The 72089-nt window shown below is 41.4% G+C and overlaps 2 protein-coding genes across 4 annotated transcripts; one reads left to right on the top strand and one right to left on the bottom strand.

The window, feature by feature from the left end:
* Window positions 1-24088: 24088 nt before the first annotated feature.
* On the bottom strand, window positions 24089-51195 carry c1qtnf12 (C1q and TNF related 12). Of its 2 annotated transcripts, XM_061698423.1 has the most exons (8): window positions 50152-51195; window positions 36140-36244; window positions 35521-35632; window positions 35236-35423; window positions 31031-31139; window positions 29866-29959; window positions 27355-27433; window positions 24089-24991 (listed from the first exon to the last, which is right to left on the bottom strand). In XM_061698423.1, the coding sequence occupies exons 1-8, from the start codon at window positions 50326-50328 to the stop codon at window positions 24893-24895; spliced, it is 963 nt and encodes a 320-aa protein (XP_061554407.1). In that variant the 5' UTR covers window positions 50329-51195; the 3' UTR covers window positions 24089-24892. The 2 variants fall into 2 exon arrangements, with proteins under 2 accessions (XP_061554407.1, XP_061554494.1); XM_061698510.1 differs by lacking the exon at window positions 36140-36244.
* Window positions 51196-55080: 3885 nt separating this feature from the next.
* sdf4 (stromal cell derived factor 4) lies at window positions 55081-71756 on the top strand. Of its 2 annotated transcripts, none has more exons than XM_061686311.1 (7): window positions 55081-55406; window positions 60227-60543; window positions 62252-62388; window positions 62549-62662; window positions 67287-67445; window positions 68298-68473; window positions 70956-71756. In XM_061686311.1, exons 2-7 carry the CDS (start codon window positions 60233-60235, stop codon window positions 71130-71132), a joined length of 1074 nt encoding a protein of 357 aa, XP_061542295.1. In that variant the 5' UTR covers window positions 55081-55406; window positions 60227-60232; the 3' UTR covers window positions 71133-71756. The 2 variants fall into 2 exon arrangements, with proteins under 2 accessions (XP_061542295.1, XP_061542306.1); XM_061686322.1 differs by lacking the exon at window positions 55081-55406 and adding an exon at window positions 59809-59979.
* Window positions 71757-72089: the final 333 nt, after the last annotated feature.

Genomic DNA, 72089 nt, shown 5'->3' on the forward strand with positions numbered 1-72089 from the left:
TGTTGTCTGATTGGTGAAAAAATTAGTCATTTTGATTGGCTTGCGAAGGCTACGTGCGCGGTCATGTGACTGCCTTGTGTCGTCTGATTGGTGAAGTGTAGTCAAATGACATTAGTGATCCCGTTCCCTATGCAGAAGTCGAAGATGGAGTCTAAAAATAGACGCGCACACGCAAGAATGAATAAATAAAAGTAGCGAATGGCATGTCGACGTAACGGAGTAAAAGTATCGATCCATCTTCACATTAATACTCAAGTAAAAAGTATGGTCCATTTAAAGGACTCTTGAGTACAGTTTATGGAAAATGTTACTGTGTTATGTTACTGTTAGGAAATGTAGTGCGTTAGTACCCATCTCTGGCAACCAGACATAAAATTGCTTTTGTAATCAGCAAAACATTTCAGACCTTCAATACAGATTATAAGTAAATTTTAACAGTTAATACACGCTTTACAGTCGAGAAGTCCCTGTTTCTAATCTTGGCACAAGCCTTCCTGTGTGGAGTTTGCATGTTCTCTCTGTGCTTGTGTGTCTTTTTTTGTTAGTTTTTTTCCCAGAATAATCCATCTTCCTCCCACATTCCCCCAAAAAATGCATCGTGGGTTATTCTAATACACTAAATTTACCCTTACTGTGAATGTGAGTGTGGATGGTTGCTTGTCTATGCTGTATGTCCCCCATGATTGGCTGGCAACCAGTCCGGGGTGTACCCCATCTCTCTCCCAGGTGGGATAGGCTCCAGCTCACTCACAACAAAGACAAGCACCATAGAAAACAAATGGCTGGATGATGGATTCTTTTATTTATCCATCCATCCATATGGATCATATATCCATATATATTTATCCATCCATCCACATGTTGAACTTAACTAACAGCATATATGACCAGCTATACTTGATACATGATATATGATATGATATACACTGAACAAAAATGTAAACGCAACACTTTTGTTTTTGCTCCCATTTTTCGTGAGCTGGACTCAAAGATCTCAAACTTTTTCTACATACACAAAAGGCCAATTCCCTCAAATATTCTTCACAAATCTGTCTAACTCTGTGTTAGTGAGCATTGATAATCCATCTCACCTCACAGGTGTGGCATATCAAGATGCTGATTAGACAGCATGATTATTGCACAGGTGTGCCTTAGGCTGACCACAATAAAAGGCCACTCTGAAATGTGCAGTTTTGCTTTGCTGTGGGGGTCTGGGGGGTCAGATAACCAGTCAGTATCTGGTGTGATCACCATTTGCCTCATGCAGTGCAACAGATCTCCTTCGCATAGAGTTAATTAAGTTGTTGATTGTGGAATGTTGGTCCACTCCTCTTCAATAGCTGTGCAGTTGCTGGATTTTGGCAGAAACTGGATCATGCTGTCATATACGCCAATCCAGAGCATCCAAAACATGCTCAATGGGTGACATGTCCGGGGAGGATGCTGGCCATGCAAGAACCGAGATGTTTTAGATAGATAGATATCGTTACAGGTGTGGTTACGGCTACTACTAGCGGGCTCCCTCTATAGTACTTGAAAGAAATACTACAGTTTATTTGTATTTCACTTAACTTTTAAGTAAATACATAAATACATTTTCCTGTAATCTTTAAGAACTGTTTTTTTTTTAAACCTTCGTTTAGGAGCAATTTCTATTAAGCCTTTATGTTGAATACATTATTAATACATGAATACAATTGAATCATTGTTGAAGTACATTTATTATTTTCCTATATTTCCTATATTTAAGCGCTGTGTTAATGTTCAAACTGTGCATTAATATACTTTTTAGAAATCAAATTGGTCTTGTTTTTGATGAACACTTGGGCCTTCTACGCTGCTTTATTTTAATGTTGGTCATAATGGTGGTACTTGGAGAGGTGAGGTGGTACTTGGTGTAAAAAGTGTGAAAACCACTGCCAAAGACCTCAGACACACCCTAACCTTATTAATCTTACTCCTAAAGACTGGATGAGACTACAGGATTTTAGCCCCGGTATTGGCCCAATTAGCTATCGCGGACAATTTCCCAGATGGGGCCTGTCATATTTTGTTGGGAATGACAAAACTTCTTGTAGTGTGACTTAATCCATGACCAACAATTTGGCCCTACAATAGCCCTACAACGGCAAAATTAAAAGTCTGGCATTGGATTTTTTTTATATCTTCCATGTACGAGGACATATCAACGACAACTCTCCAACAGTGCACCTAGACGTTGACTAATAGGACTGTGCATTTTGACCAGCGTATCGCCTCCCATGTTTGCTGTTGTCAACATACTTGGTCGCCGTTGTCAACATTTATTCACGCGCACAAACCAATGTTTACCGAAGCTTTAAAAGCATGATTCTACAGAACGTCTGCATGTTTACGTACAAACGTGAGTGCTCGCACTAGCTTGCTAGGCTACATAACGTTTTGCTGCCTGGTTGGAAGTCGTATCATATTAAAAGTATGTGAACATATCTCAAGCCGTTCTTGAATGGACAGCCCAAAATGTCCTCTCCTGAGCACGTTTTTTTTTTTTTTTCTTTTTGTGATTTTTTTTTCGCCCCAAACACTCACACGACGATCCTTTGTTTGGCAACAATTTGTTCTCGCCATGATAACGGTTGTATCCAATTATGACATAATCCACGAACAACTATTTGGGCTACGATTGCGCTATCAATGACAACTCTCTTAAAGCGCACATTGATGTCGACCATTAGGATTGCCTACTGTGACCTGCGCAACACCTCCCGTGCTTGTCGTTGTCAAAATTCTTGGTCACTGTTGTCAATATTTATTCACGCGCACAAACCAATGTTTTTGTTTAGTTTTTAGAGCATGATTCGACAGAACACCGGCATGTTTACATACAAACGTTAGTGCTAGCACTAGCTTGCTAGACTACCTAACATTTTGTTGCCTGCTTGCGAGCCATAATGTATTACTTGTAAAAGTACGTGAACATACCTCAAGCAATGCTTGAATGGATAGCCCAAAATGTCATCTCCCAGAGCACCGAGTGATACCACATGTTTTTCCCCCTCTGTTTGTGTTTTATTTCCTCAACATTCACACAGCAATCCATTGTTTGACAACAATTTGTTGTCGCCATTGTAACGGTTGTATCCGATTGCAGTGGAATTTGACACGTTTTCTGTTCACGCCTCTCCGTCAATTTTTGATTTGAAAAGCTAAAGCCCAGTGGCCATTAAAGAGAGAACACTGTGTTATCGGAATACATGTCGTGTAGTATTGCCACAGTCTGACCGAGATACGGCAAGATTTGATGGCAGTAGTTTGACAGTGCAATATTGAAAGACCAAATTTGTTTTATAAACTGATCCAGCCATAACCCTGAGCCCAACTCCGTAACACTAATGTCTAGATCAGACTATAGGATTTTAGCCTGGCGATACTGGCCCGATTAGCTATTGCAGGTAGTTTCCCACATCGGGCCCGACATATTTTGTCGTAAACGACAAAACTTCTTGTTGTATGACATAATCCACGACCAATGATTTGGCCGTATGATAGCCCGACAATACCAAAATGAAAAGTCTTACGTGTAGTGTGACATATAAATGAAAATTGTCCGACAGCGCACTTTGACGTCAATTTATAGGATTGCGTCTTGTGACCGGCGCATTGCCTCCCATGCTTGCCGTTGTCAGCATACTCAACAACATGGTCGTCGTTGTCAAGCCTCCCCGACAGTGTTCGATGTGACAAGAAAAAGGCCAGTGATTGTAAAAGACGGGATACAGTAGTATTGCAAGCATGGGGGGGATCATGCAAACTCCACACAGGTAGAGCCTAAGGCAAAACACAAACCCAGATTCTTCAGACTGTCAGGGAGACCACACTACTCACATGCCCCACTCTGCTGCCACCCATGCTGACTGCTACTTCTAGACTAATGCATAACCGTAACATTTAACAACATTTATACCCAAGACCACTAAACCCTATTGCCAAATTATGCTATAATTTTACAGATTAAATCCAGCGTCAAAATTCAGGATGTGTTTTTGTGTGCACACTCATACAGTTGCAACACATTGCAGATGTTCCTCACTGCTTGTCAGTGTTGACATGACTTTCTTTGTAAGAACATGAAACAACAGCCAGAGAACATCGGAGCAGTTTTTGAGTTACTGAATTGATGCAGGGCCCAGCTGTTGGCACAACCAGTCCACTTCTCTCTCCCAAGTACAGTCACCTCATCCAGCGAATCCTGGAAGCTTGTCCAAGATTCAAGAGCAACAAACACTGAACCAGATGGTGAGTCCTTATGTCCTGCCTCTATGTGGTCTAGTTCAATTCACCATAGTACTCTCTGGTATAAGTTTCCAACAGGGTGGGAAATTAACCCACTTCCCAATATTACCATGATACAGTCAAACCTCTAAGGGGTGGGCTAACCTTTTTACTAATGTGTCACTCAAAGGCTGCATTTAAGTTTTAATCAGACAGATGGGAAAGGTCATGTCAGGTCATGTGAATATAAGATATACAAAAGGTTATTTTAATTATCAAATAATAATAAAATTTTTACTATTCATGATTAATCCAACGACAATAATTTAACCAATTATCCATCCATCCATTTTCTGAGCCGCTTATCCTCACTAGGGTCACGGGCGTGCTGGAGACTATCCCAGCTGTCATCGGGCAGGAAGCGGGGTACACCCTGAACTGGTTGCCAGCCAATTGCAGGGCACATACAAACAGACAACCATTCGCACTAACATGTACACCTACGGGCAATTTAGAGTCTCCAATTTATGTATGTTTTTGGGATGTGGGAGGAAACCGGAGTGCCCGGAGAAAACCCATGCAGGCACGGGGAGAACATGCAAACTCCACACAGTCGGGGCCGGGGATTGAACCCGGGTCCTCAGAACTGTGAGGCTGACACTCTTACCAGTCAATTAGTAAGAACATAAATAAAAAAGGTGTTAAATGTCAAGTGTTGCATTTTACTAATATTTAGTATTTTATGGTTTACGATAATTGGGATTGGCTGGCGACCAGTTCAGGGTGTACCCCGCCTCTCGCCCAAAGATAGATAGGCTCCAGCACGCCCGTGACCCTAGTGAGGATAAGCGGTCCAGAAAATGGATGGATTTCTAATAATTTCATAAAAAATTATTTCATGAGATAAATGAATAAAAAATTAAGACATACATTTTATTTAACCAATTATAAGAAAAGAAATGGCTACATTAATGCAATGAATATTGCAGGACTCATGTTAATGTAAATGCTTGGTGGGCTGGATTAAAGAAAGGCCATTTGTGGCCCATTGTGCTACACTTTGACAGGGAGAACATGCAAACGCCACACAGGCGGGGCCAGGGATTGAACCCCGGTCCTCAGAACTGTGGGGCAGACGCTGTAACCAGTCTTCCACCGTGCCACTGATAATTAATTAATTTGTATTTATTTATTTATTTAATATTCACGTCTGGGGGAATGCAGATAATGATATGGTAGTAGTGTGATTATTTACATTCGTGTATTGCACAAACGTTTGATTTGAAAAATTAGAAATCTGTTTAAGAAGAAGAAAATGTATGTAACATACATATAAAATATAAATAACAATATAACAGTAAGAACATAAACAATTTTGCATACAGTTCCTACATTTTGGTTGGAAAACTGTGAAAACCTTTTTTTGGATCAATCTCATGTCGGGTTTTTTTTCATATTCCTCTCAAAGGAACTCTAGAATTGCATTTACATTTTGTGTCCATTGTCTTTTTTGCTCTTGATAGACTTGTAGTTATGGAGTGTTGTGTGCTATTGCGGTGTGGAAGAAAAGGCGTCCGGTTATTACTCGTGTGTTTCCATAAAGTAAAATGATGTCAGATTAGCATATTCACAGCTAACGGCTTCACAACGATGAAATATTGCATTCAATGAGTGATTATAGGCAATAGCTAAACTAGTATATGGAAAATGAACGTCAAAGTACTCAGAAGCAACATTACTAGCGACGCTACATTAGTCACGTAGCTTCTGAATGTGACGTAGCTGTCTAATAATTCTGTCTAAATCGTTCATAAAATGCAGTACAATGTTGTAGTGAAGTCCGTTTGCGGTGAATTTGTCGCCGTAGTCTGAAGTAGACTAGCGATGTGCGAGCTAGTTACAATGAGCCGTTTATCAACAATTCAAAACATGGCTAATATTTACATTGCTATGAATATCAATAATTATGCTTCCATATGTTAATGTACTTACTTCTTTTTCCATTTCTCCGTCTTGTAAGCAAGCTCTTCGTCAGTCAGGGGGGACGGAGTCCCATACCCTTCGTTTTCAAGTGAGGTCAAGGGGTATATACAGTAGCCCTTCATTTTAGCCCTAACCCTTTGCCTTATGGAGAATTGGGACAACCCTTCGTTCTTGTGACCAGGTAAAATCAAGGGCCGAGGGGTGAAACGAGGGCTAAGGGGTAGAATTGTGATCGGTACCATACACGGAATCACTTCTGATCAAGGTTCAAATACTTTATTGTCATTAAAGGTGGCGTTTTCTGTTTTCAAACTGCTAGCCAGATTTGAATTTAACCTCACTTCACTCCCTGCCCCCGCGCATCTACTCTCTGCCCAAGAAAACTCCTACAGCTTGGCTGTGCACATCACACCAAGGCTGCAACATTGCTAGCATGACTTGTTAATAATTAAGTATTGCCAAACATAGAATGTTACCAGCGACACGGAAGACGACTGGTTAGCACATCTGCCACACAGTTCTGAGGACCTGGGTTCAAATCCCGACCTCGCCAGTGTGGAGTTTGCTTGTTCTCCCCGTGCCTGCGTGGGTTTTCTCCAGGTACTCCAGTTTCCTCCCAAAAACATGCATGCTAGGTTGATTGAGGACTCTAAATTCCCCGTAGGTCTGAATGTGAGTGCGAATGATTGTTTGTTTCTATGTGCCCTGCGATTGGCTTGCAACCAGTTCAGGGTGTACCCCGCCTCACGCCCAGAGTCAGCTGGGATAGGGTCCAGCACGCCGCGACCCTAGTGAGGATAAGTTGCACGGAAGATGAATGAATGAATGAAATGTTACTTGTACTGTATGGAATATATCATCAATTAAAAATATGAGAGGAGACAAACTTAAATGACAACCCATGAGAACGGTGATGTTGGTGGTGTGTTTTCCAAGACTAACCATGCAGTTGTATGTGTAGGACATCACCGTTATATACAGTATGTTTACCCTTGATTTGTCTTGAGAGCTGTCCAATTCCTTCTTTTTAAATTTAGTTGTGAAGCGGTTAAATCAAGCAGCAAAGCAACTATCGTCTCCTTTTGTAGAGGGCGCTGTGTGTCCCCCGTCCCCCCGAGGCAGTGTGTGCATCGTATGCATTAGCAGATCCAACAAACAAAATCTGTACTTGGCCCACCAGTATATGAGGCAGCGTTGTCAAATGGGTTTATTTCAGCAAGACAAGAAATAGAGTGTCTCAAGTATTTTATAATTATTGATCCTTTGGGTATTTACAGTTCATGATTTGATAGTCCTCTCCCTTTTTTCCAGTCCAGATTTGTCAGGCAATACAATACTGTGTAATTCTACTGAAGCATGCTGGGTTGTGTGTGTTTCCTTTGATTCCAGGCCAAGGCTGGGATCCAAAGCAGCTATTAATAACATGTGTTTGTTCATGAACCACAACGTCGTGTCCAAGATAAAGCAGGGATATGAGGAGAGAGGCCAACCTGGGAGAAAAGGGAGAAAGTATAGGAAGTGTCGGGTCGGGATAAGAGAGAAAAGGCGTTCCGAGACAGACTGTCTGGCTGCAGTGCGGTCTCCAAGCACTCGGCATCATGTGATTCTGCGGTCAAAGGTTATCCCCAAAGATGGATATCGAGCCGAGCCTCGTCTCACTTGCAAAAATCAGGGAGGTTTTATTTTTTATTTTTTTACATGCTGTGCCTTTAAAGTTGAATTCCAACTCAGTCCTGTATTTTTATGAACTGCCCAAATACTGTACATACCAGAGAAGAGGAAGCAGGTGAAGACTCACTTTTGAAACTTGCATGGAACCTTTATTTGGGATACGGAAGACTCTTCCTATAACACAATTGAATGAGACCCAATACAAGAGCTGTATCAAGCATTCTGCCTTTACAAACAATAATGCTCATTTTGAACTGATGCTCAGAATGTCGATGGATGTGCACACCATACTTAGCACTGTCTGGTTCTGTTAGACATTTACATGCTCAAGAAATCCATTTCTAAATACATTATCCAGGTTTATTATCTGTTTCACCATCATTGAAACAGTCTCCCAAAACATCACAAGTCATGCGCAAAGGTATTGTTTTGTTGTTGTTTACTTGACAAAAAACACTGAAACAGTTTTTCTTTAGAAAGGTTTCCCTGATTAGCAGGCAGCAATGTCAAAATGATCCACAAAGACGTGCGAAAGTAAGCGAAAACAATGTAACATACCTGGACTTGGTCATCACATTATAAACAAGTTACACCCACACTTTCAACACATAATGTGTGGGTTTATTCCCAGGAGTCCCAGGTCGCTTCACCGTTGCGCCCCGCCCCCAGCCCAATCCTCGGTGATCACCTGGAGAAAAGATAATGGGGGATAGTTGCCCTTATTAGTGCAATTGAAGTTGTTATCATGCAGCGGACTGGCCTGTCACACACTTAACGTCTGATAACATTTTAATTTTGTCTGCTGCACAGACTCCTGAGAGCCTTTAATATAATATACTGTATTTATATATAATATTATATTTCAACACAATTTTTGGGGCAACTCGACGATCCCTGACACATAATTATTACATTCACGGCCTTTTAAAAGAAAACAAGGCCACATTTAATACATAATAATCATCATGGTCATTTTAGTGGGCTTATTTTCCAATGGGCTTTTGTACATATTACTCTAAATTTTTAAAAAGTGTGAAAACATTTGACTTGTGCTTTGCCATAGCCTAATTTCAGAAGAAGTCTTTTAGCCATCCATCCATTCTCGCAGGTGTGCTGGAGCTTATCCCATCTGAGTTTGGGCGAGAGGCGGGTTACATCCTAAACTGGTCGACAGCCAATCGTAGAGCACATATAAACAAACAAGCAATCACACTTACGGACAATTTAGTCTTCAATGAACCTACCATGCAGGTTTTTGGAATGTGGGAGGAAACCAGAGTACCTGGAGAAAGCCCACGCAGGCACGGGGAGAACATGCAAACTCCACACAGGAAGGCTGGAGCCTCGATTTGAACCCACGACCTCACAACTGTGAGGTGGATGGACTAACCAGTCGTCCACAATGCTGCTTCCTTCCAGACCAATAATCATAATTCGTTCTATTGAAAGTTAGGCCCTATAACTAACTACATGCACACTGACAACATATAAACATTAACTGGTCTAACACACTTACTGCATGCACACTTACACACGGAATGAGGCCTATGTAGACTAATCAATGTTGGCATGAAAACTGAAGGTCATCACGATCATTGACTGACATATAAATTGATTAAGGATTTTATAAACAGCAAGATACCATGCAAGAAGGTACGGAAATGTACGTCACAGCAAAATACTATGAAGACTGAGGCTTTTCCTCTTCTGTTACTGTTATTAAGGTCAATTTGAACGTCCACGTTAAAAGAAATGTAAAAATTAAACTGATTCAACATTGGACTTCTTAGGCAAGAAAATCCAAGGCAAGATCATGAACAGAATCATGACAATGTCACTAAAGTTTCAGAGGACTTCCTAAACTGGGAATCAGATTGGAGGAATGTCATCCATTTTACTGCTCACAGCCACTTGTGTGTGTTTTTGCCAGGCACATGGGCATTGCTATGAAATACTGCACATGTATATTTCGGAGGGAATCGCAATTCACAATTTCTAGGTTTCTATGTTCTTGTTTCCATGAGAAAAGCAAGACAGTTGATAAACTAAATGGGTCTGAGTGTGCAATTGTCTTTAATTATGACAACAATTTAAGGGAGCTCCACATTCCAGGGCCTCTTATGATTTTGCTGCTATGTGTCTTGTAGCCCGTGGAGCCATTAACACGATACCAATCTGACCAGTGGCTCCAGTCCGGGCCCCCTGCGGGCCCTTGAATGCAACCATCGGGACAAACAATCAATACCAGTGACAGATCCCCTTCAGAGAGAGTGTAATTACAGCTTTGTGAAGGATAGAGTGTCATTCAAACACACGCACTGGATGTGTTTGTGTGTGTGTCTGTCTGTGTTCAATTACCTTGTCTAACTCTTGTATCTGGTTGTGTACTTGTCCAATGAATGAGGCCGCCTCTTGCCCAAAGTTAACTGGATAGGCTCCAGTTAATCCGTGACCCGAGTAAGGACTAAAGATGGATTTTAACATTAACTGGCATTCTAGTGCACAAATATGTTAACCACTGTATATATTAAAATGTACAAACAATAAAAAGCTTGGCTTAACTTGAATGACAAAATCGTATTGTCGTTAATCGCAATAGCACACGTCATTTTAAAAATACATTATTGTTTGTTAATTGTGCAAGTGCTAAAAAAAAAAACAAAAAAAACAAAAAAAAAATATAACCACTGTGAATAGTAAAAGGTAAAAACAATACATTTTAACTTTGATCACAAGCGACCACATACCTGTATATGCCGACACTGGAGTCTTTCTACTTCAAACACGAATCCACTTTATTCCAATCAATCAGTCAAGAGCTCAAATGCCTTTGACTTTACAGATCTCTATTTATGTCTTTTTTACGTTGTGTCGTCATCTGCATCGGTTGAAAAAAGTAAGAAGGAGAAAGTACATGCATACAGTATATCTGTTTTCTAATGTAGGGAGTATAGGTAAAAAGTCGTCAAAAAAATAAATGATGAAGCACAGATACCTGAAAAATTGAAGTATTTGTACTTTGTTACTTCCAACCACTGGCGAGAAGGAAACAGTCTTTTTGTGGGTCAGTTTACACATTGATGATTTTTAAAATCTGAAAAAAAATTGTGCTACGCCATTGGGTAAAGCAATTTTCTGTGCATACCATTACACAAGGACATCAGTGATTAAAAGTCCAAGAAGGAAATGGTCATGATGAAGATAGAACGTTAGCCTTTGTTGTTACATGTTAATCTAGTGCAGTTCTTGTAGAGCATTTTTTGCACTTTCTATGCAAGACATAAAATGCTAAAAGGTCACTTGAAGTAAAAAAAAAAGAGCTGTACAAAGTTTCGTAATGAAAAAGGTTGGTCAGCTGAAATAGATGAATGAATGAATTAATGCATTTATTGGAAAACAGATTGAAGGTTGAACAGCTTCCTGGAACAGACCATGTTTGAATTCTGTGGTTCCAGTGTGAGGAAAACGTGTTGCTCTCTTTTTTTCTCCATCTCCTCATCCTGAAGGAAGAAAACTGTTTCATAGCAACCAGTTTGTTTGGTCCCAGGTCTGTATCAGCAGGACATGCACCGCCATGGCTGTGTTTGGAGTAACCAACAGCAGCGGCGAAAAAATCTGAGGCACGCTCAAGACATAATATACAGGAGTCTAGCATCGTTTTCACGCAGTCTGAATGTCTGATCCTCTCTGCAGGTCGCCATGTTTGGAAGTGCTGACAAAACCAGAAGGAAGACAGGATCCGCAGACTCCGGGCCCAGTGGCTGGCCCTCTGCCAGGATCTCTCATCCGCTTCACATTTGGGCTCCTGCTATGGTCTGATAAAAAAAAAAACTTCAATAAAAAGTTAAAAAGCAAGGAGCTCAAATAAAAATTTCCCATAAGTATACATTCAAATATAAATAAATACAATTAGAATCAAACGCTTGCCTTCATATAACCTTTCTTAATGATATACATTATATAGGTGGTTTTAAAAGTAATATTATAACATTCTTAACTGTCAAGTCTAAAAATATGTTAAGCACTGTAATAATAATATCACACAGTAAAACACTCTTTAAACACTTTCTTAACATTAATGCCACACTTTTTGTCACATAAGTGTAAAACAAAGTTAACTGCTATTTAAAACATGTTAACAAACAGAAATATTCATGACTAACTAGCTAACAGTAAAAATCATATTTGCCAATCTGAGATTTCCCCATCTTCGACTAAAATAAAATTTAGTTACCCCGTACCCTATGTTAATGTTAAATTGTTTCAGAAGCTTGGCAGGTGTTCAACATATTCATCCCCGATTCCCATTTTGACATGTTCACATCCAAATGTGCAGTGATGCTTGACGAATGTTTTATAATAGTAGAAGAATTTGGTGATCTAAATTCTTCATTCATTTGTGTTACAAAAATCTATGCCTTATCACTTATACAACCCCAATTCCAATGAAGTTGGGACGTTGTGTTATACATAAATAAAAACAGAATACAATTATTTGCAAATCATGTTCTACCTATATTTAATTAAATACACTACAAAGACGAGATATTTAATGTTCAAACTGATGAACTTCATTGTTTTTAGAAAATATTTAACTTTGAATTTTATGGCTGCAACACGTTCCAAAAAAGCTGGGACAGGGTCATGTTTACCACTGTGTTAGATCACCTTTTCTTTTAACAACATTCAATAAACGTTTGGGAACTGAGGACACTAATTATTGAAGCTTTGTAGGTGGAATTCTTTCCCATTCTTGCTTGATGTACAGCTTCAGCTGTTCAACAGTCCGGGGTCTCCGTTATTGTATTTTACGCTTCATAATGCGCCACACATTTTCAATGGGAGACAGGTCTGGACTGCAAGCAGGGCAGTCTAGTACCCGCACTCTTTTACTACGAAGCCACGCTGTTGTAACACGTGCAGAATGTGGTTAGGCATTGTCTTGTTGAAATAAGCAGGGGCGTCCATGAAAAAGACGTTGCTTGGATGGCAGCATATGTTTCTCCAAAACCTGTATGTACTTTTCAGCATTAATGGTGCCTACACAGATGTGTAAGTTACCCATGCCATTGGCACTAACACAGCCCCATACCATAACAGACGCTGGCTTTTGAACTTTGCGTCCATAACAGTCCGGATGGTTCTTTTCCTCTTTGGCCCGGAGGAAACGACGTCCACAATTTCCAAAAAGCAATTTGAAATGTGGACTTGTCGGACCACAGAACACTTTTCCACTTTGCATCAGTCCATCTTAGATGAGCTCGGGCCCAGAAAAACCGACGGTGTTTCTGGGTGTTGTTGATAAATGGCTTTTGCTTTGCATAGTAGAGTTTCAAGTTGCACTTACGGATGTCGCGCCAAACTGTATTTAATGACATTGGTTTTCTGAAGTGTTCCTGAGCCCATGTGGTGATATCCTTCACACATTGATGTCAGTTTTTGATGCAATGTTGCCTGAGGGATCGAAGTTCACGGACATTCAATGTTGCTTTTCGGCCTTGCCACTTACATGCAGTGATTTCTCCAGATTCTCTGAACCTTTTGATGATATTATAGACCGTAGATGATGAAAGCCCTAAATTCCTTGCAATTGTACGTTGAGGAACATTGTCCTTAAACTGTTCGACTATTTTCTCACGCACTTGTTCACAAAGAGGTGCTCCTCGCTTATCTTTGCTTGTGAATGACTGACCAATTCAGGGAAGCTCCTTTTATACCAAATCATGGCACCCACCTGTTCCATTCCTCAACTTTCTCAGTCTTTTTTGCCACCTGTCCCAGCTTTTTTGGAACGTGTTGCAGCCATAAAATTCAAAGTTAATGATTATCTGCTAAAATAAAAATAGAGTTTATCAGTTTGAACATTAAATATCTTGTCTTTGTAGTGTATTTAATTAAATATGGGTTGAACATCATTTGCAAATCATTGTATTCTGTCTTTATTTATGTTTAACACAACGTCCCAACTTCATTGGATGGGGGATGTAAATATTGGGGGATATATAATATATATATATATATATATTATATATATAATATATATTATTATATATATATATATATATATATATATATATATATATATATATATATATAAACAAAGTGGCACGGTGACCGACTGGTTAGAGCGTCTGCCTCACAGTTCTGAGGACCCGGGTTCAATCCCCGGCCCCGCCTGTGTTGAGTTTGCATGTTCTCCCCGTGCCTGCGTGGGTTTTCTCCGGGCACTCCGGTTTCCCCCCACATCTCAAAAACATGCATGAATTGGAGACTCTAAATTGCCCGTAGGCATGACTGTGAGTGCGAATGGTTGTTTGTTTCTATGTGCCCTGCGATTGGCTGGCAACCAGTTCAGGGTGTACCTCGCCTACTGCCCGATGACAGCTGGGATAGGCTCCAGCACGCCCGCGACCCTAGTGAGGAGAAGCGGCTCAGAAAATGGATGGATGGATATATATATATATTCTGTACCACTTCATCCTCAGTAGGGTCGCGGGCGTGCTGGAGCCTATCCCAACTATCTTCGGGCGAGAGGCGGGGTACACCCTGAACTGGTCGCCAGACAATCACAGGGCACAAAGAAACAAACAACCATTCGAAATAGACAAATTTGGGCTTCTCACTTCTGCCCCATGCTGTTTAAGTTGCATGTGCACAATTAAACTGACTTGAAAATTGACCGTCACTGATGGTGTAGTGGTACACTCGCCTGACTTTGGTGCAGGCAGCGTGGGTTCAGTTCCCACTCAGTGACGGTGTGAATGTGAGTGCGAATGGTTGTCCGTGTCTATATGTGCCCTGTGACTGACTGGCGACCAGTTCAGGGTGTAGGCTGCCTTTCGCCAGAAGTCAGCTGGGATAGGCTCCAGCGTCCCGTGACCCTAACCAGGATAAGCGGTGTTGAAAATGGATGGAGGGAAATGGATGAAAATTGACCCGGCATGGTGGACAACCTTTTCTGCCTCACAGTTCTGAGGACCCAGGTTCAAATCCGGCCTCACCTGTGTGGAGTTCGCATGTTCTCCCGTACCTGCGTGGGCTTTCTTCAGGTACTCTGGAATCATGCCACATTCCAAAAAAACATGCAAGGTAGGTTAAATGAAGACTCTAAATTGCCCAAAGGTGTGATGTGAGTGTGAATGGTTGTTTGTTTATACAGTATGTGCCCTGCGCTTGGCTGGCGACCAGTTCAGGGTGTACCCCGCCTCTTGCCCAGAGTCAGCTGGGATTGGCTCCAGTACGCTCGGGACCCGAGTGAGGATAAGCATTACGGAAAATGTGTACTGTACGGAAAATGTATGGAAAATGAATGGATGGATAGATGGATGAAAACTGATCCATTTCATCATGCTTGACATCAGGGTCTCGGGCAAGAGGTGTGGTACACCCTGGACTTGTTGTCAGTCAATCACAGTCTGCTATATACAAACAGCCATTCGCACTCACATTCGCACCTATGGACAATTTAGCGTATTCAGTGTGACCTATACATGTATTCCGGGCGGCTACAGCGATCACGTTTCAGGTGGACAAAATTGGATGGTTGTGAGACAACGTGGGGGACAGGAGCAAACGTGACAGGCCATGATTGCTGTGGATGCCGTGCCAGAGTTTTAAACTGTCCAAAAAATTGCTATGGTAGTGGGGATCAGAAACCTCGTCTGCCATTGTAAAATGCGGTGATCGCAGCAAAATCTAACGTAAGATAATAGGGCGTAACAGAATTTGGAGGCATGCATATGTATTCTCACTGTCCTTTCAAGTTTTGTCACATTCTGCTGCATTTAGTGCACGTCCTGTCCCGTTTTCCCACGGTTCTCACCACAAGCTTGACTGTATGGTAGCCATTTTGTAGACTGCGGACCGAACCATAGTGCGCCTTTGACTGAGCAGTCCTCTTCCCCCTTGGCCCATCACGGAACCCATGATAGAAATGTGAAAACTAAGCAATATTTAATGAGAGAATGCAATCAATGGAGAACAATCAGGGAGACCATGCAAACTCCACACAGGAAGGCCTGAGCTGAGATTCGAACCCAAAACCTTTTGACTGTGAGGCAAACCCTGACTTCACCATTCCTAGTTGAAAGTGTTACCTTTTCTTATAGACTTATATTATTGTTTATATATATTGTTTTGAGTGATGAATAATAGGGGTGTAATTTGAAATAAAAAATGCATATAGTTAGACAGGTCTGGCACTGATGAGTTTACAGCTACCTTAAGCAATCTTATCCTTGATGTAACATGGAGGGAAAACAATCCTGGAAGATTTAAAGATCAGTATTGATGTCATTTTACTTTGTTTAAAATGTGGGATTTTTCTATAATAAACATTCACGCAATGTGGATTCTTCCTGAGGTGTCAGACGCCATCAGCCGTCATCCGGCAGGTCGTCGAGGCGGAGGAATGTGCTAATCAAAGCCTCGTTAAGGCTGCACACACACAGGCCTACACACACACACGTACACACTCACATGCACGCACACACAAGCACACCTCACAGATTGACAATGGGCCCCATTCATGCGAAAAGACTTGACTCTGGAGGGAAGCACAAGCAAGAGTGTCTCTCAGCATTTGGACACATGTAATTGCCATCACTCAGCCTGTCTGATGCTGATAATGGCACGATGGGAAATTCCTGTCAGAGTGCTTTCGCAAGCAACTTTTTTTTTTGTTTTTTGTTTTTTGGCAGGCTCTGTGTTCCACTGCGGGGCAGTCAAATGCGTTATGACATGCACGCATAGCTGTCATTAAACACAATTTGGAAAAAAAACACACAGCATCGAGACAATTAAAACTCACAAGGGAGTGTGTGTGTATGTTATTCCCTGGCGTCTGAGTAGGGTCTTGTCTCTCCGTTGGACATGCTGACGGACAGTCTCCACCCTCTTCTTTATTTTTAGTGCGCTTTGAAACAACATGAAACTGAAGAGGAGTAAAAACATGCAAAGTGAGTCTCGCCTGAGCTGGCGCAACGTTCCTGTGGTTGGTGCTCAGGTCCAAAATGTGTGCGCTTGTCATCCCGGCAGAGCTTCGATGAGTGGCGGATTGCTAACATGCACTTTTTAACTGCACTTTGACTGCATTAATGCCAGGAAATCGACAAATCATTTTTGGCTGGGATAAAATATGCATATCAAACCTCATTTAGGCATACTGTATGTGTAATGAAGCAATGGGACTAAACAAGATTTGGAGTAGCTGATGATGAGTCTTTTAAATTTGACTGAGGGGCCCCAGGCTTGGGGGCCACCAATGTACATTATACAATATACATTCACCCAACATGAGGAATACCTGAACAATTAAATGGAATGCAATTTATTAGCTAAAGCATGTCTCTGTCTTAACAAAGACACCATAGTTCTTCAAAAAAAAAATTTAAGATGATGACACATGCTTGGTACACCTATAGTACTGCAAAAAGGTATTAGCTCCCTTCTCAAATTGTTATATTTTGCATAATTTCTCCACTTTAATGTTTAAGATCATCAAACAAATGTAAATATCAAACAAATATAACCCAAGTAAACTTAGAATACAGTTTTTAAATCGTGATTTCATTTATTAAGGAAAAAAAACTATTCAGTTACCTGGCCCTGTGTGAAAAAGTAATGGCCCCCTAAACCTAATAAGTGGTTGGGCCATCCTCATCAGCAACAACTGAAATCAAACATTTTCTATTACTGGCAATAAGTCTTTCACATCTCTGTGGAGATATTTTCCGATCCCCAGCTACAGAAGCTGGCTTAGGGACGTGGAATGTCACCTCTCTGGCAGGGAAGGAGCCCGAGCTGGTGTGTGAGGTCGAGAAGTAGATATAGTCGGACTCGCCTCCACACACAGCTTGGGCTCTGGTACCAGTCCTCTCGAGAGGGGTTGGACTCTCTTCCACTCTGGAGTTGCCCACGGTGAGAGGCGCCGAGCAGGTGTGGGTATACTTATTGTCCCCCGGCGCGGCACCTGTACGTTGGGGTTCACCCCGGTGGACGAGAGGGTAGCCTCCCTCCGCCTTCGGGTGGGGGGACGGGTCTTGACTGTTGTTTGTGCCTATGCACCAAACAGCAGTTCAGAGTAGCCACCCTTTTTGGAGTCATTGGAGGGGGTGCTGGAGAGCGCTCCCGCTGGGGACTCCATTGTTCTGTTGGGGGACTTCAATGCTCACGTGGGCAATGACAGTGAGACCTGGAAGGGCGTGATTGGGAGGAACGGCCAACCCGATCAGAACCCGAGCGGTGTTCTGTTATTGGACTTCTGTGCTCGTCATGGATTGTCCATAACGAACACCATGTTCAAGCATAAGGGTGTCCACACGTGCACTTGGCACCAGGACACCCTAGGTCGCAGTTCGATGATCGACTTTGTGGTCGTGTCATCGGACTTGCGGCCACATGTCTTGGACACTCGGGTGAAGAGAAGGGCGGAGCTGTCAACTGATCACCACCTGGTGGTGAGTTGGCTCCGATGGTGGGGGAAGATGCCGGTCCGACGTGGCAGGCCCAAACGTATTGTGAGGGTCTGCTGGGAACGTCTGGCAGAATACCCTGTCAGAAGGAGTTTCAACTCCCACCTCCGACAGAACTTTGCTCATGTTCCGGGGGAGGCTGGGGACATCGAGTCCGAGTGGACCATGTTCCACGCCTCCATTGCTGAGGCGGCCGACCGGAGCTGTGGCCGTAAGGTGGTCGGTGCCTGTCGTGGCGGTAATCCCCGAACCTGTTGGTGGACACCAACGGTGAGGGATGCCGTCAAGCTGAAGAAGGAGTTCCTATTGGGCCTTTTTGACCTGTGTGACTCCTGAGGCAACTGATGGGTACCGGCTGGCCAGGCGGAATGCAGCTCTGGTGGTCGCTGAAGCAAAAACTATGGGAGGAGTTCGGTGAGGCCATGGAGAAAGACTTCCGGACGGCTTCGAGGAAATTCTGGTCCACCATCCGACATCTCAGGAGAGGAAAGCAGTGCACCACCAACACTGTGTATAGTGGGGATGGGGCGCTGCTGACCTCGACTCGGGACGTTGTGAGTCGGTGGGGAGAATACTTCGAAGACCTCCTCAATTCCACCGACACGCCTTCCCATGAGGAAGCAGAGAGTGGGTTCTCTGAGGCGGGCTCTCCTATCTCTGGGTTTGAGGTCACCGAGGTAGTTAAAAAGCTCCTCGGTGGCAGGGCCCCGGGGGTGGATGAAATTCGCCCGGAGTTCCTAAAGGCTCTGGATGTTGTGGGGCTGTCCTGGTTGACACACCTCTGCAACATCGCGTGGACATCGGGGACAGTGCCTCTGGATTGGCAGACTGGGGTGGTGGTCCCCCTTTTTAAGAAGGGGGACCGGAGGGTGTGTTCCAACTACAGGGGGATGACACTGCTCAGCCTCCCTGGTAAGGTCTATTCAGGGGTGCTGGAGAGGAGGGTCCGTCGGGAAGTCGAATCTCAGATTCAGGAGGAGCAGTGTGGTTTTCGTCCTGGCCGTGGAACAGTGGACCAGCTCTACACCCTCGGCAGGGTCCTCGAGGGTGCATGGGAGTTCGCCCAACCAGTCTACATGTGTTTTGTGGACTTGGAGAAGGCGTTCGAACGTGTCCCTCGGGGAGTCCTGTGGAGGGTGCTTCAGGAGTATGGGGACCGGAGTCAGAGTTTGGTCCGCATATCCGGCAGTAAGTCGGACTTGTTCCCGGTGAGGCGAAGGCTGCCCTTTGTCGCCGATTCTGTTCATAACTTTTATGGACAGAATTTCTAGGCGCAGCCAAGGCGTAGAGGGGGTCCGGTTTGGTGGCCTCAGTATTGCATCTCTGCTTTTTGCTGATGATGTGGTTCTGTTGGCTTCATCAAGCCGTGAGCTCCAACTCTCACTGGAGCAGTTCGCAGCTCAGTGTGAAGCGGCCGGGATGAGAATCAGCACCTCCAAATCTGAGACCATGGTCCTCAGTCGGAAAAGGGTGGCATGCCCTCTCCAGATCGGGGATGAGATCCTGCCCCAAGTGGAGGAGTTCAAGTATCTTGGGGTCTTGTTCACGAGTGAGGGAAGAATGGGGGGAGAGATCGACAGACGGATCGGTGCAGCATCTGCAGTGATGCGGACTTTGTATCGGTCCGTTGTGGTAAAGAAGGAGCTAAGCCGAAAGGCGAAGCTCTCAATGTTCCGGTCGATCTTCGTTCCTACCCTCACCTATGGTCATGAGCTGTGGGTCGTGACCGAAATAACGAGATCCCTGGATACAAGCGGCCGAAATGAGTTTCCTCCGCAGGGTGTCCGGGCTCTCCCTTAGAGATAGGGTGAGAAGCTCGGTCATCCGGGAGGATCTCAGAGTAGAGCCGCTGCTCCTCCGCATTGAGAGGAGCCAGATGAGGTGGCTGGGGCAACTGATTCGGATGCCTCTCGGACGCCTCCCTGGTGAGGTGTTCCGGGCACGTCCCACCGGGAGGAGACCCCGGGGATGACCCAGGACACGCTGGAGAGACTACGTCCTTTGGCTGGCCTGGGAACGCCTGGTGATCCCTCCGGAAGAGCTGGATGAAGTGGCTGGGGAGAGGGAAGTCTGGGCGTCCCTGCTAAAGCTACTGCCCCCGCGACCCGACCCGGATAAGCGGTAGAAAATGGATGAATGGATGGAGAAGTCTCAAAGGCACCTTAGGGTGGTATTGGTTCGAATTTACCGCAGGCGGACTCCAGTTAAAGTTTTTGTTTTTGTTTGGTGTGTGTTTTGTCCTAGTTTGTCACGGTTCTCACGTCAAGCTAGAGTGTATGGCAGCTGTGGCGTCACATTCTGTCACCATACATCTGTGTGTGTGACATTTTACAGGCTACTAAAGTCTGACACAGTACATGCGGCCTGGGAGGATCCGTCGCGTCCGCCTACAACCCTTGTAAAGCTAAGCCATGTGTTTAATTTACCTACAATGCATGCTTTAGGCATAATGCTTTTAACGTCTAATATTAAAAATTTATAGACACACATATATATCAATATATGTGTGTCCCGCTGCGCTGACATCATGGTAGCCTACATGTTACTTAAAACTTTGAACTGAACAGTTAATGAAGGCTTTGTAATGGCAAAAGTTGTTACTATTTCAAATGGGGAAATTTGGAGGTCGAACAGTGTCCTTGAATGGTTTGTGTTGAACATTTTCTCAAACATAAATATTATAAATTGCAATCCTAAAGATTTTAATGAAGTCATGGTAAATAACAAAATTCCAAAAATTGTGATCAGCCACAATTAATTCATGCGTTAACAAGGGCGGGTGGGGGGCTAATTACTTTTACACCCAGGGCCAGGTCACTTTGCATAGTTTTGTTTCCTTCATAAGTCGCTGATGGTGTAGTTGGTACACTCACCTGACTTTGGTGCAGGCAGCGTGGGTTCAGTTCCCACTCAGTGACGGTGTGAATGTGAGTGCGAAAGGTTGTCTGTGTCTATATGTGCCCTGCGACTGACTGGCGACCAGTTCAGGGTGTAGTCCGCCTTTCGCCTGATGTCGGCTGGGATATGCTCCAGTGCCCCGCGACCATAACCAGGATAAGCGGTGTTGAAAATGGATGGATGGATCTTTCCTTAATAAATGAAATCACCATTTAAAAACAGCATTTTAAATTCACTTAGGGTTATATTTGTCTGATATTAACATTTGTTTGATGATCCTAAACAAAGTGAGGAAACTACAGTATGCAAAAATATAAGAATTTGAGAAGGAGACTTGTTCACGGCATGTATGGTTGGGCGATTTTGCCCATTCTTCTTCACAGCACCTCTCAAGCTATCAGCAGAGGTGGGTAGTAACGTGTTACTCCGTTACATTTACTCAAGTGACATTTTGGATATATTATACTTGTCAGAGTAGTTTTAATGAAGCATACGTTTCACTTTTACTCCAGTATTTATATAAAGAAAAAACGGTACTTTGACTCCGTTACAATAATCTACATGCCGCTAGCTACTTTCATTTATCAATAATTGCGTGCACAATCTATTTTTAGAATTTCGTTTTAGACTTGAGCGTTGGTCGCCGTTGCTCCAATCTACCGTGATTACCACAGTTATGTTTGACATATGTTCACGACACAACGAAGTCACATGTCCGCACACAAAGTCTTCTATTGGGTGTCGGGGGCCAATCAAAGTGAGTCGTGACATTTGCGTGCAACTATGAAAAACAGCAACTTTAACATGGAGCATAGTTTTGTCACTGCCCAAACTTGGATATTTCAGCTCTCTTGTAACTTGAGAAAACACCTTGCGGTAAGTTATAGATGTTTTTGCTTTTTCTCTCACACACACACTATCAATAAACCAGTAGAGTTGTACAAATTCTAGGTCACATTAATGGTGGAAAATGTTTGAAAATTATTTAACATGATCAAATTATTTTACAACACAAATACCTGGCATTTGAACAGCGGTGTGTAGACTTTTTATATGTACAGCAGTCTTGTTCCTGTTTTTGTAATCTGCCCGGTGAGCCTACAGTATTGTGCTTTTTAACAAGTGGAAAGAATATACAAGTAGTATCAGACCATTTCTTGGCGCTGATTTTGCCTTATTTTACAAAGATTTGATTTTATAAAATTGTATTTATTGTGTTTTAGCTTTAGGTGGCACGGTGGACGACTGGTTAGAGCATCTGCCTCACAGTTCTGAGGTCCGGGGTTCAATCCCCGGACCCACCTGTGTGGAGTTTACATGTTCTCCCCGTGCCTGCGTGGGTTTTCTCCGTTCGCTCCAGTTTCCTCCCACATCCCAAAAACATACATGGTAGGTTGATTGAAGTCTCTAAATTGCCCGTAGGTGTGAATGTGAGTGGGGATGGTTGTTTGTTTGTATGTGCCCTGCGATTGGCTGGCACCCAGTTCAGGGTGTACCCCGCCTCCTGCCCGATGATAGCTGGGATGGGCTCCAGCACTCCCGCGACCGTTGTGAGGATAAGCGGCTCAGAAAATGGATGGATGGATGGTTCCAACTCTAGGAAAATCAACCGAATCGGTCAATGTTATTATAAGGTGTCTTTGGTGTCCTTATCAGAATCTCTCCTGTCAAAACCGGCATCATTGTGTACAGGATCCTGTGGCCTCAAGAACACTTTAGAAAACCACTGTCAGTTAACACAATTCATTGCTACATCTACAAATGCTAGTTAAAACTGTACCATGCAAAGCTAAAGCCATATATCAACAACACCCTGAAATGCCGCCGACTTCTCTGGTCCCGAGCGCATCTGAGATGGACTGACGCAAAGTGGAAAAGTGTGCTGTGGTCGAACGAGTCCATATTTCAAATAGTTTTTTTAAATCATGGACTTCGTTTCCTCTGGGCCAAAGCGCAAAAGGACCATCTGGATTGTTAAAGGTGCAAAGTTCAAAAGCCACGTGTGGGGGTGTGTTAGTGCCCAAGACATGGGCAACTTGCACATCTGTGAAGGCACCATTAAGGTACATAAAGGTTTTGGAGCAACATATGCTGCCATCCAAGCAATGTCTTTTTCAGGGACGTCCCTGCTTATTTCAGCAAGACAATGCCATGCCACATTCTGCGCGTGTTACAGCAGCGTGGCTTCGAAGTAAGTGTATGAGTACTACAACTTGTAGATTGGCCTGCCAGCAATTTAGACCTGTCTCCCACTAAAAATGTGTGGTGCATTATGAAGTGCAAAATACAACAGAGACCACGGACTGTAAAGAAACTGAAGCATCAAGCAAGAATGGGAACGAATCTCACCGACAAAGCTTCAACACTTAGCATCCTCAGTTCCCAAATGCTTACTGAGTGTTGTTAAAAGGAAAAGTGATTTAACACAGTGGTAAACACTATGTATGGTAGTTGTGTCATCACATTCTGTCACCATGCATCTCTGTGTGTGACATTTTACGGACCTGTCACGATACTGCACATTGCGTTCTACTAAAGTTTGGCAAAATGCACGGAGTCTGGTCGCATCTGCCTACAACCCTTCTAAAGTTAAGCCATGTGTTGAATTTACCTACAATTCATGCCGCGGCATAATGCTTGTAATGCCTAATATTAAAAATGTTGACATCATGGTAGCCTAAATGTTACTTAAAGCTTTGAACTGAACAGTTAATGAAGGTTTTGTTATGGCAAAAGTTGTTACTATTTTAAATGGGGAAATTTGGAGGTCGAAAAGTGAACAGAAAATTTTGTGACGACCGAACCGGGTTGAAGTGTGCAAACACAAATGTATCATCTTTATTATTTTCACTCCTATGTCCAGTGACTATGTCAGTTTCATACAATTCAAACGTAGCAGCATAGTCACACATTGTTACAATACAGTAAAAAGATATAATTTTATTGCTGCAGGAATCTAACTGTCAAATATCATAAGATTGATACATTTTCTCAAATATAAATATCATAAAGTACAATCCTAATGTATTTTATGCAGTTATGATAAATTACAAATGTATGGCAGGAATACAGTATATAACAATCATTGATATACAGCCTGGTGATGCAAAAGGGCAGGATCAAATCAACATTATTGGGACCTACAAGGGTGTAACCATGACAACCACACCCTAAAAAACACCGATCGGTGCTGTGTTGTTACCATCTCAGCATCAATCACAACTAATATTTAAAAAAATTTTTTAAAAAATATTGGATTAAATTGTTGAGAAAATGAATTAAAGACTGTATGAGTCATATATACACAGAAAACCCTAGTTCATGTTCGTTCTATGTTGTACAGTACGTGGAGTAAAAAGACTCACAAGCATGACAATAACGTATTGCATGTTCAGGTCATTTTACTGGTGAAGCAGCACGAGCTGGTCCAAGGAAGAGGCAGTGAAATAGAAAACACAAATCACTTTAGCTCCGCCCACTTCAACCCACAGCTTATCACACAGCGTCAGGTCAAAATTCAGTTCGAACTCGCTCGGAACGTGGCCGTGCTTGCTGTCGTATGGTGGCGCTCGTGAGCGGTTCATTTGAGGACGATCGCAGATTGCCGCGACGTGACGCTACACCCCGAGGAGCATGCCCATGAAGTCGGAGCCGTTCTGTATCGTAATGGAGGCTCCAGCTGCGTTGTCCACAAAGATGGAGGTGTACTGACCTGCCTGCAAGGAAGCAACAAATTGTGTGACGCATTAAGTGAACACCCATTTATCGCAGGCGATATATTCCAGACCCACCCACAATAGGTAAAAATCTACGATATAGACTCCCACACACTTTACACAAATTTAAGCTTGTGAAAACTCACTTTACCCTTACAAACTCTCCATTTTACATGCACACATATAGTATGTTGCTGTCTCCTTGAGCAAGACACTGATACCCCGAACTGCTCCCCGGGCGCTTCAGCTGCCCCGTGCTCCAGTGTGTGCACTGTGATGGGTAAAATGCAGAGAACAAATTTCATGTGCATGCATGTTCATGACAGTAAAGGTGATTCTTCTTCTTCTGTGCAAATGTCAGGGAACACCGACAGTTTTTGGGAAGCTCTCTCTTGAACACTGTTACCACTGTCCCATGAAGAATATACACATTTAAGGAATGTACAGTTTCATAGTTTCAAGATTCCCACTTTACTACCATTTACCGTGATTTGATACACAGTGGTAAATCTAAAATATTTTTTTCAGACAGGGGTCCAATTTGACCTGGAACAGCTTCAATGTACACAAACTTTGTAAAAGGTTTGTGGAAAAAAACTGACATTTGTAAACGTTTAAATTTTTGTGTATGTTGGGTCATGTTCGGAAAAATCTAATCCAATTTTATCTTTTTATACATTAAAAATGCAATACAAAGTGTTTTACAGAAATAAAAGACAGACACTGGAAATAGCAAGGAATATACAAAAAACCACCCCTCCCATCCTCTCATATAAATGTAAACACACTGATACGAAGACACACACACACACATGCAAACAGCACGTTAATGGATAGCGAAGAGACATGGCAAGGCAGAATCCAAAGTCCTCATTGATCAAAGAGTGCGTATAACACGTAATTTGTTCATAAGACTGAAATTTAGAATGTGCGCACGCACAATAAAATCCGTACCGGTATGATGTGTGCTGATAAATCCCACCTGTTTTAAACTGTCAAGCTCGCGCACGGCGAGCCTGGTTTGCTTTGATAAACGATTCCAATTGAGCATATATAGTAGCAACAATCCCTTTTATGCTTAGATGTTAGCCCCAATACTGACCCGATTAGCTATGGCGGGCAATTTCCCTGATCGGGCCCAACATATTTTGTCAGGAATGACAAAACTTCTTGTAGCGTGACTTAATCCATGACCAAGGATTTGGCCCTATGATACCCGTATGATGCCAAAACGAAAAGTCAAGGATGTTTCCCGAAGCTTTAGAGTATCATTCGACAGAACGCCGACTTGTTTACATACAAACTTTAGTGCTAGCACTAGCTTGCTAGGCTACTAAACATTATGTTGCCTGCTTGCGAGCCATATTGCATTAAAAGTACGTGAACATACTTCAAGCTCTTCTTGAATGGAGAGCCCATTCTCGAGCACCGGTGACGACACCACGCTTTTCCTCTTTTTGTTCTTTTTTTCCCCAACACAGTACAATACATTGGTGCGATAAATTATTGCTATCGTCTCCATGGTAACGGGTGTATCCGGTCGCGTTGACTGGTGACACGTTTTCTGGTTCCGGCTCCCCGCCACTGTTTGATTTGACAAGATAAATGTCGGAATAAATGTCGTGGAGTGTTGCCACTGTCTGCCATAAAATGATGTGGTGGGCCAGATCTGGCCCCTGTGCCTTGAGTTTGACACCTGCGCCTTAAATCATTCAAAAGCTCCAAAATTGCATTGCTGAATAAAATATATGTCCCAATAATGTTTGTCTCTGGCATTTAAAAAATGTAAATGCTTGCGGAAAAGATCTGTTCCGCCTGTCTACTCTTATTTTGCCTGCCCTTCTCGTCATGGTTATGCACAGCAGTGCTGTTTGCAGCTGCCCTTTAGACACGGTATTTAAAGACACAAAATCAGCCATAGCAATTTGTCTCAGTTTGATATATCACATTGCGCATTCCTAATCAATCTAATTTCATAAAGTCTTCAAACAACGCGCAAATAAAACAAATAAACTGTGGCAATTTAGCGCAGTTGGCAGAATCAATCTTTCGTGCACCTGTTTAGAAAATCAGCTTCAACATCTATTTGCTTACGCAATGAAGTTTGGGCCCATTTTTAACAGGGAAACCTTTAGAAAATCAGGCCCTATAAGAGCAGTGCTGGCGAGTTCAGAACATCCAGAGACATTTTCACATCCCATTAAGAATAATATTTTAAGAACTACTAATTGGTTACTTGGTTTGCCCCATAGTCAATCAATTACATGGAGTCAAACGTCCATCCCTCCTGTGTTTATCCCTGACCTAATCAAACCACAAAAATTACATAGAGATCTATTAAAAATGGACCACATTTGACTCACCTGGAGCTCCAAGAGTCCCTGAACACTCACAGTGAAGATCCGACTGTTACTCTCCAAGCCAACAATCATCTCCAATGAGCTGCAAGACAAAAATTATGTTTCAATAACTATTATTGCATAGACCTTCACATTGGCACACAATACGATGTTAAGTTTTGTCGGGGTCGTTTAGAAATAATATCTATTTAATTATTTATTTGTACTCATGTTTGAATATATGACTGTTGAATAGGATGTACATAATCCAGTATTATCCAAGCAAGCTAACAACACCTCCTCAGAGGGAAGCACTGGCTTCTGTTAAATGGAAAATACACATTTTCTATAGCAAATCAATCATGTTTGCCTTCACATCGACTGCCATTGCGAAGAGCCTCATTGCCCATTCTCTGCATAGGACGGGGTTTGTGCAAGACTTATCTTAGAAAATAAAGCCAGGTATTTTTTATACCAACCCCAATTTCAATGAAATTGGGATGTGTAAAACCTAATAAAAACAGAAACTAGTGATTTGAAAATCCTTTTGAAATTGCATTCATTGATTACTCTACAATGACAAGGTATTTCATGTTGGAACTGATCAATTTTATTCCTTTTTTCCCACTCATTTTGAATAGACGTGACGTGCACCTGCTCAGTGACTGCTTGGTTTACCCAATAGCAGCCACTGATCAGGTGGGTGTCACAACATAAACAGACCAACTCTTCAGGTCAAGACTCAGCTGTTTACCTGCATCTCAAAGGAAAACAGCCCCCTTTTTTATTTTTATTTTTTTAAACCTGTCCTGCTCAGCTCCAAGGCCTATCAGAATGGTCGATCTGTATGCCTTTGTGCTGGAACAGTTTTGCTGTGCAACGGGATTTTGAAATACTCCCTCTGCTTAGTTTAAATGTTTTTAATTATTCTGAGGTTTATTGAAAATGCTGCCGGACAGAAAAGTGTTTTAGGGGACAGAGTGGACGAAGGGACTAGGGGTGAGAACCACAGCAATACAATAGTGTGAGTCTCGATACAGTATTTGAACACAAGTAACATTACAGCAGTCATTTGTAGATGGGGGGCGGGGGTGTGTGGGGGTTCACCCGGTGAGGACATGCAATAACTAACCAAGAGAACAAGATAAGAGGACAGAAAAGGGCAGGACAGGATGTGGAAAAATGAGCAAGTCAGTGCTACTGTCGAGTGGTGGGGTGTGATTCTTTTTTAGTGTCTAAACACCTGTAAGAACCTGTGAGTTGATATGTTAGTATAACCTGTGTTGTTATTATTGATCCCAGCACAAGTAATTACAGTCTATAGTGTTTCTATCAAACTCATTAGTGAATGAACACCATCTCACATGCACGTTAGTCAACTGGTGTACGGAGTTGCTGAGCCGGCACAACGAGGAAGGGTGCGTCTTCATATCTATGGTCAGAACCGCTACACACATTTGCAGCTGCCAGCACGGTGAACGACTGGTTATCTGCCTCACAGTTCTGGGGACCTTGGTTAAAGTCCTGGGCCCGCCTGTGTGGAGTTTGCATGTTCTCCCCATGCCTGGGTGGGTTTTCTCCAGGCACTCAGGTTTCCTCCCACATCCCAAAAACATGCGTGGTAGAGTTGATTGAAGACTCTAAATTGCCCGTAGGTGTGACTGTGAGTGCAAATGGTTATTTGTTTCTCGGTGCCATGCGATTGGCTGGCGACCGGTTCAGGGTGTACCCCGCCTCCAGCCCGAAGATAGCTGGGATAGGCTCCAGCAGCCCGCGACCCTAGTGAGGATAAGCGGTAAAGAAAATGGATGGATGGACATTTCCAGCTGTGTTAACGCTAATAATGCTTGATTGCCTGACACAATCTATGAAATGACAGCTGACCATACGTCGATGCTTCAATTACTCCACTTGAACTGCTGTATGTTATCAGAATCAGAATCAGAATCAGAATCATCTTTATTTGCCAAGTATGTCCAAAACACACAAGGAATTTGTCTCCGGTAGTTGGCAGGGGCTTGTAATGGTGTGTACTGCGTAGCTATTAGCTAATACGCTAATTAGGCACTTGGAGCTATCGTGCTAATTCCCAGTGTATCTGATACGATGTAAAATGTCTTCGTAAAGTATCTTATGCCAAGATAGTGCGTGTTCTTTTATTATTATTATTATTATTGTTATTATTATTATTATTATTATTATTATTATTATTAGTGGTGAGGCTACCCCTATTTTGGGTCATCCACCAAATGGTCTTTTTCAAGATCTTAAAAGCTCAATCAAATTAGGTCATGGGCTCAGCCCACCCAAAGTACTTGACCTAGACTCACCCCTGCATAAAACATTGCCTGTACATTTTGTGAAGTTACGTAATGGCTACAGTTTGTTCCTCAAACTGATTATTATATACATTATCATTATTTCTGATGGAGAAATGTATTTTACAATCGATAAAAATCTGAGTTTAATCAGCGCCCTGAAAGGATTTCGTTTGGCCTTTGATATTGCACTGTAATCGCCATGTGTGATACTTACGTGTATCTGTGGCAAAGTGATTCGATGCAGATTAATACACGGATATTGTCCCTGGCCTTCAACTGGCTTTTGCTTCTCTTCACTTCACTGTGATCTGAAAAATAATCCACATTTATTTACTGTTATATCTGAAGCAACACCACTGCATTTACGTACATTAGAAATTGTACCACCTTCTAAAGTCATTCAATAAACCAAATAGCATATTAGACATTGCCTTGGTAACGTCAGATAAACTATTTCGAGGTCTATAGTAATTTATAAGTGGACCACCTAGAAAACGCTAATGTTACATTTATGTGAGTTGTATGCAGAACCTGTACAAGCACAGCAATGATCCATCATTATTTCAGAACATGATGTTAAAACACTCTCCCCGTGCCTGCGTGGGTTTTCTCCACACACTCCGGTTTCCTCCCACATCCCAAAAACATGCATTAATTGGAGACTCTAAATTGCCCGTAGATGTGAATGTGAGTGCGAATGGTTGTTTGTTTGTATGTGCCCTGCGATTGGCTGACAAACAGTTCAGGGTGTACTCTCTCCTGCCCGATGACAGCTGGGATAGGCTCCAGCATGCCCGCGACCTTAGTGAGGAGAAGCGGCTCAGAAAATGGATGGATGGATGGATGTTAAAACACAGACAAGGATTTTTTAATTTAGCGTTAGCTTTTGCTCTCGTCCTTGTAGCTCAACACATGCAAGTTTACCGCAGTGGCTTAAAAGTCAGTTATACGTTGAAGGAAGGACTGTGGCGACAAAGATACCATTTTAAAATCAACTTTATTCAAATGTTATGTTCAATAGTTAAGTTAAATCGTTTGATGGTTAGTACATTATTATTATCCATTAACTTTTTTTGGTATTTTTATGTCTTTGTCATTTAGCAATTGGACTAATGTGTACCAAAAATTCAATTCCATTATGTAAATGTGGGGCGCGTAAAAGACTAAACAAGCCATCTAAAAATGCTACATATTCTTAGAAACAAAACGTAATTTGTACCAGGGACTATTGGCATTAACCTTAACATAACAACAATTCTCAAACATATAACCCATGTATTATGCAATCAAGTTGAATATCAAGTTGAATATCAAGTTATGAAGTAGCATGCGTGGCCACTAACTACAACATCTTAAGTAGTACATTTGTTTTGATTTACCAATGTGGACATTGGCAGAGAACTGGTAGATCCCTGTGATAGGGGCGGTGAATCTGCCAGTAGACTGGTCCATGCCTGACCCTCTCAGGAAGGCTCCCTTAGCTGGTGGCTGAAATCATAGTGAGATCAGAGGCGGCATTTTACAAATAACAGATAATAATTGATGAGAAGTTATGTGACAGAGTTTGAGAATAAGGACACATTCAAACTTGGCACCTAAAGTCTGGTTCGTCTGTCTAGTGTGACTAATCGAAGCCCATGGCACCCTTGCTCATACATGGGACCGTCTAATAGAAAAGTCATGTAATTAATGCAATAGTACCTCACCAATAGCTGGGATAGGCTCCAGCACGCCCGCGGCCCTAGTGAGGATAAGCGATACAGAAAATGAATGGATGGATGGAGTACCGAACCACCTCCACCATGGACAATATACAGAATGACTCAAAATAATGCACAAAGTCATGAAAGATGTAGTAATGGAGTTTTGTATTATGAACAGATGGCACACTTCAAATGTGCTGAAGCCAGTCCTTGCGTACTCTGAGTTCAGTTCATCCGTACAGTATTTCTGTTTGTCTGTGGACCGAATGCAGTAGTACCACCAGAAATCGTTGGGCAATGTTGAGATTTGAAGTGACTACTATAAACTTCAGGACTAAATATAATTATAGAAATGTCAGATACTAACGAAGAAAAAAATCGCTGGCAACAGGTTTTGCTGAACATTCATTGTAATCAGAGGTGGATAGTAAAGCATTACATTTACTCGGTTACATTTACTCAAGTAACATTTTCGATAAACTGTGCTTATCAGATTACTTTAAATGCACTGTACCTTTTACTTTTACTTGAGTATTTATGTGAAGGAGGAACGATACTTTGACTCCGTTACAATGATCGGGATGTCGTTCGCTACTTTTATTTATCCATGCTTGCGTCTGTCTGTCTATTTTTAGACTGCATCTTCAACTTCCGCATAGGGCACGCGTTGCGCGAATTGAACGTTACTACAGTGACGTTTGACTCATGTCAACCAATCAAACGACACAAGGCAGTCATATGACCGTGCACGTTGCCTTCGCAAGCCTATCAAAATGACTCGTGACTGGGGCGTAAAAAAAACAGCCGCGCGAGTGTGTTTACTTTACAGACGTCAAAAAAGAACAGCTTTGTCATGCAGCTCTTAAAATGTGACTTCCCAAACTTGGATATTTCAGCCCACTTCTAACTTGAGAAAACACCTTGCAGTAAGTTGCAGATGTTTTTGCTGTTGTTTTGGCAGTGGACATGGAAACATTAGCCCTGTCCTATGGTGTCGCTCAAGCACACATAATCACTAAGTCTGGTCAGGAAACAGCTTCTTCATGAAGTCATTTACGTGAATAAAGCAAATCATGTTTCTGTAGGGCCCAATGCAAGTGTTGTTGGTTTTTGGGCAGTTAAAAATTTAAATGGTGGCAGGTGTGTGTCAACTCCCATATATATATATATATATATTTTTTTTTTTTTGATGTTCATGCTCTGATTTAAAAAAAAATCTGAAGTTACTCACAAGTTACTCTTGAATAGTTTTTTCATTGAGTACTTTCTTACTCTTACTCAAGTAAATATTCAAATGACTACTTTTTACTTTTACTTGTTTCATATTGTTCTAAAGTAACATTACTCTTACTTGAGTATAATATTTGGCTACTCTACCCACCTCTGATTGTAATGCAACAGATGCATGGAAATATACTGTAAAGGCAGTGGTGTTTATACACAACCCCAATTCCAATGAAGTTGCAACGTTGTGTTAAACATAAATAAAAACAGAATACAATGATTTGCAAATCATTTTCCACCTATATTTCATTGAATACACTACAAAGACGAGATTTTTTTTTTTAATTATTGAAACTTTGTAGGTGGAATTCTTTCCCATTCTTGCTTGATGTACAGCTTCAGCTCTTCAACAGTCCGGGGTCTCCGTTGTTGTATTTTACGCTTCATAATGCGCCACACATTTGTAATGGGAGACAGGTCTGGACTGCAGGCAGGGCAGTGTAGTACCCGCACTCTTTTACTACGAAGCCACGCTGTTGTAACATGTGCAGAATGTGGTTTGGCATTGTCTTGCTGAAATAAGCAGGGGCGTCCATGAAAAAGACTTTGCTTGGATGGCAGCATATGTTTCTCCAAAACCTGTATGTACCTTTCAGCATTAATGGTGCCTTCACAGATGTGCAAGTTACCCATGCCATTGGCACTAACACAGCCCCAAAACATCACAGATGCTGGCTTTTGAACTTTGCATCCATAACAGTCCGGATGGTTCTTTTCCTCTTTGGCCCGGAGGACACGACATCCACAATTTCCCAAAACAATGTGAAATGTGGACTCATCGGACCACAGAACACTTTTCTACTCTGCATCAGTCCATCTTAGATGAGCTCGGGCCCAGAGAAGCCTGCGGCGTTTCTGGGTGTTGTTGATAAATAGCTTTTGGTTTGCATAGTAGAGTTTCAAGTTGCAATTACAGATGTAGTGCCGAACTGTATTTACTGACATTGGTATTCTGAAGTGTTCCTGAGTCCATGTCGTGATATCCTTTACACATTGATGTCGTTTTTTGACACAGTGCCGCCTGAGGGATCGAAGGTCACGGGCATTCAATGTTGGTTTTTGCCTTGCCGCTTACATGCAGTAATTTCACTAGATTCTCTGAAACGTTTGATGATATTGTGGACTGTAGAAATCACTCTTCTACATCTATTTTCATATGGGAGCCCAATAGATCTGGACCTTTTCTGGTCCAAATTTGTTTTGGACCAGAAAAGACGTATTCAGTAACTCATCAGTCTCATCTGTTTACAGGCTACATGTTGCTCCGTCACCACGATGATGTTTAGGGTAACTTGAAACATGATCGGTTCCTTTTACAGTTAGATTCGTACTACAACTGAACCGCTTCAGATAATGTTTGGAAGGGTTGGAATGGTCGGCACCAAAGTTCGATCACGAACAAAGCAGAAGAAAACAACATAGTTTTTGATTAAAATTGATTAAAAGATTCCATTACAGAACCTTGGTTTTTTTTTCAATTATCTGAGCATGTCACAACTCCACACAGCTAGCCCCTGGCCTGTCTACCTCCGTCTATAAAGAATCTGCTATGCTAGCCTTGTCAACAGGCTTCTTCCACTACAGCAAGCTGTTTCTTACAATGTCTATTTCTGTCCTCTCCAAACTTTATTCCAAGTCACAGACAGAGTGCCTTTTGTGTGCTGTCCAGAAAGTGATGTGTGGAATTGAATTGATATTTTGGTTGGTCTTTGGGTGGAACTTCAGGCTTTACCATGCCAGTTACCACTGCAGGGGACGATGCCTCACATAAATTAAACAATGACTACCAAACACAAAACTCTCTCCACAAAAGGCTTACCACTGAAAAGCAAATGGGCCAGAAAAAAAAAAATTTCAAGGACAAATCTTCAAGTTATGTCCACATTTTCAGAGGGAATTAAAAAAAAAGATAACAATGTAATTTATCATATTTCTCTGTATTCAGTGGAAAATGTATTTTTAGTATTAGCTCCATGCTATATTATCTATATATTAAGTTGTAAAATGTATTTTTAAAGGATCCAAAAAAGATTAGTTTCTTTCTCAAATTATCTATTCACGAACCAAAATGACTTGCTCATTGTAGTCGTTTTTTTGTTTTGTTTTTTTGTAGCCATGTTTTTGTTTACATCTGACGGAAGCACTTCAAAGTCGAGCCCCATAGGTGGGATATTAGCAATTTCCCAGCAGTCTTGAATGCAATACTAAGCCACTTTAAAATTAGTTCAACAGGTGGTCCTATAGTGCCTCACTGTAAGGCCCTTTGAGGCAATCGTTGGCCTGAAAAAAATTGTTTCTGGAAAAGGCACAAGAACGTAAAATTAAAAAAATGTGAATTACTATATATAGTTGACCATAAATTAGCAAAACTAGAAGCACATTAATTTTTTTTTATCAAGAACATGTAAAGAACTGTACACACTGTGACCTCTTACAAAACAGACAATTTAAAGAAATCTCCATACGCACGGGCACCACTTCACACTGTGCTACCTACATACGAACATGCAAAAAAAGAAGAAGAAAAAAAAGAGTAGTAAGGACATCGCTTGAGTCATGCAGCGAGTGGAGCGTAGTCATCAACGTTTGCAACATACTGTTTGAAAATTCTGGAGCTCCACCAGAGTCTTCTTGTCCACCACTATGGGTCCTTTGAGTTTGCAGTGGAAACCCTCATCTATCCTCCTGTAGGAGGTCATGCCCTCCTGCAGTGTGAGGAGAGCCACGGGAAGCTGGCTGGAAGGGGTTTGTCGATCCACAGGCACGGCTCGTCTCTCTGTAGCTTCTGTTAGAAACAAGATCATCACCATAAAGGCCCACTTAATACTATCATATCTCTGCAGGTTATTTGTCCTATATTGACTGGACAACCTAAAATCTACCTTTTATCATTTCTTTGAACTCTTGAAGAAGAACTTCCTGGGTCACCTCGGCTCCAGGTGAGCCAGGTGGTCCTTGTGGGCCCGGAGGACCTGGAGGACCAGGTGGGCCTGGCTAGTGAAGGACCGACACTAAACGTTAGTAACCAAACAGGTCATTAAAGTCACAGTTAACATTTTTAGAGAGTAACTCCTAAAGTGTCTTGTGTGTGTAGGATAGGATAGTTATAAGAAGAACAAAAGGAAGGCCACGCAGGAAATAAAAGAACAACAATAGAAGGCATATTTCTTCTTGACAAGTGTCTTTATTTCAAGAAGAAAACAACCTTTGGTATTTGTCCTCTTCCCATTCTGGAAGTGACCATTCAATGTCCACAAATCAACACACACACACACACACGTGTCTATCTCTGGCCTTTGGGTACCCTACCAGAGCTCTTGGTACGTCAATGAAAGGATGCCAAAAAGTCGTATGATATGAATCAGTAAATTCATCTTATTTCATCATTTAACTAAAGGAGATATTAGCGAACAGAACCAAACTTTACTGCTTGATGGAAATGAGGAATTTTTGGATACTTTTTTAAACAGTGCAATACTCTCTGCCATCTTCTGGGTTTACCAGAGGTCTTTTCCGTTTGCGACATTTCGCTGGGAAGTTGCCAACAGGTCTTTTGACAAAGTCCATCCATGATCCCAATGGATCCACTCTCTGGTTGTCAGAAACCTGCAACGAGAAGGTAACATTGCCTTGGATTTGCAAAGAAGGAGGAACAATCTAAAATAAAGTCATAGTGAGCATATCTGTGAAAGCTGTATGATTTTATATTTGAAGAACTACTTTCCAAAACTGAATAAACAACAAATTTTAAAAAGATTGACCTTGCCCATCTATTATGTGTATACTGTATTAACTTTTGTTCAGACAGAGTCAATTGATTGTAAACATGAATTTGCAAGTCTGGGAAAATAAATCACATTTCTTAGAATAATCACATCTGATTCGTACCATTGCGGAAAATAGCTCTTGTTATGCATTATTAGATAATGTTTTTTTTCCGAACAGGACAAATTGTTTTAAATAACCAGCAACATTCAAAGTTACATTTGAAACATGAAGAGCTGTGTACAATGCATTCTGTACAAAATAGAGAAAAATAGGCACACAAGATCAATAAAAACAAATTGGTTTATTGCGTTAGGAGTCAATCTTCATGAAGTCAATAAATGCCATACAAGTTAAATTTTCCTTTTTTCCTATGCTTGTAGTGGACACCTGAGCCTTGCAAAAATGCTGCCTCCTATTGATTTGGAGTGTAAAATAAAGTCAGTTAGATAACGTTTTCCACATTGCATTTACTAAAACAGTACATTAATCATCCAATGTATTGTCCAAAAGAAATAAACGCCTCACCTCCAACAGATGATACCCTTTTTCCCTCAAGGAAAATAATGTCTGGGTGTAATTATATGATATCGCTATGTCTCATCACACTGCCTGCAGATCCGATATGGCAGTTGTAAAGCTAAAGTTTAATTCACTATCATTATTTATTTGTGGGGGGAAAAAAATTGCGTCCCAATAAACACCTTGTTGGTAATAGCTACCTAGTACTTTCTGCAGTAAATGAACATGTCGGAATAATATATTAGGCAGTATTTCAAATAATTATATTTTGTGTACATTATTTAGGAATATAGAATTATATTGTAATACTTTCATAATATGTAATAAATAAAATGTGCCATAGTAATTGCCTGTACCTGCAGTCCTATTTAAGAAATTTTAAAATAGTAATTTTAAAGATCCAATTAAACTTGGGAAGACTCTGTCTCTCTTGCAGAATTTACTTTAACTAAAAAAATAAATAAATATATAAAATGCGGCTTTTTGGTTGACCATTTTAAGTTTGGCCAGTGGCCTTTTAAAACAATCAATTACTGTAATGCTAATTTTGTCCCTCTACATTTTTTACTCATGTGCCACGTCAAATCCTACTTTCCCAAACAGCCTCAGACAAATGTAAACAAAGTGAATGATTTCTCAGCACGTGGAATGTTCCTTAACCAGACTGGTGAAAAACGACTCAGTAATGCATTTAAGTGTGGACTGTCAACGTACGTTTAAAATAACATGACAACACATTGTAATAGAATGTACTATACCCCTGCTTCACATGATTTAATTGTGTTAGTCTATTCAACATATATACTTATCTGAAACAACTCACTCATCATAAGTTTCATTGGCCAAACATGAAATGTTCCAAGGTATCTGGATACAACCTTTTCATGCATTACACTGCGTATTTTGATTTATGTCCAAGAGCCTGAATGAATTCCAATTGCATCACTTAAGCAGCCTTTCACCAAATGTCAAATCCTTTTGCAGTCGAGATAGATGAGGAGATAAAGACGAGCCACGAAAGGTGAGTCGTCTGAGATGGAATTTGTTTAGGTTTGGCAGGGGGACGCAGATCACTTATCTGCAAAACCAACACAATTTTTTTTTTTTCACTGTACAAGACCTGCCTCTTGTTCCACTGCAATAAAAAAGTGACTTCTTGTTTGCCTTCTCAATGTGCTGGAATCAAAAAACGTTCCCCCTCAAATATTTGGAGTTTCTCTTCTGTCTGACAGCAGACTAAATACACAAGTTAATATGTTGGATTTTCTTCTTCTTCTTTCTATTTTTTTTTTTTTTTGCTTCTGAGGCTGGGAAACATACAAAAGCAATGAAAATGAGAACTTATAAGACTACTTTTCCAGCCTCCAATACAGTTTCCATAAAACAGCCTTGTAGAGGTTTTCCATTGAGACGTTTTAAGAATAAGAACAGTTTTAAAGGGTTATTATGTATGTTTTTTTTTAGTTGCCAGCAGTCACTGTTAACATAGCAACTCTAAGACTAGGAAATGGAATTCTCATTTGTCCTTAACAAAATGAAATGAATAAGATGACATGTTTGGACGACTGGTTAGCACATCTGCCTCACAGTTCTGGGGACCGGGGTTCAAATCCCGACCCCGCTGGTGTGGAGCTTGCATGTTCTCCCCGTGCCTTGGTGGGTTTGCCCGTAGGTGTGACTGTGAGTGCGAATGGTTGTTTGTCTCTATGTGCCCTGCGATTGGGTGGCGACCGGTTCAGGGTGTACACCGCCTCCCGCCCGAAGATAGCTGGGATAGGCTCCGGCAGGCCCGCGACCTTTGTGAGGATAAGCCGAAAAGAAAATGGATGGATGGATGTTTGGATATTTATATTATCATCCCTGCCATCTTGGCAGCCAAATAGTGACGATCAGACTGCAGGAAGTCAGCAAACAATACAGCATTTCTCAAGCCAAGCAGCTATCGTGGTAAAGGCTATAGGTAAAGTGCGATAGATTTGTCAATTAGAGCCTTAACCCAGATTGCCCTGGCAGCTGTGAAGTGGTAAGCAAACATTTAAAACTGAAAGTGATAACTCAACATTATATTACTCCGAGCCTTTGTTTTCACATCTTGTGGAAAATGAAAGGTTACGTTAGTTAAGTTGTACTAGTTTACACTTGTATGTTCAAATGTAACTTGCTGTTTCTTACCTACTGTTATTGATCATTGCACTGTTAGTTGTTAATAAAGCTGTTATGATTTTGACTTTGACCCTGCAAGAAATAATTTCTATATCAACTCGATTTAATATTTCCTATGGGGAAAACATTTTTTGAAACATAAAAAAAAATTGAAGGGTGATCCAGAAATTAACGGTGTGAAACTACAGAGGTTCCATTTGATCAAAACTCCTACATATTTGTCATTAACTGTATTTTCGTCGATCTGAATGTCTACAGGCCTATTCCAAAAAAATAGAATATCATAGAAAAGTTTATTGATTTCCATAATTCCATCCAAAAAGTTAAACTTTCATAGATTATAGATTCAAGGCCTAAAATTTAAACTATTTCAATTATTTGTGTTTATGGCCCAAATTGTGCAGGCCATAAATGTTTTAAACTGAGTGTCACACACTAATCATCTACTAAAGCACCTGTAGAGGTTTCCACAGGTGTCATTAAACTGCTTCATTTTGGTTCAATTGTCACAGTTGGGTTCAATATGGGGAAGACTGCAGGCTTGACAACTGACCAGAAGACCATCATTGATACCCTCCATAGGATGGGTAAGCCACAAAGCTTCATAGCTAAGGAGGCTGGCTGTTCACAGAGTGTTGTCTCGAAGCATATCAATGGAAACTCTAGTGGAGGGACAGAATGTGGCAGGAGAAGATGCACCAGCAAAAGAGATCACTGTGGGCTTCAGCGGATTATCAAAAAGAGAAGATTTAAGAATCTAGCAGAGATCCAGAAAGAGTGGAATGAGGCGGGAGTCACAGCTTCAAAACCCACCACATTCAGACGCATCCGGGAGATGGGATACAACTGTCGGGTTCCTTGGGTCAAGCCACTTCTGAGCATCAGCCAATATAGGAAGCGTCTCAACTAGGCCAAGGAGAAGAAGGACTGGACTGTTGGCCAGTGGTCCAAGGTCCTCTTTTCCGATGAAAGTAATTTGTGCCTTTCATTCGGGTTTGGAGGAAGACGGGTGAAGAACAGAACCCAAGTTGCTTGAGGTCCAGTGTGAAATATCCACAGTCAGTCATGATTTGGGGTGCAATGTCCAGTGCAGATGTTGGTAAACTCCAAGGTCACCGCAAGAGTCTACCAGAATGTTTTAGAGGACTTCACGATTCCTCCTGCTGAAGATCTGTATGGAGATGCAGATTTCATCTTCCAGCACCAAAACCTGGCCATGCCATCACAGTGCTTGACTGGCCAGCCAACTCGCTGGATCTAAACCCCATTGAGAATCGATGGTGTATAATCAAGAGGAAAATGAGGGGCACCAGACAAAAACAAAGAAGAACTGACAGCAAGCAGCAAGGAACTCTGGGCTTCCATAACTCCCAGGCATTGCCACAGACTGATTGCCTCAATGCCATGGCACATCGAGGCAGTGATTAAAGCAAAGGGATTCCCAACCAAGTATTGAAGATTCATATATTGTTTTGAAAGTACCATATTTTCTTTTTCTTTTTCTTTTTCTACAAAAACTGAGAAGTGAACATTGGTTTCTTCCCAGTATTCACATTTTTGGAATTCCTGATGTCATGGGTTTTATGAGCTGGAAGCCCAAATTATGTAAAAATAAACAAATACATACTTGAAATTGTTTAAATTGTGGGCCCTAAATCTATAATCTATGAAAGTTTAAATAAATAACCTTTTCCAGGATATTCAAATTTTTGGGAAAGGGTCTATACCTGTCTTAAATGTCCACCTTTTTATATGAAACATCTTTAAGACTTTAAGTGTAATTATTTTTTTTATATTCCATAAATATTAGTTGAGGGTATATTAGTATTTCAACCCCGAAGCCTTTTTAGGACATTGGGAGAGACAACGGGTGCTAATTCCAAAGTAAGTCAAAGCTTCACATTGGTCATGTCATGGCAAAGAGTCATAACATTGAGTATACTTGTGAGTCATTATAGCATTGGTTTTGCCTACATAATAAGAAAAATGACAGCATATAATTAACAGGAATTCATCCATACGCCGAGCTCGCTATCGTTTAAAAAAAACGCACACAAACACACACTCACACGCACTATTGTAATTAAACTATTAAAACTTTACCCCTCAAGGATTTTCTGTGCTCAAGGACGAACGCCAACAGCCAAGGTAATTATTAACTTCATTTATGTGCTTAAAAATCACAGTTATTACTGTAATTCAATCACCATCTTTAAAGAATGATGAACTTGTTCCATTCTAATGTTTCTCCTTATTTATGGTTGTGAACTGTTCGACCACAATGGGGTGCTCTGATGGCGTGAACACCTTACGTGCTTTTTACACAAGATTGTTTTTAATTGAAAACGGATTTATGCTCCATGCTTAACTGCCGTATTGCAGAATTGTTGTGGTCAGCACAATATTGTGATAATATCGTATTTTGAGTTCTTTTGTGATTCCCATCCCTAATGTGCATCTGTGTAAAGTATTCAGTGTAGACATTCATGTGCAAATACTATAATTCACAACCAAAACAACATTTGTATTGTATTGATGCAACAGGAGTGTGGTAAATTATCTCAGTGACTGCTACAAAAAAAATTCAGTCAAAGTGACACTCCAGAAGCGTGCAAAATGATAGCAATTTGTCACATTGAACTCACGAGTCAATTGATTGCTTTTATGGAAAGGGGAAAGAAGCTGTCGGAATGTCAGGTGGTTTAGGTGCGCAGTGTTTTGTCGGGCTGACCAGAGGGGCAGGAGTTGTAAAAGGTGGAGTCCAGGTTGGGATGAGTCCAAGAGAATTTTGATTGCGTGCAAGTCCTGAAGAGTGGGAGGGACGAGGGCAACTATTCTTTTTATGCACTTTTTACTGTACGTTGAACGGTCTGATATCTTTAAGTGGGGATGGAGCGGGCTTTGGTACCAGTCTGACAGCTGACAAAGAAAACCGGGGCCCTGTCTTTGATCACTATTGATGTATGAGTGCCTGGAAGTGGCTTTGTCTGTGAGTAGCCCAAACTGAGAGAACGTGTCACGTTGTCTGTCTGAAGATGAGAGGCTTTAAATCTTCTCTGCACCGTTTACACTTCTCAGTGTTGCTCCAGGCCATGCCACGGATACACTAGTCTGGAACTGGTCCAGTACGAGTTTGGGACCATTTACAAAACACACTTTTGAAATAAAAACAAATAAAAACTGTGTTGTTTGGCTGTTTGCTTATACGAAAGGAGCAGAAAAACACAGTTGTTGTAAACATTGAAAGCGATCGTTTGTGCAAACAGAGGCCATGCATGAGTACAACCAAAACAAGGGACCCCTGTGCTGTTTTTGAGTTTATAATGCTTCTCCGTCAACAGTTACATTACTTTCTGTACATGCCTCCCATTTTAAAGTCATATATACATTTACAAAGGCTATTCTTAAGAAGTGTTTCCATGTATGTCGTATTTCTTTAGTGATGTTGCCAGCTACTTCTCAGCATGCATAATAACCGTATTGTCTGTCATTTTTGCAGGTCCATGTCACAGGAGATTGGTTTGACAATATTGTTATGTGAAACATTTAAAAATTCCATTATGGGGAAAAATTCCTGTTTTTAGGAGGTGACTGTCATGTAAACTTTCCCTTATACTACATTGTATTGCATATGGTATAGTACCCTTGTTTCAACATAAAGCAAAAAAAAAGTGTTTTTTTTAATGAAGTGGTATTCCACAGATGAGTTATTTTGATTCCCTTATGACATTTTAAAAAATCCAAATGCAAACCAAAAGTGTTTGTTAGGGTTCCTCCATACTGAAGTCATCCAAGCCTGGGGTACTGAGGCAGTCGCTCCCCCATATATAATCATTTGTACTAATAAAGGCCTACTATCAAAGAGACGCGTTGCTTCAGTTAAGCCCACCCACCCCCACCCCTCCTCTCCACCCCGACCCACAAACACGCACACACACATTACGACTTGAGGAAATAATGCCAGTATTTAGTACTAGAGAATGTTTCATTTTTGGCTCACTCAATGAATGCAAAGCAATTGAATTAATGCAACATAATAATTACTGTTATTATTTAGAGAAGACTTATACTGCATTTTACTTCAAACAAAATAATGATCTGGCTGTGTGATGTGTTTGTGGGGTGAGGGTGGGGAATTTGGTTGAATTTTTATGACGCCATAAAAGGAAAAATATGGCCGACACAACAGTGCTCTGGGACTTCATTTCAAACATCTCCTGTATTTTTCCATGAATTTTGCTGAATTTTACAAGTGCTTGTGCATGTGTTGGCGCACAGAGGCAGAGAGAAGTGTTTTGTTGCTGATAAAAGTGTTGCACAGGCAGGCTTAAGGCTGGATAGACAGGAAGATGATCCCTATAATCCTCTTGTTATTTTCCATGCCTGTGCTGCTCCCTGTGCAGTCATCCATGCATGGCTGAATGGGGATCACAGTGCACCCATCACAACCTGAGAGGCAGGGATCCTGGGGCGGTACAAGATAAGAGCATCCTGCTAAACTGAGTGCATCCAATTTTCTTACAGTACATGAGACAAATTATCTTGTGGAGATTGCCTGTTGTGAATGTTTGTGAATATTGTTCCTGTCCGAAGAAAATCAAATACAGTAGAAGTCCTGAAGTCGTACAATTTGAAATTCCATCCATATTTTAGGGAAAATACACCTCTAAACTCACACAAACATTCAACATCATGCGACATCAGCATCTCATGAGAGCTCAGTTCAGTAACCACAAAGTTGCTTTTTGTGTCTTTTTTTTACAGCACATATTCCGGTCAGCGTCAACAATGGGCATTAAGAGAAGTGAGAGGACAATCCACAGCAAGTTAGTTACTGGATGTGAAGTCAGCAGAATCTAATTTAAATCAGTAAGATTCCAGCATCAGCTCTTGGTATCAAATCCTAAAATCACCATCAGTAAGTATTGAACAAGAGGACTTTCCCTGCTAGAGTGTGATCCAAAATGTCCCCCAAATATCACCGGGGATGAGAGAGAGGAAACAAAAGCCTCACCTTTGGCTTAATCCAGCCATTTATCAACACACCAAGTGTAATGTTTGACTTGACTCTCCCAATTACAACCATTGCGGATTCTTTGGTGCTCTCAACAATGACAGATGGCTCTCATCTTTTGTTTGGAGAGCAATGAGGCTTACAGTCTCTTAAAGAGGTTAAATTGGACAAGGAGAGAGGTTCAGGCAGGATTACATTTTTTTTAAAATTTATTACAAGTCCTCATCTCATTATTGTGATTACAGTACCTTCAAGGAAAATGATCCGAGGGTTGCCCACTGCAAGCAGCCCACACGCAGGATTGGTCATCCTGAAAGTGTTTCCAGTTGGCATGAGGGGGGAAAAAATGTAAATGTAGAGTGTAAATGTTTGGCTCGTTTGACATCAGATATTTCACGCCAGGATGCCTCGACCAGACATGTTGTTTTCGTTGCCATGTGTAATAACGATAACTCACTAAATAAGCGGTGTGAATTGTTTCAGGGCACACTTTTGCCTCTGAAAGCAGAAAAGTATGGCAACGATGAGCTAACATTTGTTTTAGTTTATATGAAGCTTGAAGTTCAGGTTGTCATCAGAGGTGACACCGTTTGGCAAAGACACTCTTCTGGGATTGAACTGCATCTTTAGGAGGCCATTTGTGCCATGACAACCATCTAATAAAAACTAATGTTTTTTTGAAAAGTTTCACAACAATATTTCTTTACACAGTTGCAAAAGTGAATAAAAGCAATGTCACTTTGTAAACAAAGACAACACACATGCACACCAACTGCTCTTACTCCCGGGTCTTTTGAATAGACTTCATCAGTGTATGAGTGGGTTTAAAATCTGATGTATACTGTTCAATTTGTCAATCTGTTTGGATGGCCCTCAGACAACTGGTCCTTAAAAGTGCATACTGTACCGAGGACAACTGGTCCTCAGAAATGTGGAGAACTGATCCTCGCAATAAATTTAATAACTTACTTTTTTTTTAAAAATCTATTTAACTTTTATTTTAACACATGACAAACCTTTTTTTAAACAAAAAATAAAGACCATAAATGGCCAACAAATCAATCTTTATTATGACAGAGAAGTGTTTCATACTTTAATACAAATCAGATATTTATCAAAATTCTCTCTCATATGTATGTGTGAAAACTAGCTTTTGAGCAGTTTAGTGCATTTATTGAACAAAATTACCATACAAAATTACCATACATTCCCTTATTATAAACTAATAACTTATACATAAAATTAACTTAAAGATATTCAATTTCAATTTAAAATTTCACCCAAATTTATGTCTAAACGATGTAAATTACGTTTCTTTGAATCCTACCAGAGGATCAGTTGACCAACCAGGGTGGTCCTAGGGGACCAGTTGTCTTATGGTATGCACTTCTGAGGACCAGTTGTCCTACAATCCTCTTGGACACATTAGCAATGTGGTGGTCTGCCATTGTTGTAATTGTAAAATACTTGTGCTAGGGTATACTCAATACTTAGCATGGCTACAGTTTTCATCATTGCAATGTCTGTGTTTTTTTCAGTTTTCAAACTTTCCACTTTGAGACTAGTTTTCAGTTAAAAAAAAAAAAGGTTTTTGGATTGATTATGTAAAGTCTGCTCTGATTGTGAGAGATGAAAACAATGTTACTGGGGAGGGACAAGGTAGGATTTGAAGGGGAGCTAATCCTAACCAAGGTGTTCTCTTTCAGGATCCATTCGAACAGGTTTTGTGAGGACCTTAACACAGCAGGCTGTCCCACTTTTCAGGGCTGCGCCGCCGCCCATTGATTGGATGGCCCAGACTCAGTGGAGTCAGACAGGGTCATTGAATGACAGGATCAATTAACTGGGAAGAACAGTGCCACGGTTTTTAAAATATTCGCCCACCTAACGCTCCCAGGAATTACATCATGGCACAGGGCCTACTATGGTGGACCTCGGCTAGGGTAGGTAGGTGTTTGGAAGGCATTTGTGAAAACAACGAGACACCCCCACACCCTGTGGGATGAGACAGAGGAGTGGAATCCGAGCGGGTTATAATCTTCAGCAGACTTGAGAGTTGACACAAGGTCATTCTTCATTGGTTCTGCTTTTACAGGGCGGCCCAAGCCAAATAAACAGCAGCGGACCACAACCACCTACATGGTGTTTTATAGATACAAAGGAGAACTCACTGCTTGTTTCCACGAGAGTAAGATTCCAAAGGTAGGGGCTGAAGGGAAAGAAAGCTGGTATATAGGACAGTATGAGTTGTATGCCAACAGAATGGGTGGGCTGAACACAAACAAACTAGCCTGGTGGAAAACCCTCACAAATATTCATCGCCAGCAATAAACCAATAAGCAAACACCCTCACATTCATGGCTCAGGTGCCCTTGAGCAAGGCACTGAACTCCCCCAGGTGCTGGAAAGCTGGTGTTTACAACTGGAAGGGTTTAGATGCTGAGGTCAAATTGCACATACAGTATTTGTGGAAATTTACCTACTATCTATGATAGTTGTAGCTGTAGTCTCAGAAGCTAAAAAGGGGAACATTTACTCCAAAATGTAATAAAATCCGACAAACACGACCAGTGATCTGGGATTTAATAGGGAAAAAGTATCTGAACATTGCAAATGGGATTTTCCTCGTTATATCAAAATTCCTACCAAATGCACTGGCTGGATCACATCCAGATGAAACAGTTTGCCGTTAAAGCTTCTGACTGCATAAAACACCACATTTGGTTTAAACTGGAAAGGATTTTACAACTATAATAATTCTCTACAAATGTTGTACATTTTAAAATTATGTTTTTGTTTTGAAGTTGATGGGGTAAACATACAGGCTGTGTTCATAATGACAGGTTCGGTTTGGTTAAAATGAACTCTGGTCCTATATCTCTCCTAGTGCTGAACATATATGCTGCACCCACATCCTGGTCAAGACCTTCCCTCTATTTTATAATATATAAAACACAAAATATATTTATTTTTCTTCAGTCTTGACCTGTTAATCACATTACAATTGTGAACAGTTATTCCTCCACTCAGTCAATTCGGAAAGGTATTAAGGGCTTGAGTAAAATTTTGCCTGCTGCTGAAAAGAACCTTTTAATTTTGCTCCTCTCTGGAGCATTATTGCAGGTTTTGAGGTTGTTCAACAGATGTTTCAACACCACATCATCAAAACTTGATTCCTCTGATGTTAAAGCTTCCAATAACTTCTCCTGGGAACTATACTGCTGGAGGTTCTCAGTGACTGTTTTGATTCATTTACTGTAGGTTGCCATGTCCTTAGCAGCCACAGACCCCCAAGTTTACCTCCTTGGGCACTTTGTCCGAGTGATGGACGATTATCAGCTGCATGTCATCTGGCTGCAGTGACTTTCTGACTTTTTTGGGGGAGCCTTTGACCAACGTAATGATCAGCTTGCTCCCCAGGCTTTGTTGTGACAGCGTGGTACTATGTGACACTGAGGAGTGGTCTTCAGAAATTAATGATTCATAATCCTTGTCCTGTGAACTGATGGTTTGAAGTTCTTGCTGTGGGGTTCCAATAGTTTTAATCATCATGTCAATATCATTCAATGTACCGCATACTTCATCGGCACTGGCCTTCCACTTCCTTGGCTCTATCTCCATCCAGAGAAGCATCTGCACGAACTTCCTGACAGCATCTTCTACAATGTTAAACACAATATCTATGTGATGTCCAGTGTTTTGTGCTTCCTCTGCCCATGTGTTTGGTTGCCTACAAACTCAGAGGCACAGGTCCCCTGATTTTTCTTAACATATAGATTTTGTCCCTCTTTTTTCTTTTAAACATTGTGATCTCATCATTGAGGCTTTCATGAGTATCTGTGACTTTTGTTCCTGTCATCACAGAATTGTTGTAAAGGTCCTAAACATCATCCTGGACTCTCTAAAAACTCAAGAGTAGCAGGGCAGGCTAGAGGCTTTGGGATGGAGCTTGGTAGGGACAACACAGGATCAAATGTACCAACACCTGCAGAAGTGCTCTGAAGACTCAACAGGAACTTGAAGTCTTTCCACAGACTTTGACCAACTATATCAGCTATAAGCTTCTCAAATTACATTTGTGAGAACCTGACAAAGCTGTTTTTGTGGAGAAAGACTTGGCGGTGGATTGGCTGTACACTTGATGATAAAAAAAGTTAGTCAATGTCTTCTGAATCAACCTCAGACCAAAATTAAGACTTTCTGGGTCAGACACTGTGCCATTAACACCTGGGGTGGTTCTTCAGTCGAACACCTGCAGGTTCAGCGTTTTTGCATTCAGACCATTTGCGGAGGATTTCAGTTGCTGCCTCAGTTGTCTCATCTATTCATTTGATTTGGGGATAAAGGATGACTTTCGACTTGGTAGCTCCTCCATCTCTATTGAGTGAGCATGTCCATGAGGCTCGTGGACTGACAGCTGATGCCAGCACGGTCCAAGACACCAAGTCGTCAATATAACGCAAGCCACATAAGTCCATGTTAGATATATTGTAGAAGTTATCATTTATTTGCTTAGCTTGCATTAGTATTATGGACAATGTTTAGAAAGAAAGATGTCTCGCCTTCAAGAAGATGACTCAGCAGGAATCATCTGAGAGAAGGACGTGGCCGGGACGTGGCAGGTGCCATGTTTTCACCTTGAAACCCTACCCTTAGTGTGTTGTGTCTTGTAGCTTAGTACGTTATGTCTTGTAAACTTAGAAACCTCCCTATTTTCAAATAAATGCAGGAGCGACGGGAGAGATTGTTTAGAGCGTGTTGAGAGGCTGTAACCTGAACAATCTCCCATGCGCCCTCCTCATGAGTAAAATGACCAACGTCTTCATTCCTTTTGTGTTTATTCATTATAATGTTTGGTGAGATAAATCCAACAGTCCACAATGCATTACAAGCAAGATGTACCATCTAACAAAGCACTTTGAGATTAGTAAAAGTGCTAGGGATGTTAGATACCATGGATGTAGATGATGAGGCAACAGCAGATGAGCATCAATGTCGATGGGCGAAGTCAAAGTATTACAAAGTTTACACTTTGGGAAAATCCCGTTTGATATCAGTGAATCCAACTTGTTGGCGTAGTCGCACGGCTGCACCAGGATGCTAAGCACTGAACCAAATGCACGATTCATTGTGCCCTCCAGGACAGGAGTTACCCCCATCAACCTTTGCACCGCCAACCAGTTGGTGGACTGGTATAATCGGTTGAGAGTTTTTGGGTCAGCTCTGTGAACATGTCCGCCAGTGTTGCACCTGTGCCAGAGTCACACAGGCATCACTGAGCTGGCAAGATCTTAGCAAAATGTTTCGACACAATCAGGAGAAGATTTTGACACAATCAGGAGAAGATTCTACTGTTCCACTGCCAAGTGTGTCTGCATTCTTCTGGATATAGGTAAACCTCTAAACTGTGAGATGTGACCACCAATCTGTAAAACCACACGAAGGAATTTCAGTCTCTCTTTATGACAGAACGCTGTCATCCTTATGATGTCACTCCACTATCTTTGTATGAGAATTATGACATCATCAGGGCTTGAAAAACAAAACGTGACTGCCGAATGATCATGTTAGCTCTTGGTCATTCCTCACCCCCCCCCAAACAAAAAATAATGCATCACCTTTGGTTCATAGCTAGTTTCATTTCCCATAGCATTGAAGAGGAAGAGGAATCATAATGCATAATAATAATAATTAGAAGAAGAAGGTAATTCCTCTCTGACATTAAAGCCTTCAACTGACCTTATTTGTTTCCAGAGTTGTTGGAGGACATTCACACTAGACTTCACACTAATTGATGCTCTGATCAGCCTTTAGCAGTGCACATTCCTGACATACCCGTGGAAGTCATCCATTAAGAATTTCACACATTTCGATGTGGCCTGCTGAGGTTTGACCTAAGAGGTCACACCTGTCCCCTGCAACCATTTAGCCTTTCCACTTGGGGACTGCAAAAGGCTGAGAAACCTGTTCATGTCACTTATCACTGTTATTAAAAAGCAATAGTAATATGGTACAATTATATGTTGGTTTTAAGTGTTCTAATCACTACCTTGGGAATTCCAGACTCTTCTTCGCTGTTGGACAGAGTCACGTTGTAGGTCTCTGTGTGTTGCAGTGGTGTCTCCTTCAGCTTCTTCCTCTCCTTTTTAGCTTCTACTCCATCCAAGATGCAGTAAGTCCAACACATTGCAAGCGCCACAAGCAGGGGAGCAGTCCCACACCACATCTCCACAAAATTGCACCGGGATTTTGATGGCGACTGAATACTCTTGAGGTGGCGCCTACTCAAGGATGCTTACCAACCCAACGTCCTGAATGATGAGAAGGAGCCAAAAAGAATGCAGCAACTCCAAGAGACAGTCACACTGACTACTGCAGCTGAGCCCCCCTACCCCCCCCCCCCACCCCCCACCCCCCCTCACCCACCTCGGCCACTTGGTGCAGGCTTACTCAACAATGAAATGTTTCAAGCAATATGCTCCGAGGGAATGACACTTGGGCTCAGATCTGACAGCAAATAAACCCATTAGTGAGATTTTTCACGCTTTCTGCTCTGTTGGGGGGTGAGCTGAAAGATGGGAGGTAGGGGGCTAAGGAGGTCTATCAGAAGATGAAGAAGAAGCAGAGAGGAGGGGCGTCAAAAATTTGCGGGTTTGCAGCGACTGCTTCTTCTCACACTCTCACTGTGCAGCGGATCCGGCAAAGTGATGCGGTAATTGCTAAAAGGCAAAGGTCAGCCAAAGTCGGGGGTCGCCAAAAAGATGTTGCAGTCTTTTAGTGTGTCCGCTCGCGGGACAATTGGACACCGTAGTGTGAGCTCCAGTCTTTCAAATCTCTTTCTGGTGGTTGTTCTTGAAAATTCCTTTGCACAATCACAGGGTCGAACTGCAATCTTTCTACCGCATGGCACTCAGGTGCTGTGGTGGCTCGCTGAAGGTCGCCCCCCCTCCAGCAAACTCACATCGGTTTGACATCAGATGCCAGGAATGAGTTTTGCTGTTGTTCTCTGTGTAGCCATGTTCTCCCCTGTTCACTTTCTGAGCATCCAGGAGGAGCGCGGTGGAGTTTTTATAAGGAGCTGTCCTCCCACCCCTCTCCTTCGCTGTTGGCAAGCATGCAAGCTGGCCCAGGTCTGTTTTATCTCACCTGAAGCACAAGAGGTTCTTTGGCAGCAACTTGTTTACGCATGAGAGGTGTGTTCGGACGTGTGGATCTCCAAAACTCTACGCTCAGATCCAAGTTGCCTTGAGCAGATTCTTCTAATCTTATATTTAATAAATCTACTGAAGAGATGAAGGGTTGTAATAAATCTACTGAAGAGATGAAGGGTTGTGCTAAACAGTAGTTTAGCATTGAAATAAGAAAACCTGAACTGTTTGGGAGCGCATCTAATAAGTACAACTCAGTGCAAATATGTGTAAAAGAAACCCGTACTCTTATTTGTATCACCAGTCAAAATACTCACCTCTCAACATAGCGTTTAGGTATGCAATATTATATATTTTAGCATTGTGCCACCCAGTGGCATAAACGTGAAATACATTGTTTTACATTGATTAAAACCTGACCTTTCCAATATGGCTTCTAATAAGTGGCGTCACCGTAGATATATACAAAAACACCGCCTGGATGCGCTCAAATTAAATGTCTGTTTGGAAAAGTGGAGCGAGAAATACAAATAAAGTCCCGTATGCGCCGTTAAATCCATCCAAAACGCTCCAAACAAATAAGTATTTAACTTAATCTGTATTTAACTTAATTGTCGCGAACTACTCTGTTTGGACCTATTCTGATACTATTTGGGTCTCCCAAAGATAAAGGGTTGAAAAGCAGTGGGAGCCCATCTGTCCGAACAGAACCGTTTGGCAGTGACTGTCGTTATTAGGCTACTGTCGTTCACCAAGATTTCTATATTTTCACAGGAATTGTGTGATACATTCATTGGTAGCTCACGAAATCATTAAAACATATACATACGTTGGTTTAGTGCTTATCCTAAACATAAGGACGGAGTAAACAAACTTTGTAGGTTGTAGTTTTATGCATCACGGGCTCGTGATGCCACATATAAGATGGCGGACGCGCTGACGTAATGTAACTACGGATCAATCCACCCAATGAGGAGTTTACGTGTACATGTCTATGAGTCTCTCAAACTGGAAAGAACAACGACAAGTGGGACAGTTGGGTTTTGAAATGTTCCAGTCCAAATCTGGGTTGCTTAAGTTTTGTAGGCTTTTAGGATGGTCCTAAAACTTTTGATGGTCCTGGGACCCCTGACAGGGAAGATTCCCCCGCCCCCCAATAACCCCTCTCACAATCCTAACACCAATTCAATTCTATGTTGAGGTTGCTGTTGTTTTTTGTTTTTGTTTTTTGGGGGGATGAGAATGATTTTTTTCATAAAAAGTAATAATCTTAAGAACAAAACTTATTTTTTTTAAAGTCATATTCTTAACAAGAACAAATCAGAATCATCTTTATTTGCCAAGTATGTCCAAAAAACACACAAGGAATTTGTCTTTGGTAATTGGAGCCGCTCTAGTACAACAACAGACAGTCAATTTTGAGACATAAAAACATTGAGAAAAACAGTCACTGACCAATAAAGGGTTGCTAGTTATCTGGTAATGCCGGGACATTTTCTTTTTCTTTTTGACAATTGTGCAAAAAAGATGCAGAGTCCTCTAGCACTTAGAGAAGTTCGGATGACTAATATTCCAATAGTCCGGTGCAATGACCATTGTGCAAAGGGCGCCGAGACTTTTAAGCGAGTAGTACGATAATCTGGGACAATGTTGATTGTGCAAATGTTGCAGATACTCCTCAATCTGTGCAAATGGAGCAGAAGCTCCTCAATCTGTGCAAATGGAGCAGAAGCTACTCTGGCATGAGTGGCCAGTATTGGTCAACAACAGATATGCAAATAGTGCAGCGTGGTGAGACTACTACGGTGAGTGCACGAGTAATATATAACTGGCCCGACAGAAATGTGACAACAAAACCAAATTGCCAGCATGTTGCAATGCAATTGTAGGTTAGGTGTTTAAGAAGTTGATTGCAAGAGGGAAGAAGCTGTTGGAATGGAATGGAGGACAAATATGTAGTTTGTCGTTAAATGTCGTAATCTTAGGAAAATTACAACATTTTCCGAGCTAAAGTAAAAATACTACAATCAAAGTTTAATGAGGGAAGAAAGTTATATAATTTTACCAAGTAAATATAATAAGCAACATCTTCTTGTACAATTATGCCCTTTATTTTTGAAAATATGCCTTTATTTTCTGAAAAGAAAATAGGACAATATATTTTCAGAAAAAAATACACTTTTGGTTTTCAACTCGGACTTTATTCCTGTTTTGTTTAAAGAAACAACAACCTTCATTTAGGGATGGCAGATTTATGTAGGTATACAGCATTATCATATCAGAGCTTTGAACTGTCCCAAAGTAAGGTAGGGAGGAGCTACAGTTTGTGGATTCTTGTGATTCGGGGGACCTAGTTTGAGAACCAGCACAATCCGTTTCCTGAAACCATGTCATATATGCCGTAATGCAGTGATCCCCACTGTGCTGTGAAGATCATCGGCTGTGCCATGGGAAATTATCCAATTTCATTTAATTGTTCCGAAAAATTGTATTTATTTATTGCAAATGTATCTTTTTTTACATATGGTATCTATGGCAGCAATGTATAGTGAAGGCAGGCGTAATAAATGCACTCGCACTAGGTGGCAAAATGTAACTTGTGTATATGGCCATCCATTTGAGAATGTATTCCATAGCTTAAGGTCCATGTATTAGTATGCTCTTTGTCATCATTGTACAGACAATATACACTATATTGCCAAAAGTATTCGCTCACCTGCCTTGACTCATATGTATTTAAGTGACATCCCATTCCCTAATTCATAGGGTTCAATATGATGTCGGGACACCCTTTTCCGCTATAACAGCTTCAACTCTTCTGGGAAGGCTACCCACAAGGTTTAGGAGTGTGCTTATGGGAACCGGAGACAAATTCCTTGTGTGTTTTTGGACATACTTGGCAAATAAAGATGATTCTGATTCTGATCTTTGACCATTCTTCAAGAAGCGCATTTGTGAAGTCACACACTGATGTTGGACGAGAAGGCCTGACTCTCAGTCTCTGCTCTAATTCATCTCAAAGGTGTTCTTTTGGTTTGAGGTCAGGTCTCTGTGGAGGCCAGTCAAGTTCACCCACACCAGACTCTGTCATCCATGTCTTTATGGACCTTGCTTTGTGCACTGGTGCACAGTCATGTTGGACGAGGAAGGGGCCAGCTCCATACCGTTTCCACGGAGTTGGAAGCATGAAATTGTCCAAAATCTCCTTCCTTTCAATTGAACTAAGGGGTCAAGCCCAGCTCCTGAAAATCAACCCCACACCATATAATCACCCCCCTCCCCCTCCACCAAACTTTACACTTGGCACAATGCAGTCAGACAAGTACCGTTCTATGCACCTCAGCATCCGCTGACCTCGCTCCGTCAGTTTACGCGGCCTACCACTTCGTGGCTGAGTTGTCGTCGTTCCCAAACGCTTCCACGTACTCATAATACAGCTGACTGTTGACTTGTGGAATATTTAGGAAAGAGGAAATTTCTCAACTAGACTTGTTGCAGAGTTGGCATCCTATCACAGCTCCACGCTGGAATTTACTGAGCTCCTGACACGACCCATTTGTTCAAAAATGTTTGTAAAAACAGTCTGGATGCCTCGGTGCTTGATTTTATACACTTGTGGCCATGCAAGTGATTGGAACACCTGATTCCGATGATTTGGATGAGTGAGAGAATAGTTTTGGCAATGTAGTGTAGTTAGCGCACAGGTATATCGAACAAATGCTCAGCTTGCCGTAACTCCTTTTGAAAACTGCCCTCCGAATATTCACGGCCTTAATGTGAAAAGTTCGACTTCCTGTCGTCATTTCCTTTGTAAGCGTCACAAAATAAAATAAAATAAATAAAAATGAAAAAAATGGTGCCAATAGTATGACGTATTCCTTATTGGGCGAGTTCACGAGAACTTTCTATCCGATTTTGGGATCACTTTTGTTTTCGAGCTTTGCGGCGTCCGTCACACGTTATATGAGGAGCGCGGATGCCACGTCTACAGGAAGCGACATTCTGCTTCGCTAGCCCCTCTGCGGAAGAGACGCAGCGCCCGGTCGAGTGGTGGTAGCTCGGCACCAGCTCTGCTAGCCGCTAGCCGCTAGCCGCCCGCCTCTCACTTACCAACGACGTCACTGGCAGGACTGCCTTATATAGCGGCTTTTCACAGGTGAGAGTAGTTATTTTGTCGATTTTAATAACAGCATTACCATAACAATGCTAACGAAGCGGAGCTACATTAACCAGCTAGGTAGGCGCTAAATTGTCACAGCGCCCTGAAGTGGTTAGTTGTGTTTGGCAACTTCCTTTCGACACGCAGCTGCGTGTCTCGTATTAATACCAATTTACTCGGACAAGGGGTACCAACTCATTTTTGAACAGACGAGACTAAACGTCTTTGAACATGCATGTGACTCGAAACACAGTGATATTCCAAAATAAATAAACAAACTTTAAATTACAATAATTCAAAACATTGTTGTACGTGAAACATCTGCCAGAGTTTTATATAAATAAAATATGAACATGCTGCAAGCAACTTGAATATATCAAGAAACTTGGTTTGCAACGAATGATAGACTTATTATAAATCAAAACATTTCTTAGCTCTGACTTACACTGTTTTGTCAGAGCTGGATACTTTTTGGCCACCTGTTTGGTTGGGGTAAGGTTATGTGTGGAGAATCTCAAGATGGATTGCAAGTGTCCATCAGTGTGGCGACACATTGTGTGCTGCTACAGTTAACCTGAAAAGGTGACTTTGTTACTTTACTGATGATTCTATTTTGTAACAAAGTTATATCACAAAATATTTTATTAGTTACATTCAGCAGCTACCTAGTGGCCGTAATACATAACATAACAAATCAGTCGCCTTTCGGCGAAATGAGCCGTTTTGAACTCAAAATAGGCCATTTACGTGAATCGTACAGAGCACGGGTGCCCAAACTTTTTTGCCCCAAGATCTACTTTTCAAGCAGCCAACCTTCCGCGATCTACCTTTTTTTTTTATGAGGGGCTGGGGGCCGCTACCATGTCGCCGGTTTGAGAGCGCAGAGCGCTACCAGTGAGCTAAAAATCTGGGCCGCCGACACAGCTGCGCACCAATGTATGTTGATGTACCTTGCATCACCGCATGAGCCAATCTTGCACAACACGTACTCCTTGAATGCTGGAAGCTATATCCATTCCACACACACACACACGCACACATGTAATTTAGGAATATTACTCCGTGGCAGACTAATATGAAATCGCATTGGCCTGAGGATCCGCCTGTGTACTCGGGACCTGCTTTGGATAAATCACAGGAGTTGACGAGACCAGAATATATTTAGTATTTTTTTATTATTATTATTGTTTGTGCTATTTACTCAGTACTCGTATTTATTTCACTGTGTAATTTTTACTCAAGTAATCTTTTGGAGGACTACTTTTTACTTGAGTCACATTATTGTCAAGTAACAGTACTCTTATTGATGTACAATATTTGGCTACTCAACCCACCTCTGGAGCGGACATCCTCTATTGTTACTCTTACATTTAAGCAACATTTTTGCTCATAGGATCATTCTATCGTATTTGTTGCACTGGTCTTTTGTATTTTCGCGTTGAGGTGCTGCAGGTTGTGGCCATGGTTGTGGTCCCAGCGGAACCGCAAAGCACACGCAACATCAGCGACAAGAGTTGATCCGGTAGTACATTTTGTATTAATTAGGAAACGCGCCTACAATTATCTAATTAGTTTACAGATGTTAAATGTATTAAGCGACGGAGCAATGTTAGGGATTATGTCACAACACAGAATGAACTAACTTCAAATACAGAAATGGCCAAGAAAAACAGAAAAATCTTGTACTTAATAGAGGATTTTCCCAGATGATGCGTTTGGAATTAGCCTTTGAAGTTGGTAATCAGAATCATCTTTATTTGCCGAGTATGTCCAAAACACACAAGGAATTTGTCTCCGGGAGTTGGAGCCGCTCTAGTACAACAGACAGTCAATTTACAGAACACTTTGGGGACATAAAGACATTGACAAAAAACAATTGTGCAAAAAGATGCAGAGTCCTCTAGCACTTAGAGCAGTTCGAATGAGAGCAGTTCGAATGACTAATATTGCAATAGTCCGGTGCAATGACCATTGTGCAAAGGGCGCTGAGAGTGAAAAATGAAGTGAAACAGACAATGGTTTTAGTCAATTCTTTTCTAGAATGAGAGTGCTTAACTCATTCACTGCCAGCCATTTCCTGAGCAGGGACCCCCTAGACTGCCAGGCATTTTCGAGCAATTTCACAGATGTTTTCAAGCCCCACAGAATATTGTGTACTATGACGATGTAAACACCAAAAACCACCAAATGAAAGCTCAGAGACTATTCTTTCATCAGATAAAAAAGTTTGTCTCGATCCTATACCGTTCTTTAGTAATCAGCAGTCAAATATAGGCTACTTTCAGCCAAATCTTTCTGGAAGGAAAAAATGGAGAAAATTGATTTTTTGTGAAAGCAGACGCATCCATCCATCCATTTTCTGAGCCTCTTCTCCTCACTAGGGTCGCGGGCGTGCTGCAGCCTATCCCAGCTATCATCGGGCAGGAGGCGGGGTATACCCTGAACTGGTTGCCAGCCAATTGCAGGGCACATACAAAAAAAACAACCAACCATTCGCACTCACATTCACACCTATGGGCAATTTAGAGTCTCCAATTCATGCATGTTTTTGGGATGTGGGAGGAAACCGGAGTGCCCGGAGAAAACCTACGCAGGCTGGGCCGGGGATTGAAACCCGCTCCTCAGAACTGTGAGGCTGACACTCTAACCAGTCATCCACAGCAGAAACATCAAGCAGAACAATGATTTTGACACCAATATTTTTTGCTTTAGTGAAAATTTCAAACATCTGAACATAAAAAAACACTGAGAAAGTACTTTTGACAAAATAATGTATTTACAAGTATAACTATGTACAGAATTTACATTAGACAAAAATGCTTGAACCAATGGGGCTCCCACACTTGCATTTTTTTCCTCCAAATTCTCCTCTGCTACCGTTTGCTCAATAGTCCAGGTTTATATTACCTTGCGCATAAAATCTCGCAAAGTTTTATTCACATCTGTTTTTTATTCTTCTGTGGCAGTGAATGGGATCTTGTGTGGTTCTCATTCTCCTTGAAACCAGTCACTACTTCTGCTCAATTTAGAAATATAACTATTACTATAAAAATACATTGTTGAAATTTCTGTCGTGGGATGTGGAGAAAAAAAAAAAGCTTTCAATTACCTTTTTTGTCTGCACTGGAAAGGGAGTGGAACGTCCGCTGGATGCATACCCTTTAAGTTTAAAATAAATACATACGATTACTAGAGAATACTTTTTATCGATGTTTTGCAAGGGTAAAAAAAAAACATTTCGTCGCAATCCTAAAAGACGTTTGACTCGCGGGTCTTAAATTCCTGCAAGCTGGACGAGCTGTAAATGGAAAATTCAAATTGGTACAGGCAACAGTTGTTGCATTGCAATGTGAGCCATCCATCCATTTTCTGAGCCGCTTCTCCTCACTAGGGTCACGGGCGTGCTGAAGCCTATCCCAGCTATCATCGGGCAGGAGGCGGGGTACACCCTGAACTGTCCATCCATCCATCCATTTTCTGAGCCGCTTCTCCTCACAAGGGTCGCGGGCGTGCTGGAGCCCACCCCAGCTATCATCGGGCAGGAGGCGGGGTACACCCTGAACTGGTTGCCAGCCAATCGCAGGGCACATACAAACAAACAACCATCCGCACTCACATTCACACCTACGGGCAATTTTTTAGAGTCTCCAATTCATGCATGTTTTTGGAATGTGGGAGAAAACCCACGCAGGCACGGGGAGAACATGCAAACTCCACACGGGTGGGGCTGGGGATTGAACTCCGGTCCTCAGAACTGTGAGGCAGACGCTCTAACCAGTCGCCCACCGTGCCGCCGCCTTTTGTATTGTTCAGAAAAAAAATAAGAAACAAAAACCAATTGCAGCTTTTTTTTTTTTCTCACAGAAATTTACTACACCCTGAAATGGTCGTCAGTCAGTCGCAGGGCACATAGAGACATGGACAACCATTCGCAACGTCACTGAGTAGGAACTGAACCCATGCTCCCCGCAACAAAGCCAGGCACTATTGCACTTCAAATTCTCTGGACTGTTATACAGTACCTGTAGTTGTTTTGTGGGTCTTTCATGTGTTTGTTAGTGAATAGTTGTTTAAATTGTATTTTTTTGGTTGTGTTTTATTACATTGTATTGTGTGTGTTTTTAAATTTTTTCTCTTGTAAATCTCACACTAGACAAATACCCTTATAGGAATAAACTAATAAGAACTAAACTAAAATGAAACTTTTTTTGAAAAAATAAAAACTAACAAACCTGCTCTAAAAATGAATTAAAACTGAATTTGAAAAAGTCTAAATGAAATAAAAATTTAACTATAATGGAAAATCCAAAACTATTATAACCCTGGTGGCTACTCTGCCTTCCTCCCACATTCCCAAACCTGCATGTTAGGTTCATTGAAGACTCTCATTGGTCCATAGGTGTGAATGGTTGTTTGTCTGCCCTGCGGTTGGATTGTGAAGTTGTGACCAGTCCAGGACGTTTTGCCCAAAGTCAGCTGGGATAGCCTCCAGTACACCTGTGACCCTATAAGATGAGCAGTATAGAAGATGGATGGATGATTTCAAAACTGGTTATCCATCAATTTGTTGGTAAATGTATATTATATAATGAAATGTATTAAATGTTCAGGCCATCATGTAATCATGTGTGAAGAATAGAGTGTACACATTTATAGCGTATCACAGTTATGACCAGCCCTCTGAGGGGTAACCAAAATCGTGCGTTCGACCCAATCTAATACCTTAGATCTATGAGTTTTCTACGGACATGCCTTTCACGTTTTTAGAGCTCTTGAAATCTGCCTTGTATTCTGATGTGATGCTTACCTCTTCACAGGCAATCATGGCAGTTCAGAGAAGACTTGGCCGCCAAAGCCTCCTTGCAGTGTCACTGTTTTTGTGGACTTGGCTGTTGGGCATGGATGTGAGGGCTCGGCCAGCCAACATGTCCGCCCCTAAAGACAAGAGCTTAATCAACAAGGACGAGAATGAGATCCTTCCGCCGGACCACTTGAATGGCATGAAGATAGGCCTGGATGGTCAACTCAACAAGGACTTCCACCAGGAGGTCTTCTTGGGCAAAGAGATGGAGGAGTTTGAGGAGGACTCTGAGCCAAGGCGGAACAGAAGGAAGCTTATTGACATCTTTTCTAAGTATGACGTCACTTTCATTTAACAATATTTGGGATCGAGTGTTGAGCACACCCCATCACTGTTGGATGTGTGCGTAGAATTGGGGAGTCTGATTAAAGTCTGATTATTGCCTCTTGTGAACAAACGCTAAGGGTTGATCCAGGGATGGCCAAAATAATTGATTCATCGTTCATTGAACTGGTGAGCTTGATGGCATTTTGGAGCAAATCAGGCAGAATGGGGTGCACTACTAGGCTACAACTGGCAGAGGCCATCCATCCATTTTCGATAGTCCTCATTAGGGTTGCGTGTGTGCTGGATTCCAGCTAACTTTGGGTAAAGGTGGGGTACACCCTTGACTAGGGCTAGACGATATATCATTTTCAGATCGAAATTGTGATTTCAGACAAAAAAAGACATGCATTTTTTCATCTTGCATCTCACACAGAGAGAGAGTGAGAACATCAAAGCTTCTATGCAGGGTTATTGAGCTAGAATTCCACCCCTAATAAAAGCAAGCAATTATTAACTTTGTCAACTATCCATCCACGCAGCCATTTACTTCCGCTTATGCGAGGTCTGGTCGCGATGGCAGCAGCTTAAATGGGGAAGCCCAGACCACTTCCCTCTCCCCAGCCACCTCGTCCAGCTCTTCCAAGGGCGAAGTGTTCCCGGGCCAGCCGGGAGACATGGTCTCTCGAGCGTGGCCTGGGTCATCCCCTGGGCCTCCTCCCGGTGGGACATACCCGGAACACCGCCCAAGGGAGGGCTCTGGGGCGGGGGGGCGCCATCCTAACCAGATGCCCGAGCCACCTCATCTGGCTCCTCGATGCGGAGGAGCAGCACTTCGACTCTGAGCCCCTCCCGAATGACCGAACTTCTCACCCAATCTCTGAGGGAGAGCCCGGACACCCCGCGGAGGAAACTCTTTTCGGTCGCTTGTATCCACGATCTTGTTCTTTCGGTCACGAACCAGAGCTCGTGACCATAGGTGAGGGTAGTAACGTCGATCAACCAGTAAATTGAAAGCTTTGCTTTTTGGCTCCGCTCCTTCTTTCAGCATGACAGACCGATACAGAGTCCGCATCACTGCAGATGCTGCACTTATCCACCTGTCGATCTCCCACTCCATTCTTCCCTCACTCGTGAACAAGACCCCGAGATACTTGAACTCCTCCACTTGGGACAGGATCTCTTCCCTGACCTGGAGAGGGTATTCCACCTTTTTCTGACTGAGGACCATCGTCTCAGATTTGGAGCTGATTTTCACCCCAGCCGCTTCACATTCGGCTGCAAAGCCCCAGTGAGAGCTGACGATCGTGGCTTGAAGCAGGTATCAGAGCCACATCCATCCACAAAAAGCAGAGACTTAATGCTGACGTCGCCAAACCGGACCCCCTCAACACCTCTGCTGCGCCTAGAAATTCTGTCCATGAAGGTAATGAACAGAATTGGTCACCAAGGGCAGCCTTGGCTAACCCTTTTCTCAACTACTCAAGGAAATTTAGTCGAATGCTCATGTGGGTGAGTGTCTCTCTAAATTTAGGGAGAAAATGAATGTTCATTAATAAAGTCATCTTTTTTTTGTTTTTAGTAATTTTGTGTAATGTCTGATCGCGAATTTCAGACAAATTCCTTGTCTTGCAACATACTTGGCCAGTAAGGCTGATTCATATTGAAATTGTTTACACAATTAAAGTGGGTTAAAAATGTGCACCCACCCCCCCAGAGTGGATTTCAACAAGGATCACAGTGTGAGCGCCAAGGAGATGCAGCGCTGGATTATGGAGAAGACGGAGGAGCATTTTCAAGAGGCCATGAAGGAGAACAAGAATAGCTTCCATAGTGTCGATCCGGATGGCGACGGTAAGTGTGTGGATATATAAGCACTGTGGAGTTGGATGAAAAAGATGGAAGTACCACTGTAATTTCAAAATACAGAGGCCAATGAAGTTTTTTACCTTGATTACATAGATCAGATCAAGTCATTTTAAAACATAATCTTTGTCCCCCCCAAAATTTGCAGGTCATGTAACATGGGATGAATACAGAATCAAGTTTCTTGCCAGCAAAGGTCTTAATGAAAAGGAAATTGCTGAGAAAATCAAGAATAACGAAGATCTTAAACTGGATGAGGATAGTAAGTACAGAACTACATGGAATATTTCCTGAATTTTTGTTGCTTGCAATTAAGATGATGTGAATGATGGCATACTGAAGAGAAAAAAAATCCACTGAAAAGAAGTTGATTAATTTCATAAAAATAGTTAATGGTGTATTACAAGAACAAATCCCACTATGAGAAAAGAGTTATAACTTTACAAGAAAGTTATTAATTTACTAGGAAAAAATTTAGTTTTACAAGAATTAAACCGTAATAAGTATTTTTTTTAAATATTTTTACTCATTATACGTAATCTTATAAAATCTATTCTTGTAAAAAAAAAATTATAAATTGAATAGTAACAGAATAAAAGTAGTAATGTTACAAGAAGTTGTAATTTAGATTTTTTTTTAATCCCCAAATCAAGATGAAACTCAAAATATCACGGATTTATGAGTATTACTTGGAGTAAAGCTCAAATACAGTGGCACCTTGACTTAAGTTTAATTTGTTCCGTGACTAAGCTTTACTTTTACATAAAAAAAGTTTAAATTAATGTCATAAATCCATACCAGTCCCCAAAAGACCACCACAGTTTGTTTGTAAGAAAGAAAAACATTGTGTTGTATAGAAATATATAATAAAAAAAAAATGAAAAGAAATAGTGTAGTTACTGTATGTACTGTTGTATTTGGATGTTGTTTTGGCAAGTCTTTCTGACAGCAGAATAAGGAAGCAATCTTGTCTTCTAATTTTATTTCAAGAAAGAAAGAGAAGTCTTTGCAAAGAGAGGGAAAGGTAGAAGTTGTCACGAATTGTTACCCCTTACTGAAGCCCAAGCAAAAATTCACCTTCGTTATACAGATGTGAGAGAGAAATAAACCCCTCTCATTCCCGCAACGTTCTCACACAATCGGCTTCATCCAGCTGTACTCAAATTTACCTTTATGGGAAGGTTTGCATGCAGAGGATATGAGAGGAAGATAATTCCAGTGAGTCGTCAAAACAATCAAGGACGCACAGAATTGTCCCTCCAAGTTCCTTTTACTGGATGCCGTACTTACCCATCACTTCTTCATCACCCCTATTTCCTTCACCAACATGTCCATTACAATCTGCATCAATCACGACTCTCTCTCTGTTTGGGATGCTCAGAACTACTTCGTCTAACTCCTTCCAGAATTTCTTTCACCTCTAGGTCACATCCTACATGTGAGGCATAGGCGCTAATCACATTATACATAACACCCTCAAGTTCCAAGTTTCAGCCTCATCACTCTATCTGATACTCTTTTCACCTCCAAGACATTCTTAGCAAACTCTTTTAAAATAACCCTGACTCCATTTATCTTCCCAGTTACACCATGGTAAAATAATTTAAGCCCTGCCCCTGAACTTCTAGCTTTACTGCCTTTCCACCTGGTCTCCTGGACACACAATATATCAACCTTTCTCCTAATCATCATGTCAACCAACTCCCGAGATTTTCCTGTCATAGTCCCAACATTCAAAGTCCCCACATTGAGTTCTAGGCTCTGTGTTGTCCTCTTCTCTTTCTGCCAAAGAACCCGCTTTCCACCTCTTCTTCGTCAGCATTATACAAATATAATTGTATATTATCTTTGAGACGGATAATCAAAACATTACTAAATGTAAATACATAAAATGTGCTCTCCACACATTACAAAAACTTGAATGGAATAAACTTTTCTTTCCCCCAAAAGCCTGTCTTGTGTCAACACGAAGTCATGTAATAACGAGTGAAGGGTAATCTGCCTCAGCATTTTTTGTCCAAGCATGCGGTTCATACTAGACAGCCCATGAATTTACAGGAACTCGAGGCCTTTTGCCAAGAAGAATGGCCAACTTTACTATCAGAGAAATTAAAGAGCCTCATCCACAACTATCACAAAAGACTCCAAGCTGTCATTGATGTTAAATGGGGCAATACACGGTATTAAAAACTGGGGTATATAAACTTTTGATCACGCTCATTTGTGTACTTTGTTGTCATTATGGTTTAAAAAGAGTAAACAGTTGTTTGATAATAAATGGCTCCACCCAAGCACTAACCATGAGTGAAAGAGAGGTTTTTGTGTTATCATTCATATTCTCTGAAAAGTGGCCAATAAATCATAAATTCTGCCAGGGTATGTCGTAACCTTATGAGCACAACTGTATATCCTTCTAATGGTACTGGAGTTTGGTCCGCCAGAGAAATGTGCAGTGTTTTGGTTAGGAGAACAGACAACACAACATAAAAAGACACAGCTGCACAAAGTCATGACTGGACAGGAAGGCGAAAAGAGAAGAAATCGCTGACATTGACTGAGTGTCCTGTAAAAATGAAGATTAAAAAAAAACAAACTCAGTCATAATGCAACGCAGTTTGCAGCATATAACATTCCTCTTAAGGATTAAATATCTCTGCAGGTATGTGCCAAAAACTTTGAATATCAAGGGAAAGTCAATTTATTTCAATAATTTGTTTCAAAAAGTCAAACTTTGAATGCTATATTAGTTCACCACACACAAAGTGAAATATTTCAAGCCTGTTTTGTTTCAATTTTGATTATGGCAGAAAGAAAAATAAACAAATCTATTATTTCACAAAATTAGAATATCATGATAACATTGTAAGCTCCCAGTGTCTCAAGATAGTCAGCAAAACACCTGTAAAGAATTTCCTCAGCCTTTAAATGATATCAGTCTGGCTGAGTAGGCTTCAGAATCATGGCGAAGACTGCTGGCTAGACGGTTGCAGAAAACCATCATTGACGCCCTCCATAAGGGGGGGGGTCTCAAAAAGTAATTACAAAAGAAGCTGGATGCTCACAGAGCGCTGTATCAAAGTATACTAACGAGTGTTAAGGGAAAAGGACAGGGATGACCGCAGCCTTGAGAGGATTGTCAAGCAACGGCGATTCAGAAATCTGGGGGCGCTTCATAAGGAGTGGACTGAGGCTGGTGTCAGTGCATCAAGAACCCCAACATACAGATATAGAATTCCAAGTGTCAAGCCACTCCTGAACCAAAAACAACGTCAGATGCATCTGTGCTGGGATAAGGAGAAAAAGTACTGGTCTGTTGCCCAGTGGTCCCAAGTCCTCTTTTCAAATTGAAGTAAATTGTGCATTTCATTTGGAAATCAAGGTGCCAGAGTCTGGAGGAAAACTGGAGAAGCAAAAAAAAAGTCAAGCTGCTTAAGGTTCAGTGTGAAGTTTCCAGTCAGTAATGGTTTGGGGAGCCATGTCATTTGGTGGTGTGGGTCCAGTGTCTTATGTCAAGTCCACAGCCAACGCAGCTGTCTACCAGGAAATTTTAGACCACTTCATGTTTCCCGCTGCTGACGATCTTTTTGGAGACTGATTTTATTTTCCAGCAGTATTTGGCACCTGCCCACAAAGCCAAAACTACCAATACCTGGTTTAATAGCCATGGAATAACAGTACTTGATTGGCCAGCAAACTCCTGACTTAAACCCCATTGAAAATGTATGGGGTATTGTCAAGAAGAAAATGAGGGAACAGAAACTTCGAAATGCAGACAATCTGAAGGCCAATATCAAAGCAACTTGGGCAACAATAACACCTGAACTGTGCCAAAGGCTGATGATCACGTCCATGCCACGCTGCCTTGATGCTGTAATTAATGCAAAAAGAGGCCCAACAAAGTTCAGAGGGTATATTACTTTAATACACTTTTCAGGAGGCCAACATTTCTGTTTAATATCCTTTTTTTGTTGGTCACACGAAATATAAAAATTTTGAGAAATACTATTTTTTTTTGTCTTTCTGCCAGAATTATCAAAATTCAAACAAAGGCTTGAAATATTTCACTTTGTGTGTGGTGAACTAATATAACATACAAGTTTCACTTTTTGAAACAAATACCTTTCCCTTGGTATTAATTTTTTTTGGCACATGTAACTGGCACTGTAATGCTGAAAGTAATTTTACACAATTTATAGTAAGTAATGGGTAATGCTGCAAGAATAAAACCCCAATAAAGCCATACCATTAGTAAAATTTGTAGGATTACAGTATAATTTTGTATATACAAGCATTTAGTGCTGGGAAAAACACGGACATTTATTACAGACAAACGCACTTGTTGGGCCACTAATAAACTTTGCCAAAAACGACAGAACATCTAAGTGATTTTTAATACACTGTGAGATATGTAATGTACATATAACATGATTTATGAGTAAGATGAGCGGTAGTTAGCCTTTTTTACCTAAAATGGTAATCGCTAGCACGTGAATGCTAATCATGTTTAGTGTTTTGCTGTCTCAAATTCTGTAAATTTTTATACCGTACGCACAGCACCAACGTATGCAGTTTAATGAGTCCAGCCTTCATAAATGAGAAAATGCATGTTAGTAGTAAAAGATAATAACATTTATAGTGGGGGCGCAGGAGGATTTGATTGTTGATTGTTCGACCAATAATCAATAGGAGAATTGATTCTTAAAGGACTGAATAGTGACAGCCCTACATGCATTTATCGTAAATGTTAACGTAGTGATTTTGTCTGTAGGAATATGTATTCTTGGTGAAATACCCAATGTGCATCATAAGTATTCAGTGTTTAAGGTAATTCATCCCCGTTTGTGATGGAAAGCTGGTCAACTTTTTTTTTGTGGTGCTCTTTGCAGCTCAGGATGTTCTGGAGAGCCTGAAGGACCGCTGGTTTCAAGCTGACAACCCTCCGGCCGACCAGCTCCTCAATGAGCAGGAGTTCCTGGCCTTCCTGCACCCGGAGCACAGCAGAGGCATGCTCAAATATATGGTCAAGGAGATAATGCGCGACTTGGGTGCGGTCCCACTTCTCCTACACTCTGCAGTCCTCATGCCATCTCTTTGTCATTTACTGCCCTCTATCACATCATGATATCTCCAATACTAATTGCAATTGTTTATTAGTGTATAATTATGTATCACAGTTGTTAACTGTTACAATAGGTATTGAATAGTCATACAAAGTGTGTCAACTAGCAGTTACATATAGAAACAGGACCTACAAATGCCGGATTTCCTCAGATTTTGTCCGTCCTTCTAGTAGATGCTGTGCCACATCATCCACGTTTCCCATCAGGGAAAAAATGTGTCTTAAGTGCAGTTCTCAGTTCTGAAACACCATTGTTCACACACGACTATAAATAGCCGACTGCCGTTGCTAACCAAAACAGCAGCACCAAAGTATGTAAATTGTCCAACAGGATTAAAGTGTGGCGACTCAACGTCTGTATTAAAGATAATCCACGGTTATATGCAGATTACATCTTGAACAATGATCCGCAGTCCAGTAAGCTTTGACATGGCTGACGGTCACTCCACAGTGTTGTGTGCATCCATGTTTATGTTCCAGGGCGCTATGTGATGTCTCTCGGTTCTCCAGTGTTTTTATTAGGATAAATTGTAATATTGCAGTAACGTGGTTTAATATTATTCCCAGAATGCACTTTCGGTGAAGGTGGGAAAAAACATTTTGAGATGCATTGTTTACATTGGACAGATGCATTGTTTACGTTGGACAGAGGTGATAATCTATGACATAAACATGACACACGAGTTTGAACATGAATGTATCCATTGCACATTGTCCACTGAAAGCCTTCCGGTTTGAAATTGAAATGCGAACCGGATGTTTTGTGCTTGTGCCGCAGACCAGGACGGCGACCAGAAGCTGACCTTGTCTGAGTTCATCTCACTGCCTGTGGGTACTGTGGAGAACCAGGAGGGCCAGGACATGGATGACGATTGGGTTCGCGAGCGGAGGAAAGAGTTTGAGGACGCCATCGACTCTGACCGCAACGGCATCGTCACCTTGGAAGAACTGGAGGTACCCCCACTCCTTCTGCTTGTTCTCTTGCTATTTGTAGAATAATCTTCTTCTCAAACGCTACACATTAGTAGGATAGTACAGTTTGACCAATCAGTAATCAATATTTCTCCTGGTGCTCCTAAAAACTCATTGGGAACAAGTTACCATAATTGCATTACAATTTTGAGCTATTACCCCTACCCAATAGTCCATCATCTCTAATTGGTTTGGATGATTCTTTCAGCCAGGGATTTACTGGGCCCAAAATTCAGCCTGGGAATTTAGATGGGAGATGCCCCCGGTGCGCAAAACCGAAGACAGAAATTTTTCTTGTTCCTCCTGCCTTGCAGCGAAGCTCCAAATACTAACCAATGAGCAGTGAGCGTGATTTTAGGTCTCATCCTTTTTTACTGTATACACTCAATGCATGATACAATTGCCTACCTAGTACGGCAGCCTAACGCACGACATCTCTACTGGTCTGGTTATTGCTGCTTCCTTTTTCATTCTCTTCCTTCTCCCACAATAAGACCACCACATCTTGCTCCTCGTTCTCCAAGACAAGCACCACCTCCTCACTGCCACCATGGGGTCACCCAGTCCCTCAATAACCGCTCGGCTAGTGACCTTCACCCCTGATGCTGCTGCTAATAATAATAATAATGATCATAATAAGAGTTATGTTCTTAATGCACAAAGACAATCCATGTAAGAAAATACCATAAATCACGCGCACGCACACACAACCAGTTGGAAGGTTTAACGTTTTCTTATATCAAGAATAATCACGATCATTTGTCCACGTATCAGATAATAGGTATGTATCCCTTAATTGCTTAAAGTGTAAATCACAAAGTCAGGTCACAGAGACTTGATCATTTTCTGTTGGTGAGCAACAGCAATAATCAATGATGCTTGCAATACACAAGGACTAAAGTATTTAACAATTTTGTATACCAATACATTTGCAGTAACAATTGCATGGTCTTCTAGTTCTAATATTTTGCCATTTTCCCACTGTGCCCACCTGTAGTCGTGCTGCTGGATCCTTCCCCCACTAAAAAAATCTGTCAGCTTTCCACATTTTGGTTCACATCTGGTGTAGGGTAGGGGGGCGAATACAAGAGTTTCTCTGCTGCGTAACAACAATTGTTGGCCGCACAGCACAACTGAAAGTGTCCGTAGTCACGGATCATAAACCCATGCTGCAACCTACAGGCTATAATCTATACCGGCACTCCGGTCGGCGCCCGGGACACGCGGCTTGGCGTGCATTGCAGTTGTTAGAACCACTTTAGTTTCGGATTACACCGGAAAAAGACTTACGGAAGCGAACCAAAGCGGCAAGGCGAGTCCCCCCACATGTAACTCAACTATGACTCCTTCTTTATCTACAATTATACATATTTAAAGTTATGTAAATTATCTTTGTGAAACAAATGATATACATGCAACTGTGCACCATTAATATAAGACAGCGTCACCTCAGCGACCCACTTCACTTCATACTGCCACGGGACTCATCCTGTAAACCCACAAGTTCTTCATGAAACTAATTTTGAAAAGGTTTCAACAAAAGTATTTAGTTGTAATTTTAAGTACAGTACTGCATGTTTTGAAATCAACTACATTGTTACCAAAACTCTAGTTCTGCTTGTTTGTTAACAAATGAATATTATATTCATATCGTTGTTTTTTTTTTCCCCATTAAACCAAACCCCCCATGTATGCTGAAATTGTTAGTTATGCTGCTGTTACATTAATTTAAGTACGGCGTTTATGAAAAGTAAAAAAAATATATTAATAATACATAGACTACATGTAAACACATGCATGCCTTTTGTTATGCTTTGCTTTTATCTGAAGTCAGTTTCCGTTGTCTTAAAATTATCTAAAATAAATTACCTGTTTAGTCAGCCAGTGCTTGTTGCAGACAAACATCGTATTCACAGTGAAATGTTTTTTTGCAGCTATAACTCGAATCACTGTCAATCTTTTATTATACACAAAGCTACAGTATGCCAATTACGGTAGACTACACACATTATGCATGAATGGAAAGGTTAGTGTCGAGCCCCGTGAGTCTTTGATTTTATATTATTTCTTTGTATTTAAGCATTTATAGTTTTTTTTAATTGAAATATTTTCATTTATGATCATATAATCGGTAAGCGTTCGTTCAACTTTAACCCCCGGCCAACCGCCAGATACCCACCACTGTGAATAGATTCCGGTCCTGTGTGAAACACTGAACACCTCCAGTATGTGACATCATCGTCCCAAGGTCTAAAGCCCTAAGTGATGCAATAAATAAAGCAAGTAACCGACTCATGCAAATTTGACCTCCTAGGCTGACGAGTGTCCTGCAATCAAGCAGACAGGGTACAATGTTTGACTTTAACAAAACAAGCCAACTCAACTGTATCTAACATGACTATGTTCACTTATTGTCTAAAAAAAAAAACATCCAGACTTTTAAAATAGTTTTCCTGTTTGACAGGAGTACATGGACCCGATGAACGAGCACAACGCTCTGAATGAAGCCAAACAGATGATCGCGGTGGCTGACGAGAACCAGAACCACAGTCTGGAGCTGGAAGAGATTCTCAAGTATAGCGAATACTTCACTGGCAGCAAGCTGATGGACTACGCCAGGAATGTCCACGAGGAGTTCTGAAGGGCCCACTGTGTCGATTTACGCGTAGTCTATTTTTAGTGTCGACCCGAGTTGCCCAGTCTCGTTCTGGCTTGGACTACGTGGAGGTAAAGCGGCTGTCCTCTTGAATGTGTCGCACTATGTTCAAAATTGATTAGTGTGCTTAAGCCTGTTTGCAATATGTGTATATGAGATGTATCCCTGAATGAGACTGAAAGATCAGCTTCTAAGTGTGTACAGTGTAAATATTTGATTCGCATGCAGCAGCTCTCCCTTGCTCATTAAATTGGGCTTCCTTTAATAGTAAATAAATATACAAGTATCGTAACAAATTAATATATGATTATAAAAGCTCAGGTTTCAAACAACAAACTAGGATTTATTTAGGTCCTCTTAATATAATTTACTAGCCCAAATATATATTCATATGAGCAGCACTGTTTGTTAAAGTTATTGCTTTTGATGTCACATGCTTAATGAGGTCATTTTGTAATTTTAGCAAATGTTCAAGTGCATGATGTGTAAAAACAGCCCAGAAGTCTGTGGTTTATACCCTGGAGTGTTGGAATGCTGCACAGTGGATGTAAGGGGAACAATGACAACTATTGCAGATGCACTGTGAAATAAATATTTACTATCAAATTATTTTTGTGGTGTAAAATGTCTGACTCACACGTGTATCCTTGCGAGTGTCATTAAAAAGAATCACTCATCAACCAATCAATTTCTGCAAGGTGCTAATAGACAATCCTAGGGTAAAACACTGCAAAATAGGATTTCTAAAAGTAAAAAAAAAGAAATTTATTTACCCCAAAAAAAAAAAATCTTGATAGGCAAATTAAGGATTTTTTTTCTTCTTATATTGAGCTAGAATTATTAGCAACAAGCAAGAATAATGCTTTGCACAATGGTTTGCATGAAATCCCACGCGCTCCATCCATCCATTTTCTCAACCGCTTGGGTGTGCTGGTGCCTATC

The sequence above is a fragment of the Phycodurus eques genome, chromosome 1 (assembly GCF_024500275.1).
Source record: "Phycodurus eques isolate BA_2022a chromosome 1, UOR_Pequ_1.1, whole genome shotgun sequence".
Classification (NCBI taxonomy): Eukaryota; Metazoa; Chordata; class Actinopteri; order Syngnathiformes; family Syngnathidae; genus Phycodurus; species Phycodurus eques.

Excerpts from the sequence above, each read along its gene's own strand:
- c1qtnf12 (XM_061698423.1), bottom strand. The coding sequence starts at position 50,328 with ATGTGGTGTGGGACTGCTCCCCTGCTTGTGGCGCTTGCAATGTGTTGG. Across the intron at positions 36,245-50,151 it reads AAGAGTCTGGAATTCCCAAG|GTTTCTGACAACCAGAGAGT; the intron begins GTAGTGATTAGA and ends TTCTCGTTGCAG. Across the intron at positions 24,992-27,354 it reads AGGGACTCTTGGAGCTCCAG|GCAGGTCAGTACACCTCCAT; the intron begins GTGAGTCAAATG and ends GCTTCCTTGCAG.
- sdf4 (XM_061686311.1), top strand. The coding sequence starts at position 60,233 with ATGGCAGTTCAGAGAAGACTTGGCCGCCAAAGCCTCCTTGCAGTGTCA. Across the intron at positions 62,389-62,548 it reads TGTCGATCCGGATGGCGACG|GTCATGTAACATGGGATGAA; the intron begins GTAAGTGTGTGG and ends CAAAATTTGCAG. Across the intron at positions 68,474-70,955 it reads TCACCTTGGAAGAACTGGAG|GAGTACATGGACCCGATGAA; the intron begins GTACCCCCACTC and ends CCTGTTTGACAG.